The sequence below is a fragment of the Salvelinus sp. IW2-2015 genome, linkage group LG20, assembly GCF_002910315.2.
Source record: "Salvelinus sp. IW2-2015 linkage group LG20, ASM291031v2, whole genome shotgun sequence".
Taxonomy (NCBI): Eukaryota; Metazoa; Chordata; class Actinopteri; order Salmoniformes; family Salmonidae; genus Salvelinus; species Salvelinus sp. IW2-2015.
Window position 1 is genome coordinate 61,210,935 of NC_036860.1, and position 71,808 is coordinate 61,282,742.

The following is a 71,808-nucleotide window of genomic DNA, read 5'->3' on the forward strand; positions in this document are numbered from 1 at the left end:
GTGTGACGACCTCCGGCTGTGTGTTCCGGACTATCTTGCGGTATGTTGACACCAGTGACTGTGTTGGGCCCAGTGACTGTTGGCCCCGGTGACCGTGCTGGGCTTGTTAAAGTTTTTTATATATTATTTCTTACATTGTCAGTCCAGAATTTCTTTTGTGTTATTACATACAGCCGGAAAGAACTATTGGATATCAGAGCGGCGGTAACTCACCAGCACTACCAGTATTACAACCAGGAATACAACTTTCCCAAAGCGGATCCTTTGTTCGCACGCCCCAGGGCAATTGAACTGATTCCAGAAGCCAACCAAAAACAACGCCGGCGGAGGAGAGATACTCGGAGTGGTCTTCTAGTCCAACTTGCGGTGCGCACCCCACCCACCACTTCCGAGTATATTACTCGCTAATGTTTACTCTCTGGATAATAAAGTTGACGAGCTCAGGGCAAGGGTTTCTTTCCAGAAAGACATCAGGGATTGTAACACACTCTGTTTCACGGAAACATGGCTCTCTCGGGATATACTGTCTGAGTCGGTACAGCCGGTTGGGTTCCCAGTTCATCACGCAGACAGGAATAAATATCTCTCCGGGAAGAAGTAGGGCGGGGGTGTATGTTTCATGATTAACGACTCATGGTGTAATTGTGACAACATACAGGTAGGTACTCATGTCCTTCTGTTTACCTGACATAGAATACCTCACAATAAAATGCAGACCGTATTATCTCCCAAGATAATTTTCTTCGATTATAGTCATGGCCGTGTATATCCCCCTTCAAGCCGATACCACGACGGCCCTCAAAGAACTTCACTGGACTTTATGCAAACTGGAAACCACATATCCTGAGGCTGCATTTATTGTAGCTGGGAATTTTAACAAAGCAAATTTCAGGAAAAGGCTGCCCGAAGTTCTATCAACATATCGACTGTAGTACTCGCGCTGCTAAAACACTCGACCACTGTTACTCCAACTTCCGCGATGCCTACAAGGCCTTCCCCCGCCTTCCTTTCGGCAAATCTGACCACGACTCCATTTTGCTCCTCCCTTCCTATAGGCAGAAACTCAAACAGAAACCACCGCATTTAACCATGGCAAGGTGACTGGGAATATGGCAGAATACAAACAGTGTAGTTATTCCCACCGCAAGGCAATCAAACAGGCAAAACGTCAGTATAGAGACAAAGTGGAGACGCAACTCAATGGCTCATACACAAGACATATGTGGCAGGGTCTACAGACAATAACGGATTACAAAAAGGAATACCAGTCACGTCGTGGACATCGACGTCTTGCTTCCGGACAAGCTAAATACCTTCTTTGCTCGCTTTGAGGACTGTGGGCTTTCCTTCTCCGTGGCCAACTTGAGTAAGACATTTAAGGGTGTTAAAACTCGCAAGGCTGCCGGCCCAGACGGCATCCCTAGACGCATCCTCAGAGCATGCACAGACCAGCTGGCTGGTGTGTGCATACAACTTCCGGCGCCGATAGAGATGGCAGCCTCGCTTCGCGTTCCTTGGAAAATATGCAGTATTTTGTTTTTTTACGTGTTATTTCTTACATCGGTACCCCYGGTAATCTTAGGTTTCATTACATACAGTCGGGAGGAACTACTGAATATACGATTAACGTCAACTCACCATCGTTCCTACCAGGAATATGACTTTCCCGAAACGGATCCAGTGTTTTGCCTTTCAACACAATACAATGGATCTGATCCCAGCCGGCGACCCTGGGCCGACGCGAAAAAGGGGAAAACGTGGCGGTCTCGTGGTCAGGCTTCGGAGACGGGCACATCGCGCCTCCACTCCCTAGCATACTACTCGCCAATGTCCAGTCTCTTGACAATAAGGTGGATGAAATCCGAGCACGGGTAGCATTCCAGAGAGACATCAGGGATTGCAACGTGCTCTGCTTCACGGAAACATGGCTAACTCAAGGGACGCTAACGGAGTCGGTGCAGCCAGCTGGTTTCTCCATGCATCGCGCCGACAGAACAAACATCTTTCCGGTAAGAAGAGGGGCGGGGGGGTATGCTTATGATTAACGAGAAGTGGTGTGACCATCATAATAACACACAAGAACTCAAGTCGTTCTGTTCACCTGATCTAGAACTCCTCACAATCAAATGTCGACCGCATTATCTACCAAGGGAATTCTCGTCAATCATAATCACAGCCGTATACATTCCCCCCCAAGCAGACACATCGATGGCCCTGAACGAACTTTATCTGACTCTTTGTAAACTGGAAACCACACACCCTGAGGCTGCATTCATCGTAGCTGGGGATTTTAACAAGGCTAATCTAAAAACAAAACTCCCTAAATTCTATCAGCATATCGATTGTGCTACCAGGGCTGGAAAAACACTGGACCATTGCTACACTAATTTCCGCGACGCTTACAAGCCCTCCCCCGCCCCCCTTTTCGGAAAAAGCTGACCACGACTCCATTTTGTTGATTCCTGCCTACAAACAGAACTCAAACAACAAGCTCCCGCGCTCAGGTCTGTTCAACGCTGGTCGACCAATCTGAATCCACGCTTCAAGACTGCTTCGATCACGCGAATTGGAATATGTTCCGCATCGCGTCCAACAACAATATTGACGAATATGCTGATTTCGGTGAGCGAGTTCATTAGGAAGTGCATTGACGATGTCGTACCCACAGCAACGATAAAAACATTCCCAAACCAGAAACCGTGGATTGACGGCAGCATTCGCGTGAAACTGAAAGCGCGAACCACTGCTTTTAACCAGGGCAAGGTGACCGGAAGCATGACCGAATACAAACAGTGTAGCTATTCTCTCCGCAAGGCAATCAACAGGCTAAGTCTCAGTACAGAGACAAAATCGAGTCGAAATTCAACAGCTCAGACCAAGAGGTATGTGGCAGGGTCATCAGTCAATCACGGATTACAAAAGAAAACCAGCCCCGTCGGGACCAGGATGTCTTGCTCCAGACAGGCTAAACAACTTTTTTGCCCGCTTTGAGGACACAGTGCCACTGACACGGCCCCCTACCAAAACCTGCGGGCTCTCCTTCACTGCAGCCGAGGTGAGTAAAACATTTAAACGTGTTAACCCCGCAAGGCTGCAGGCCCAGACGGCATTCCCAGCCGCGTCCTCAGAGCATGCGCAGACCAGCTGGCTGGTGTGTTTACGGACATATTCAATCAATCCTTATCCCAGTCTGCTGTTCCCACATGCTTCAAGAGGGCCACCATTGTTCCTGTTCCCAAGAAAGCTAAGGTAACTGAGCTAAACGACTATCGCCCCGTAGCACTCACTTCCGTCATCATGAAGTGCTTTGAGAGACTAGTCAAGGACCATATCACCTCCACCCTACGACACCCTAGACCCACTCCAATTTGCTTACCGACCCAATAGGTCACAGACGACGCAATCGCAACCACACTGCACACTGCCCTAACCCATCTGGACAAGAGGAATACCCATGTGAGAATGCTGTTCATCGATTACAGCTCAGCATTTAACACCATAGTACCCTCCAAACTCGTCATCAAGCTCGAGACCCTGGGTCTCGACCCCGCCCTGTGCAACCTGGGTCCTGGACTTCCTGACGGGCCGCCCCCAGGTGGTGAGGGTAGGTAACAACATCTCCACCCCGCTGATCCTCAACACTGGGGCCCCACAAGGGTGCGTTCTGAGCCCTCTCCTGTACTCCCTGTTCACCCACGACTGCGTGGCCATGCCGCCTCCAACTCGATCATCAAGTTTGCGGATGACACTACAGTGGTAGGCTTGATCACACAACGACGAGACGGCCTACAGGGAGGAGGTGAGGCCTCGGAGTGTGGTGTCAGGAAAATAACCTCATACTCAACGTCAACAAAACAAAGGAGATGATTGTGGACTTCAGGAAACAGCAGAGGGAGCACCCCCTATCCACATCGCGGGTCAGTAGTGGAGAAGGTGGAAAGTTTTAAGTTCCTCGGTGTACACATCACGGACAAACTGAATTGGTCCACCCACACAGACAGCGTTGTGAAGAAGGCGCAGCAGCGCCTCTTCAACCTCAGGAGGCTGAAGAAATTCGGCTTGTCACCAAAAGCACTCACAAACTTCTACAGATGCACAATCGAGAGCATCCTGTCGGGCTGTATCACCGCCTGGTACGGCAACTGGCTCCGCCCACAACCGTAAGGCACTCCAGAGGGTAGTGAGGTCTGCAGAACGCATCACCAGGGGCAAACTACCTGCCCTCCAGGACACCTACACCACCCGATGTCACAGGAAGGCCATAAAGATCATCAAGGACAACAACCACCCAAGCCACTGCCTGTTCACCCCGCTATCATCCAGAAGGCGAGGTCAGTACAGGTGCATCAAAGCAGGGACCGAGAGACTGAAAAACAGCTTCTATCTCAAGGCCATCAGACTGTTAAACAGCCACCACTAACATTTAGCGGCCGTGCCAACATACTGACTCAACTCCAGCCACTTTAAAAATGGGAATTGATGGAATTATGTAAAAATGTACCACTAGCCACTTTAAGCAATGCCAACTAATACTATGTTTACATACCCTACATTACCCATCTCATATGTATATACTGTACTCTATATCATCTATGCATCTGCATCTTTATGCAATACATGTACCACTAGCCACTTAAACTATGCCACTTTATGTTTACATACCCTACAGTACTCATCTCATTGTATATACGTACTCTATACCATCTACTGCATCTGCCATGCCGTTCTGTACCACCATCATCCATATATCTTATGTACATATTCTTTATCCTTCACACTTGTGTGTGTGTGTAAGGTAGTAGCGTGGAATTGTTAGGTTAGATTACTGTGGTTATTACTGGGCATTGTCGGAACTAGAAGCACAAGCATTTCGCTACACTCGCATTAACATCTGCTAACCATGTGTATGTGACTAATAAAATTTGATTTGATTTGATTTGATTTACAGACATATTCAATCAGTCCCTATCCCAGTCAGCTGTCCCCACATGCTTCAAGATGGCCACCATTGTTCCTGTACCCAAGAAAGCAAAAGTAACTGAACTAAATGACTATCGCCCCGTAGCACTCACTTCTGTCATCATGAAGTGCTTTGAGAGACGAGTCAAGGATCATATCACCTCTATCTTACCTGTCACCCTAGACCCACTTCAATTTGCTTACCTCCCCAATAGATCCACAGACGATGCAATCGCCATCACACTGCACACTGCCCTATCCCATCTGGACGAGAGAAATACCTATGTAAGAATGATGTTCATTGACTATAGCTCAGCATTCAACACCATAGTACCCTCCAAGCTCATCATTACATTTAACATTTAAGTCATTTAGCAGACGCTCTTATCCAGAGCGACTTACAAATTGGAAAGTTCATACATATTCATCCTGGTCCCCCCGTGGGGAATGAACCCACAACCCTGGCGTTGCAAGCGCCATGCTCTACCAACTGAGCCACACGGGACCACCATCATCAACCTGGAGGCCCTGGGTCTGAAACTCGCCCTAAGCAACTGGATCCTGGACGTCCTGACGGGCCGCCTCCAGGTGGTGAAGGTTGGAAACAACAACTCCACTTCGCTGAATCTCAACACTGGGGCCCCACAAGGGTGCGTGCTCAGTCCCCTCCTGTACTCCCTGTTCACCCATGACTGTGTGGCCAAGCACGCCTCCAATTCAATCATCAAGTTTGCAGACAACACAACAGTAGTAGGCTTGATTACCAACAATGACGAGACAGCCTACAGGGAGGAGGTGAGGGCTCTGGGAGTGTGGTGCCAGGAAAAGAACCTCTCACTCAACGTCAACAAAACAAAGGAGATGATTGTGGACTTCAGGAAACGGTGGGCTCGTAGTGGAAAGCTTCAAGTTCCTCAGCGTACACATCACTGACAAACTGAAATGGTCCACATAGAAAGTGTGGTGAAGAAGGTGCAACAGCGCCTCTTCAACCTCAGGAGGCTGAAGAACTTTGGCTTGGCACCTAAAACCCTCATAAACTTTTACAGATACACAATTGAGAGCATCCTGTAGGGCTGTATCACCGACTGATACGGCAACTGCACCGCTTGCAACTGCAGGGCTCTCCAGAGGGTGGTGCGGTCTGCCCAACGCATCACCAGGGGCAAACTACCTGCCCACCAGGACACCTACAACACCCGATGTCACAGGAAGGCCAAAAAATAATCAAGGACAACAACCACACGAGCCACTGCCTGTTCACCCCACTATCATCCAGAAGGAGAGGTCAGTACAGGTGCATCAAAGCTGGGACAGAGAGACTGAAAAACAGCTTCTATCTCAAGGCCATCAGACTATTAAATAGCCAACACTAGCACACAGAGACTGCTGCCTATTTACATAGACTTGAAATCACTGCCAAGAGTGTGCAAAGCTGTCATCAAGGCAAAGGGTGTCTACTTTGAAGAGTCTTAAATATAAAATATATTTTGATTTGTTTAACACTTTTTTGGTTACTACATGATTCCACATGTGTTATTTCATAGTTTTGATGTCTTCACTATTATTCTACAGTTGTGGCCAAAAGTTTTGAAAATGACACAAATGTACATTTTCACAAAGTTTGCTGCTTCAGTGTCTTTAGATATTTTTGTCAGATGTTACTATGGAATACTGAAGTATAATTACAAACATTTTATAAGTGTCAAAGGCTTTTATTGACAATTACATGAAGTTGATGCAAAGAGTCAATATTTGCAGTGTTGACCCTTCTTTTTCAAGACCTCTGCAATCCGCCCTGGCATGCTGTCAATTAACTTGTTATGGATAGGGGGCAGCATTTTCACATTTGGATGAAAAGCGAGCCCAGAGTAAACTGCCTGCTACTCAGTCCCAGTTGCTAATATATGCATATTATTAGTCGATTTGGATATAAAACACTCTGAAGTTTCTAAAACTGTTTGAATGATGTCTGTGAGTATAACATAACTCAGATGGCAGGCAAAAACCTGAGAAAAAATCCAACCAGGAAGTGGGAAATCTGAGGTTGGTCGTTTTTCAACTCATTCCCTATTGAAGATACAGTGGGATATGGGTCATGTTGCACTTCCTAAGGCTTCCACTAGATGTCAACAGTCTTTAGAACCTTGTCTGATGCTTCTACTGTGACCTGGGGCCGAATGAGAGGGGAATGAGTCAGAGGTCTGGCAGAATGCTTTGAGCTCGTGTCGCTCGTTCACGTGAGAGCGAGCTCTGTTCCAGTGCTTTTCTACAGACAAAGGAATTCTCCGGTTGGAACATTATTGAAGATTTATGTTTAAAAAATCCTAAAGACTGATTATATACTTCGTTTGACATGTTTCTACGGACTGTAATATGACTTTTCGTCTGAACTTTTGCCTGGACCTGCCCGCGCGTCTTGAGTTTAGATTGTGTACTGAACGCGCGAACAACAAGGTGGAATTTGGACATAAATTATGGACTTTATGGAACAAATCAAACATTTATTGTGGAACTGGGATTCCTGGGAGTGCATTCTGATGAAGATCATCAAAGGTAAGTGAATATTTATAATGCTATTTCTGACTTATGTTGACTCCAACATGGCGGATATCTTTTTGGGTTGTGTTGGTCTCTTAAGCACCGTACTCAGATTATTGCATGGTTTGCTTTTTCCGTAAAGTTTTTTAAAAATCTGACACAACGGTTGCATTAAGGAGAAGTATATCTTTAAATCTGTGAATAACACTTGTATCTTTTAGTAATGTTTATTATGAGTATTTCTGTGATTTGATGTGGCTCTGTGCAAATTCACGGGATGTTTGAGGCAACGCCAAATGTAAACTGAGGTTTTTGGATATAAATATGAACTTGATCGAACAAAACATACATGTATTGTGTAACATGTTGTCCCGGGAGTGTCATCTGACGAAGAATATCAAAGGTTAGTGATTAATTTTATCAATATTTCTGCTTTTTATGACTCCTCTCTTTGGTTGGAAAATCGCTGTATGCTTTCTGTGACTAGTTGCTGACCTAACATAATGATATGCTCTGCTTTCGCCAAAAAGCTTTTTTGAAATCTGACACTGTGGTTGGATTAACGAGAATTTTATCTTTAAAATGGTGTCTAATACTTGTATGTTTGAGAAAACTGAATTATGAGATTTCTGTTGATTGAATTTGGCGCCCTGCAATTTCATTGGCTGTTGGCGAGGGTTTCCGCTAGCGAAACGGGGTTAACTTCTGGGCCACATCCTGACTGATGGCAGCCCATTCTTGCATAATCAATGCTTGGAGTTTGTCAGAATTTGTGGGGTTTTGTTTGTCCACCCGCCTCTTGAGCATTAACCACAAGTTCTCAATGGGATTAAGGTCTGGGGAGTTTCCTGGCCATGGACCCAAAATATCGATGTTTTGTTCCGCGAGCCACTTAGTTATCACTTTTGCCTTATGGCAAGGTGCTCCGTCATGCTGGAAAAGGCATTGCTCGTCACCAAACTGTTCCTGGATGGTTGGGAGAAGTTGCTCTGAGGATGTGTTGATACCATTCTTTATTCATGGCTGTGTTCTTAGGCAAAATTGTGAGTGAGCCCACTCCCTTGGCTGAGAAGAAACCCCACAAATGAATGGTCTCAGGATGCTTTACTGTTGGAATGACACAGGACTGATGGTAGCGCTCACCTTGTCTTCTCCGGGCAAGTTTTTTTCCAGATGCCCCAAACAATCGGAAAGGGCATTCATCAGAGAAAATGACTTTACCCCAGTCCTCAGCAGTCCAATCCCTGTACCTTTTGCAGAATATCAGTCTGTCCCTGATGTTTTTCCTGGAGAGAAGTGGCTCTTTGCTGCCCTTCTTGACACCAGGCCATCCTCCAAAAGTCTTCGCCTCACTGTGCGTGCAGAAGCACTCACACCTGCCTGCTGCCATTCCTGAGCAAACTCTGTACTGGTGGTGCCCCGATCCTGCAGCTGAATCAACTTTAGGAGACGGTCCTGGCGCTTGCTTTCTTGGGCGCCCTGAAGCCTTCTTCACAACAATTGAACCGCTCTCCTTGAAGTTCTTGATGATCCGATAAATGGTTGATTTAGGTGCAATCTTACTGGCAGCAATATCCTTGCCTGTGAAGACCTTTTTGTGCAAAGCAATGATGACGGCATGTATTTCCTTGCAGGTAACTATGGTTGACAGAAGAAGAACAATGATTCCAAGCACCACCCTCCTTTTGAAGCTTCCAGTCTGTTATTCGAACTCAGTCCGCATGACAGAGTGATCTTCAGCCTTGTCCTTGTCAACACTCACACCTGTGTTAACGAGAGAATCACTGACATGATTCCTTTTGTGGCAGGGCTGAAATGCAGTGGAAATGTTTTTGGGGGATTCAGTTCATCTGCATGGCAAAGAGGGACTTTGCAATTCATCAGACCACTCTTCATAACATTCTGGAGTATATGCAAATTGCCATCATACAAACTGAGGCAGCAGACTTTGTGAAAATTAATATTTGTGTCATTCTCAAAACTTTTGGCCACCACTGTACAATGTAAATAAATAGTAAAAATGAAGAAAAACCCTTGAATGAGTAGGTGTGTCCAAACTTTTCACTGGTACTGTAGCTCATTACATTTCTCCAGTCCCATCCCTGAGCTTAATAGTAAAACCAAGTGGCGGGGCTGCTTTTTTCCTGAAAAAATGAATTTCGGATTTGGGTTTCAGATCGCTCATTTCCTGTCAAAAGCCTGTAGATTAAAAGGAAGCCGGGATGCAGAGGAAAGGTGTTACATCTGAAACCTGAAAGAATCCCTAACAGTGTTTGGGAGGAGGAGGTGTGCCAATAAAATGCCTCCTGACTGCCAGGTGTCCGACTTTATTGCTGTATTATTAACACACGTTTTTTCCCGCTAAAGTCTGAAGAGTGGCACAGATCAAAAAGTTGCACATTGTTTAGTTTGGCTTACTGTAAGTACAGAATGTTCACTGCCCACAACGAGGTCGTGAACCATGGAAGAGCCCCTACACACACACACACAAATTAATGGGAGCCAATACGGTGGAGAATGTTTTGGTCACTCCTCTGCATGTGGCTGTCTGAAGAAAGCTTAAACCATCTCCGGCCCTGCTCCTCCTCCCTCAGTCAGCCTCCTGTCCTCCCCCAGTCAGCCACACACACACAGCAGCTGTTCCGTGCCTCACTATGACAGCCTAGCCTCACCTCTGTCTCTACTGTGAGCCATACACACTACACACACCACACACATCCCAGGCAATAAACAGTACAGGAGGACCAAGAGCACCACTCTGCCTGATAAGGATCAGTCACTCCAGAGAAACAGGTCTGGGAACAGTGAGAGGACAGAATGGGGCTGTGGACGACGCTGATCGTGGCTTCGCAGCTGATCTTGAACCTGTGTTCGGAAGTGGGAGCCCAGGGCTCAGGTGAGTGTAGCTGACAATGACTTTCTTAAATTATTACTGAATGTGATGCCAATATGATCTTGATGTGGTCATTAAAGTCTATTGAAACCATGCAATTGCACCACAAAGTACTTTTAAGGTATTGCTTTGTAATCACAGGACACAACCACTAAAAGTAAAAATTAAACAATTTGATCTTAGCCAAAGATATACAGTTTAAGTTGACATACAGACCGACTGTGATGTCATCTTCAGATGTCTTTTATCAGTCTACTAAAGCTCTCAGCACTCTACCTCAGAGGATTCCAATCGAGAACCATGAAGCTCTGAGGTAATGATTGATCTAACAGACACTGTGATTGAGAATATCATATACATTTTCCCCAAAAAGTTTAAGGTAACAAAATCAGTAAACACAAAAATCTATATTGCTCTTATTTAGATTGCAATCACCATTGTACAGTTGTTTTTTTACTTTGTAAAACGAGAATATCATATTCATTCACACTCAAGCCAATATACACAGAGGGCTAGACATGACATTTGATACTCTGTTGGGTAAGAATAAATGTTCTGATAAATAGTCCTCTGTGTCCTGTGTGGTGAGAAGATTGAAAAGACATGCTTCATAAGAATGTTGTGTACTGACTTTAGACTGAGGAAGAGTAAGAGGTGATGACTGAGATGTGACCACTGTATTCATTGAGTGTGTGTGTGTGCGTGTGTTTAGTGTACTGCCCGAACTGGCTGACTTGGTTCACTGGTATCTCTGTGACTCTGAGAGGGGGGGGGGTCTGGAGTCTGGATCTGATTTAAAGTACCAGCTATAGCACACACATGGGAATAATCACTAATGGTCTGCATGCAATATTGGAGTCTGAAAACACACACACGCACCACAACACACAGGCCTTTAAAATGGCATCTACACTGAGGTACAGGCCATAACTGTCACTGAGTGTGAGAGATATTATTTTACAAAATATATTCACAGCTGTACTGCACATAGTTGTCGCCGTTGATAAATAGTCAACATTTGACTCATTAGCAGTTCATACAAATATAAATGATTGGCAATTATTGCATGAGGTTTCACTATAAACAAACAAAAGTTTGGATTTATTAAGTAAATTGTCAATCATATGCCTTGTGTTTACAGTACAACTTTGTTATGACTTATAATAATACAATATATACAATTTTGCAGACACTTTTATCCAAAGCAACTTAGTCATGTATGGAATCGAACCCACAACCCTGGCACCACGCTCTACCAACTGAGCCATACAGGACTTAAATGGATTATTTACCTATTAAGGCACAATATATATATCAGACAACAATAATGCAGTTGTTTATTATCTACTGCAACTAGGTGATTTTACTGTCACTTTATGACTTCAATTGACTTTATGTGGTAGATCATGTCACATGTGTCATACTGTATGTGAGCTGTTCAGGTGGATTTGAGGTGGATTTGGTTTTGTGTAGCTTAACAGATCATGAGACGACAAGCGGTGGCTCTGGGGATGAAATCTAACCCTTTCTCATGGCACTTAGTGAGGAGATCCTGACACACACATGGCCCTGAGTCTGAAACACAGATGGAAGAGAGAGAGTGTGTATAGTGTGTCTAACCAGACAGATGAGAATAGAAAAAGAGTTGCTTTGTTTAGACTGTTTTATTGGTGCACCCCCAGTCCCAGTTTGCAGGCCAAGTCACGTTGAACCATACAGAGATCTATCTGTTAGTGTTTGCCTAACCTCCCTCCTCAGGTGACGGGACAATAGTGATGCTGAAGCCTTTCGCAAACCAGGCCTCAGTGTGTTTGTAAAGGTGAGATTTCATGCCTTTTCCTGCACTCAAAGGAGGCTCCAGTCACGTTTAACCACACACCTTTAAAAGCACCCGTGCTGCTCCCTGGTGAGCTGGAGCAGATTGAGGCCAGGCAGGGGGAACGGGAGAAAAGACTAGAGGCAGGAGAAAATAAGAAAGATGTCTGAAGCTGACAGACACAGATGGAAACGCACACACACACACACACAGAAGAGAGAAGATGAGAGCAATTTTCTGGAAGCATTTGGGAGCAATTTGGTGCGTGCCCTCATGACAGTGTGCCTTGTAGACGGCTGCTAGGGCACTTGTGTATTCATGTACGGTCTCAGACTGGCGGGGAGGGATTCAAGGCACATCCTCCCGAGGCCTGCTGTGTCCCGGAGGGACTTTATTGGAATAGAATTGTAATCTTGAGCTTAACTGTCCACTCAAGAGAAAGCTCCTCACTGTAAACAGTGCCTGTAATCTGGTTCAGGTTATTAATCAACCTACTAGGTTGTTTATAAACACTACAGGGACAAGATTATCCACATGTATCGATCACATTTTAACTAATAGTGTAGAACTTGTATCCATACCCATTGGATGCAGTGATCACAATATTGTGGCTATACCCAGGAAGGCCAAAGTTCCAAAATCTGGGCCTAAAATTGTGTATAAGAGATCATACAAAATATTTTGCTGTGACTCTTATGTGGATGATGTTAAAAAAAAATATTGGTCTGATGTGATTAATAAGGAGCATCCAGACACTGCACTTGATGAATTTATGAAATTGCTTCTTCCAATTATTGACAAATATGCACCTTTTAAGAAACTGACTGTTAGAACTGTTACGGCTCCATGGATTGATGAGGAAATTAAAAACTGACTGGCTGAAAGAGATGGAGCAAAAGGAGTGGCTAATAAGTCTGGCTGCACATCTGACTGGCTGACTTACTGCAAATTGAGAAATGATGAGACTAAACTCAACAACAAAAAATAAGAAACTGTATTATGAAGCCAAGATCAATGATATAAAGAATCATGGGAAAGAACTTGAGTACATTAAATTAAATTATGGGCAGAAAGACAAATTCAACTCCATATTTTATCGAATCAGATGGCTTATTCATCACAAAACCATTTGATGTTGCAAATTATTTTAATGATTACTTCATTGGCAAAGTGGGCAAACATAGGAAGGAAATGCCAACAATGAACAATGAGCCATCGTATTCATGCATAAAAAAAACAAATAATGAAAGAAAAGCATTGCAAGTTTGAATTTTGTAAAGTTAGTGTGGGAGAGGTGGAAAAATCATTGTTAACGATCAATAATGACAAACCTCCTGGCATTGACAACTTAGATGAAAAGCTACTGAGGATGATAGCTGACTCTACAGCCACTTCTGTCATATTTAATCTGAGCCTAGAGGAAAGTATTTGTCGTCAGGCCTGGAGGGAAGCCAAAGTAATTCCGCTACCCAAGAGTGGTAAAGCAGCCTTTACTGGTTCTAACAGCAGACCTATAAACTTGCTGCCAGCTCTTAGCAAACTGTTGGAAAGAATTGTGTTTGACCAAATACAACGCTATTTCTCTGGAAACAAATGAACAACAGTCTTACAGCATGGTTATAGAAAAGGACACTCAACATGTACTGCACTGACACAAAGCTTCTCTAATGTCAAACATGTAAAGTGTGGTGTACCGCAGGGCAGCTATCTAGGCCCTCTACTCTTTTTTTACCAATGACCATCCTCTGGCATTAAACAAAGCATGTGTGTTTGTGTATGCTGATTATTCAACCACATACGCATCAGCAACCACAGCTAATGAAGTCACTGAAACCCTTAACAAAGAGTTGCAGTCTGTTTTGGAATGGGTGGCCAGTAATAAACTGGTCCTGAACATCTCTAAAACTAAGAGCATTGTATTTGGTAGAAATAGTAGACCTCAGCTGAATCTGGTAATGAATGGTGTTGCTGTTGAACAAGTTGAGGATAATAAATTACTTGGCGTTACCTTAGATTGTAAACTGTCATGGTCCAAACATATACAGTGGGGAGAACAAGTATTTGATACACTGCCGATTTTGCAGGTTTTCTTACTTACAAAGCATGTAGAGGTCTGTAATCACATTGTATGATTTTTAAGTAATTAATTTGCATTTTATTGCATGACATAAGTATTTGATACATCAGAAAAGCAGAACTTAATATTTGGTACAGAAACCTTTGTTTGCAATTACAGAGATCATACGTTTCCTGTAGTTCTTGATCAGGTTTGCACACACTGCAGCAGGGATTTTGAACCACTCCTCCATACAGACCTTCTCCAGATCCTTCAGGTTTCGGGGCTGTCGCTGGGCAATACGGACTTTCAGCTCCCTCCAAAGATTTTCTATTGGGTTCAGGTCTGGAGACTGGCTAGGCCACTCCAGGACCTTGAGATGCTTCTTACGGAGCCACTCCTTAGTTGCCCTGGCTGTGTGTTTCGGGTCGTTGTCATGCTGGAAGACCCAGCCACGACCCATCTTCAATGCTCTTACTGAGGGAAGGAGGTTGTTGGCCAAGATCTCGCGATACATGGCCCCATCCATCCTCTCCTCAATACGGTGCAGTCGTCCTGTCCCCTTTGCAGAAAAGCATCCCCAACGGATGATGCTTCACGGTTGGGATGGTGTTCTTGGGGTTGTACTCATCCTTCTTCTTCCTCCAAACACGGCGAGTGGAGTTTAGACCAAAAATACTTATGTCATGCAATAAAATGCAAATTAATTACTTAAAAATCATACAATGTGATTTTCTGGATTTTTTTGATAAAAATTACAGACCTCTACATGCTTTGTAAGTAGGAAAACCTGCAAAATCGGCAGTGTATCAAATACTTGTTCTCCCCACTGTATATTCAATGGTTGTAAAGAGATGGGGAGAGGTCTGTCCGTAATAAAGAGATGCTCTGCTTTTGTGACATCACATTCCAAAAAGCAAGTCCTGCAGGCTATAGTTTTGTCTTATCTTGATTATTGTCCAGTCGTGTGGTCGAGTGCTGCAAGGAAAGATCTAGTTAAGCTGCAGCTAGCCCAGAACAGAGTGGCACGTCTTGCTCTTCATTGTAATCAGAGGGCTGATATCAATACTATGCATGGCAGTCTCTCTTGGCTAAGAGTTGAGGAGAGACTGACTGCATCACTTCTTCTTTTTATAAGAAACAATGTGTTGAAAATCCCAATTTCTTTGCATAGTCAACTTACACACAGCTCTGACACACACACCCACCAGACATGCCACCAGGGGTCTTTTCACAGTCCCCAAATCCAGAACAAATTCAAAAAAGCGTACAGTATTATATAGAGCCATTATTGCATGAAACTCCCTTCCATCTCATATTGCTCAAATGAACAGCAAAGCTGGTTTAAAAAAACAGATAAAGCAACACCTCACAGCACAACGCCTCCCCTATTTAATTTTTTTTTGATTTAACCTTTATTTAACTAGACAAGTCAGTTAAGAACAAATTCTTATTTACAATGATAGCCTACACCGGCCAAACCCGGACGATGCTGGGCCAATTGTGCGCCGCCCTGTGGGACTCCCATTCACGGCCAAATGTGATACAGCCTGGATTCGAACCAGGGACTGTAGTGACGGCTCATGCACTGAGATGCAGTGCCTTAGACCTCTGCGCCACTATTTGACCTAGATAGTTTGTGTGTATGTATTGGTATTGATATATAGACAACCTGTGCCTTTTTAAAAATATTTTTTTATTGATGTAGTTCTGTCCTTGAGGTGTTCTTGCCTATTAATGTTTTGTATTATGTCATGTTTTATGTTTTGTGTGGACCCCGGGAAGAGTAGCTGCTGCTTTTGCAACAGCTAATGGGGATCCTAATAAAATACCAAATACCAAAACTCTTCAGTGGCTTCTACATTTCACTCCCTGAGCACTCAGTACAGTCTATCCATATTTGTGTGGTAAAAGTGGTCAAGCAAAAGACCCACTACGTTATTTGCACCGAGACAAACTCATTCTGATCTTGATCTTCCAGCCCATCCTAGTCTACTGACGTAAAGTATTGTCTCGGGACATCAAAACTACTAGCTCAAGAATGATCAAAATACCATACATTCTGATAAAAGGGAAAATGTTATACCCCAAACTCATATTCTGCCTCATCAACAACTAGCCTACTCTCTCGTGACAACCAGCATCTTCTCAGCACTTTAAAACCTCTAGCTCAGCAATCCTCACCATTCAGGTCAATGTGGTCAAGTGGATACTACAGGGCAGGCAATGTAACACTTCTCCCCAGCTAGCCAAACTCACTGTGATGTTCCAGCCCAGTTTAGTCTATAAAGCAGTGATGTACACTTTCCCCCCGATACATCCAAAACACCTTGCTCAATAACCATCCTATTCATCTACTCAGGTGTCTTTATTCTCGCTGTACTGAGCAGCAGAACTTTACTTTGTTACTTTACTTTATTTCCCCTCAAAGATTACTTTATTTTACTTTAGTTTGTTTCCTTTTACAGTTATTTTACGTTTCCCTTCACAGGTATTTCTCTTTACTTTATGTTTCCTTTTACAGTAATTTTTCTATACTTTGTTTCCCTTTACATTTATTTTTACTTTATGTTTCCCTTTACAGTTATTTTACTTTACGGTTCCCTTTACAGTCATTTAACTTTATTTTTTCCCCTGTAGTGTATGACCTCCTCAATTCCCCGGACTGTCTGCCAGACCTGCTGCAGGGCGGCTTAGTGGAGCAGGGCGTGAATGAGGCTTTCATCCTCACCACCTTCAAGCTGCAGCCCAAGACTGGCACCACAGTGTTCGGCCTGTACAACCCCCGGGACAACAGCAAGTACTTTGAGTTCACCGTGCTGGGGAAACTCAACAGAGGTAAGGGGTAGGAAGGAGAGGCAGGGGCGTCAAGCCCATTGAAACCGATGGTTTTTCCACTTGTACACTGAAAATATAGAAGATATTGTTTCTTTTACTCATTATTAATTCAAAGATATCGATTTCTGGCCACCTTTGCCCCTCAAAGAAATGAGGTGCACAACGCCTCAGGGGAGAGGGATGTATAATACATTGGTCTTGCTGAATGCACTTTTCTGTACGATGTCAAATTAAATAACATTTTAATTGTTACACGCTTGGTAAACAACAGGTGTAGACTAACAGTGAAAAGAGTCTTAGTTCTCTCTCTCTTTTAATCTAATTTGTGTTTAAAAATCATTATTTTCGCTCTCTGCTTCTACATTAATGTATTCATCATGTATTCATTTCATTGAGGCATTTGCTGTGATTCCCTTTCCATCTCATGTCCTTTTCCTTTAACTCTTTTTCTTTCCCTTCCTCTCTCCCAGCCGTGCTGCGTTACCTGAGGAGTGATCGGAGGATGAGCTCCGTGACCTTCAACAACATCCAGCTGGCAGACGGTCAGCGCCACCGCCTCCTCTTCCACCTGAAGGGCATGCAGCAGGGACCCGGGGGGGTGGAGCTACACCTGGACTGCAGGCTGGTGGAGACGGTCCGGGACCTCCCCTCCGTGTTTCAGGGTCTGCCTGCAGGCTACGGTGTGGTGGAGCTGAAGAGCATGCAGGCCAAAGCAGAGGTGATGTTATTAGATTTGTTTCAAACGGCAACCTATTGCTTTTATAGAGCACTTATTTAGACCATTGTCAAATTGGGTGCAGTTCAAATGTAGTGCATCATATGGAATAGAGTTATTATTTACTCATAGATCCAGACAAAATCACAGAACCTTCAACCGAGGATTGGTTGTCCGTCTGTTTCCGTTTAAGCCATTTGACCAGAGCTACCCAGACACTCCCCAAACCATTGCTTTTGTTGACTTTGTACTCAGGGAAACTATGAGTGGTCACTTATTTACTCCTAGATCCTCCTTCCAAATTCAAATGACCATAACCCCCTAGCCTGGGTGCCAGATAGTCTGTTTCTTCTTTGGCCAAATCCTTGTCCATCAAAAATTAGAGTTGGCTACAGCAGGTAAAAATCTGGAAACAAATTTGGTAACCACCTTGTCCTAATCTAATCAAACCCATCCATCAGCATTCAGCACTGATTCCAACTAATGTGTCCCTGTTGTTGGACTTCTTCATAAACAGGAAGAGCTGGAGGAGCTGAAACTAGTGGTGGGAGACACGTTTGAGAATGTAGCTTCTCTTCAAAACTGCCACCAACAAGGAGACTCAGTGCAGACTCTGGGTAAGGGTTTATGACAAAAAATAAACCAAAAAATAAACCAACTCCTATTCCTGTGTGTTCCCTAGTACTGTCTAGTTTACACAGACAAAAACATTTTGAGGAAAGGCTTTTTCTTGAACGTCGCTCAACTGTTTTTCAAGAAGCAAATAAATGGTGATATATATATATATATAAGTATTCTATGTCTCTACTTTCGAATTCACACAAAAACAACAGTTACTGTAGATTGAGGTTGAACAAGAACCCCCTCTCAAGTCTGTTGGTATGACCAATGTTATTTTCCAATGCTGCTCTCCCGTGCAGGGGTCAACACAAAGCAGCTGTCCAATCAAATGCTTGATCTCACCAAGGTGATAAATGAGCTGAAAGATGTCCTCATTCAGCAGGTAACTATAGTGCTCAAGCTCATCTGGGAGCTATTAATAAACTGTACCTCCTGACCCACTGAGTCCATAAAAACTCAAAACATGTCTATGTTGCTTTCTAAAGGTCAAAGAGACATCTTTTCTCAGAAATACCATCTCTGAGTGCCAGGCTTGTGGTAAGAACATCCACCATCACCATTATATTACAAATGATGTATTAAAGTTCTGTTATATGTTGTTTATAGATTGAACCAATAGCTTTTTCCTGACCATGAGGAAAATCACTGGGCCTTAGTAATAAAACTAGTTTGAAGTATGTTCGCTTGTAACACATTCATTACTAATACATGAGAAACCACTGGTATTGTGGAAACGAGTGTCATAAAAATATATTTCCTCTGGGTGTCTTTGAAGGACTGGGTGGAAGCGAAGTCATGAAGCAGAAGTGTGCCCCAGGCGTTTGTTTCCGCGGCGACATGTGTATTGAAACGGAGGACGGGGTTGAGTGTGGACCCTGCCCTGATGGATACACTGGGGACGGCTTCAGCTGTGATGATGTGGATGAGGTAGGGTGTGTTTGTGTGTGTATGTTATATTCAGGTGCATGTGTGTTTACTGTATGAATTTATAATGGTTGTAATCATTCTGAAACACTAACCAAGCGTCTTCTTCCATCTCTCTCTCTCTCCAGTGTCAATTTAACCCATGCTTCCCCGGGGTGAAGTGTGTGAACACGGCTCCAGGGTTCCGCTGTGACGCCTGTCCTCTGGGCTACTCTGGTCTGGCTGTGGAAGGGGTGGGAGTGGTCTACGCACAGACAAACAAACAGGTCAGTTAACATAACCAACATCACCAAATACAGTCAAGGTCTCCAGGTCAGTCAGCATCACCAAATACAGTCAAGGTCTCCAGGTCAGTCAGCATCACCAAATACAGTCAAGGTCCTCCAGGTCAGTCAGCATCACCAAATACAGTCAAGGTCTCCAGGTCAGTCAGCATCACCAAATACAGTCAAGGTCTCCAGGTCAGTCAGCATCACCAAATACAGTCAACTCCAGGTCAGTCAGCATCACCAAAATAACAGTCAAGGTCTCCAGGTCAGTCAACATCACCAAATACAGTCAAGGTCTCCAGGTCAGTCAACATCACCAAATACAGTCAAGGTCTCCCTTTTAATTGGGTAAAAGAAAAAGCTGCAAACACTAGTAGGTCTGTTGTAATAATTTATTCACCAACGTTTCGACAGGAACGTTTCAATTCAGTCAATGGACAATTCCAGAAGATTCATTTTAATGAAATGTACTCCTACCCACCCGGTGACATTGTTATTAGGATAACTAATCATGGAACACCTTTTCAAGATATGTATCATAATAATCATCTCCGGTTTTGTACTTTATACGGCCTCTTAGGTCTGTGATGACATTGACGAGTGCAAAGAACCCAACAATGGACAGTGCACCGCCAACTCTCTCTGTCACAACTCTGCGGTAAGGCCTGAGTGTGTTACTCTGTCATAAATCTGCGGTAAGGCCTGAGTGTGTTACTCTGTCATAAATCTGCGGTAAGGCCTGAGTGTCTGTCTGTCTGATAGCCTGGTGGTCGACTAGACCGGTTTGTTGCTTCAGCCAACTCCTGACCTTCGTTTTCATACAACAGAAATTGCTTGAAGCACAAACAGATGTAGCCTGGAATAAACGGAATATCGCTCAATTTAAACAATAATGCAAGGAGGGAACAATGTTAACTGGATTCCAAATATCTGACTGCCTGCTACAAGTACTATATTTATTCTTATGTCTCTCATTGCCTATTACCCTACATTATCCCTGTAGGGTTCTTACGTCTGTGGGGGCTGTAAGACAGGCTACACAGGGGACCAGGTGAAGGGCTGTAAGCCAGAGAGGAGCTGTGGTAACAGTTTGACCAACCCCTGTGATGTCAACGCCCAGTGTTTCCAAGAAAGAGACGGCTCCATCACCTGTCAGGTGGGGTCCTATGGATCACAAACTGGCCTCCATTGACAGAACTCCCTGTCACACACACAAACACACGCACATACACACACGCACGCAAACATACACACGCAAACACACACAAACACGCACACACACCCACGCACTGCCTCTTAAGTGTTCTCTCTTCTTTCTCCTGTCAGTGTGGGATTGGCTGGGCTGGTAATGGCTACCTATGTGGAAAGGATACAGACATTGATGGATACCCTGATGAGAAACTCAAGTGCAAGGATATGCTCTGTAAAAAGGTAACCATGACAACACAAGAAATACAACTATCCTGGGATAAACACCCCCCCCCCCCCTCTCCCTTTGCCCCTCCCTCCATCTTCTTTTTATGGTGTGTCTGTTAAAGTGATCACCATAAATCGGTCAATAAATAAATCTGTCTGTTTTCAGGATAACTGCATGCGCGTTCCTAACTCTGGCCAAGAGGATGCTGACAAGGACGGACAAGGAGACGCTTGTGACACCGACGCTGATGGTGACGGTATTCTGAATGAACAGGTAGACCTTATACCTCTATACACACACACACATTAAATTAAATCAAATGTATTTATAAAGACCTATTTACATCAGCAGTTGTCACAAAATGCTTATTTAGAAACCCTGCCTAAAACTCCAAACAGTACGCAATGCAGATGTAGAACCACAGTGGCTAGGAAAAACTCCCAAGAAAGGCAGGAATCTAGGAAGAAACCTAGAGAGGAACCAGGCTKTGAGGAGTGGTCAGTCCTCTTCTGGTTGTGCTGTGCTGAGAATTTGAAGGAGCATACTAAAATTCACACAGGACACCAGTTAAGACAGGAGATTTCACCAGATAGGACAGACTGACCCTATTCCCTCTGTGCCCCTCTCCCGTGCAGGATAACTGCTGGCTGAAGCCTAACGTGGACCAGAGGAACAGTGACAAGGACAGCCATGGTGACGCCTGTGACAACTGTCGCACGGTGGAGAACCCTGATCAGAGGGACACTGACAGTGATGGGAAAGGAGACGCCTGCGATGATGACATGGATGGAGACGGTACGTACAGCGACACATCACTACCACGTAGCTACAGTCCGTCACAGTAGTATGTTCCAACATCGCTTGTCTAGAATCCTTGAACATACAGTACCACCAAGCACCAACCCTACCCTGACCCAATGATTTATATACTAGATGATTGACAGGGGGCGCTGTTTTGAAGCCACCTCCATCTTGGCATTCCCCCACTAGAGTAAAAAAATATTTTGGAAGCTATAGAAATTCATTAATTAATTTCCACGTTAATTATATTACAGACACCTTAATGCATACTTTTAAATTATAGAATGTGAGCTTAACATGAAAAATATCTATAATTATTTTTTTTACAATTCTAATGTTACTGTCCCCACTAAAATATATTTTTTAAATACATGTAATTTTGTCCTTGACACATTTAATTGAAATACTGTAGAGTTCCATTCATTCCTATGGAGGACTGCTTCTTCTGGGGGGTGTCAATATGCCCGATRTGTGGCTTCAAAGCCTCTCACTGGCCAGTACATAGAGTAGCATCAGCAATCCAGGGTTTATATACATAATTGCCCTGACCCCATTACTAAAATCCCCTCTCAAGTTAACAGAAACATACAGTATGTCTTTATCATCCTCACTCTTTAATAATGTAGATGACTGTCGGTTTCTTTTTATAGACCCTGTCTACAGATGGCTTGACCTTTATGCTACAGCCACAGTACTGTTGCTTTCCGGAGATAAATGAGAAATGACACACACACCATATTTCAACAGTTCACTCAGATGACAAATGCAACAGTGCCTCCCTGTGGCACAACTAGTGAACTATTAGAAACAGCATATCAATGGAAATAGAATCAACCACGTGCAGTTTGCTTTTAAATCCCAATGCATTGATTCAATGTCAGTGGTTAAGCTGTCAATCATACAATTCATGTTTTATGATTTTCTCATGGGCCACACTTAAAGTTCACTTTTTGCTTGTATCCAACAGAGATTCACACATGTTCTAAATGTGAAATATCTAGAACAGCCATCGCTGGTGTTCATATGTCACAAAGCAGTGCTCCTAAAGGAGTCCACTTGAAGCTGAAGCACTCATGTATTTCACCAACACTTCTGCAGAGTGGTGGGATACTATTGGTCAGATAACTTTACAAACTCAAACTTGACAAACTCAAATTGAATTGGTCTCCAGGCTTGAAGAACTTCCTTGATAACTGCCAGCTGGTGGTGAACCGGGACCAGTTGGACCGGGATGGAGATGGAGTGGGAGATGCCTGTGACAGCTGCCCTGATATCCCTAATCCTAACCAGGTCAGACTGCTTCCACAGGCGTCCATTAGGGTTCTGAGACCTGTTCAGTTTACAGATATAACATGGGATATGGAGCAACTGAACTGTCCTACCCTGTGATAAATATTATACTGAGTGGTCAAAAAGTGTTTTAACAAATCTGTGCTCTAATTTTAGTCCGACATTGACCATGACCTGGTTGGGGATTCTTGTGACACAAATCAAGACAGGTACAAGAAAAACATATTTTAAAAGTATTTGACTTGAGAAAAAGTATGCTCTTAAAATATCCACTTAATGATTTAATTTATTTTTGTCAATTCATGATTGCAGTAGTCAATATATCCCTTTATTTGGACAAATATTCCTATTTTACTGTATATTTTAGTATACAGTGCATAAAGTAGGTTGCCGGTCCAATGTTACTTAACTGCCAGCCATTCCCTACTAGCCTGAGTCCCAGATCTGTTTATGATGTTAACTCCATTGCTGTCAGCAACACTCAGGCTAAATCCATTCATGTGATGACCTGACCCTATCTTTTCTGTCCCTCCTCCCTGTGTGTCACCCCCTGGTCTGTAGTGATGGCGACGGTCACCAGGACACCAAGGACAACTGTCCCAACGTGATCAACAGCTCCCAGCTGGACACAGACAAAGACGGCCTGGGGGATGAGTGTGACGATGATGACGACAACGACAGCATCCCTGACTTCCTGGCACCGGGACCCGACAACTGCAGACTGGTGCCCAACCCCGACCAGCTGGATGAGAACAGTCAGTCTTTAATATTTCTTTCAAATAATTTACTTTACTGCTTCAAACAAATTGCCTAGCAACGGGACAATCTGAATGTGAATTCTTGAGTCATCACCTAAAACCTATTGCCTGGTGATCCAGTCTGTTTGTGCTTTGGCCAACACCTCTCTGTGTTAGTTTGTGTCCTGCCAAACAGACAGTAAATGGTGTGACAACTGTAGAAGAGTTGACTACACCAACAGTATGGGATCAGACTACATTTTAAGTGAAAGTAAAACACAAGAAAGTGAGCACCTATGCACTAAGAGTGTTGGGCCAGTAATTGAAAGGTTGCTGGTTCAAATCTGAGCCAACTAGGTGAATAATCTGACGCTGTGCCCTTGAGCAAGGCACTTAACCTTAATAGCTCCTGTATGTTGCTCTGGATAAGAGTGTCTGCTAAATGACTCAAATGTAACTCTCCACTCTACCAGTGTATTGTCTATGCTTAGAACCTTACTGGGCATCATTTCTAAGCCTTTGTGTATTCTCTCCTCCCAGATGATGGTGTTGGAGATGTGTGTGAGTCAGACTTTGACCAGGACAAGGTGATAGACAGGATAGACAACTGTCCAGAGAACGCTGAGGTCACTCTGACAGACTTCAGAGCCTATCAGACGGTGGTGCTGGACCCGGAGGGCGATGCCCAGATTGACCCCAACTGGGTGGTACTTAATCAGGTCAGATGGTCATTTACTTGATGGACTTACAACACAATAAGTTCAACATCGCAGAAATGCTTTGACTTTGTCAACATAACTGACATTTAATCTCTCAAACAGGGAATGGAGATTGTTCAGACCATGAACAGTGACCCTGGACTTGCTGTCGGTAAGAAAGACTTCCAAATCGTTATCAGGTATCGAACCATGTTCTCATATGGTATTGTATAAAGTCGTATCCTATTTTATCGCAACATTTTTGTTGTGTATTGCTCCCTAGGTTACACTGCGTTCAGTGGAGTGGACTTTGAGGGGACATTCCATGTTAACACGGTGACTGACGATGACTACGCAGGCTTCATCTTTGGCTACCAGGACTCCTCCTCCTTCTACGTGGTCATGTGGAAACAGACTGAGCAGACCTACTGGCAAGCCACACCCTTCAGAGCAGTGGCCGAGCCTGGCATCCAGCTCAAGGTGTGTGTGTGTGTGTGTGTGTGTGTGTGTGTGTGTGTGTGTGTGTGTGTGTGGGGGATTGTGTTTTTGAAGTAAGTACAAAAGACAAAGATAGATTGTATTTAGGGTGGCTCTGTACAATTTAACACACACACACACGTGTGCTATGGAGAGCACAGGAGGTTGGTGGCGCCTTAATTGGGGAGGACAGGCTTGTGGTAATGGCTGCAGCGGAATGGGTGGAATGATATCATGACATCCATGTGTTTGATGCCATTCCATTTGCTCCATTCCTGCCGTTATTATGAGCCGTCCTCCCCTCAGCAGCCTCCACTGATGGAGAGCCACCCTAAGCCAAATCTGTCTTTGTCTCTTTGTACTTACTTCTTAATTACCTTCTCTCCCTCGCTATCTCCTCTCTCCATCTCGCTCTCCCTCCCCATCCCCAGGCTGTGAAGTCTAAGTCAGGTCCAGGGGAGCACCTGAGGAACTCCCTGTGGCACACAGGGGACACCAACGACCAGGTGCGTCTGCTGTGGAAGGACCCCAGGAACGTGGGCTGGAAGGACAAGGTTTCCTACCGTTGGTACCTGCAGCACCGACCCCAGGTCGGATACATCAGGTAAGACAGCTGAGAGAAAAATAGAGAGAGAGAGTGTGTGTGTGTGGGATGTCATCGCTTCATCTAATACACAATGGAGTACAACAATGGCTAATGTATGTTGGGTGTTTGGACAGGGCCCGTTTCTATGAGGGGACAGAGCTGGTGGCTGACTCTGGTGTGACCATCGACACCACCATGAGAGGAGGCCGACTGGGCGTGTTCTGTTTCTCTCAGGAAAACATCATCTGGTCCAACCTAAAGTACCGCTGCAATGGTAAGCAGCATGCTTTATTCGAGTGTCGCAGCAGTCTTAGGCACTGCATCTCAGTGCTGGATTAAAAAAAAAAAAAATTACAATTGCTTTGAACTCAAATTAGTAAAATTCATCAACCAAAGTGGCATCCTTAATTAAACTGACTCTTGGTAGAACTTGACTTTGACCTCTAACCTACACAGATACCATCCCTGGGGACTTCCAGGAGTTCAGCATGCAGCACGGCGTCGTCGACGGTCTCTAAGCATACAGAGAAAAACTGAAAGAGAGACCGTTTCTCCAGCTGTGTTTAGAATGTACTGTATGTGGTGTGTGCATTTGTACACAGTGGCAATACTGTATGTATGTGGCCTGTTTCCATGTCTACCCACTTCCCCACCAAAAATGTAATCAACTTGTCTTCATGAGTGTTATAATCAGTGTCCTCAGTGGTCTAAATTAGGACTACTAGAGTAAAATAAAATTCACATTTCAAACATAAGATTTTATTATTTGAGCTCATTTTGCAATAACATCCACAAACAGAAACATCAGCCATTGATATAAGCTTCCTTCTCTCTCCCTCTCTCAGAGCTTTGATTCCCAGTGTGATACCAGCCCCACACAATGTCATCACACAATATGGACATGAGAGCAAACACAGGAGAGGAATCAGACCATGGGGACTTGGTTATGCCTGAGCATATTCCATTGTCTTATACCCTGGTACCAGATCTGTTTGTGCTGTCTTGTCCTGTTGGAAAGACAGCATAAACAAATCTGGGACCAGGCCAACTGTCTTGGCCCTGTGACCTCAATCCTCCCCGGAGGCCTAGTCTTGACCAAGAGTTTTGTTATCAGTGAATATCACAGCTCCTTAACACAACTCTCTAGAGGCCAATAGAAAGCCATTTGAAAATGATTCCCAAATAAACTCCACTTTCTGCCTGGTTTAAGTCTTAGACTTAAGTGTTTGTAAGTTTGAAATTCATGTTGATTCTTTTATAAGTATAATGCTATCGACAAGAGAATTTCAAATAAAAAATGTGATATTGTATTGTGGTTCTTTTGGTCTTATTTATCAGCCTTATTGAATGTGTTTGTCCAGATTTTCATCGGCCAGTCTCTCAGTTCATGTGGCCGAAAGAATAAAGAGCAGTGAGGAAACAAGAATATTGACCTGTTAACCTAGTATTATTAGTGCCGGTGACCGTGCGGCACGGGCATCCATAAGGTATGCTAATATATTTAAAAAACAAATCTAATCTCGTTCCATAGTCACCCTCATATTTTGGTCATGCCTCCGAGCGAGTTGGTAGGGGCGATGTGGTGGTTTGCGATGTATGACAAGTTATTAGGCTATAGAACTTCAGTGATAACAAAGTCCTGAGTGACATTATGTGGCCTAATGTGGGAATGTACTGTATATTGATAGGCCTTCACCAAATGTGTCACTTAAGATCCTAAAAAGACTATTCAGGAAAGTGTTTAAAATGGATTTAAGATTGTATTTTTAAGGTTTATTTAATAGATTCACTTTCTACCATTGAAAAAAAGTTTCACCCCAGCATTGCTGCTCTTACATTCTTGCCCTTGCTGTACAACCTTTTTCATGAGACTCAAAACTACACGAGAATATATTTCTTCTGAAGGCTTTGTCAACAACAGAAAAAGCAACACAAAGGAGGTTTGAAAACAGTTCAGATACTCCACTAGAATCTGGTCTTTGATCCTTGCACGCTATTGGCTCTCAGCTGTCACCTGCGGCTCCATCACAAAGTTCAAATCAAACTCTTGTTGCGAAAGCCCCTCTCAGACATTTTGTCCAAACTTGCGTAATAAAACCATGTAACCCTACCCGAATGAACTGATCTTACCTGACTGTGTTAGTCATTAGCTTTCATCATTGCTTTTCACACACAGGGTTTGTGTCTGAATGAAATGGAAACCTATTCCCTATATAGTGCACTATATAGGAAAATTATTGATTTATATTTTCAATAATGAATGATTTATGATCATCTAGGCTATTATACCAATGTGCTGACCTGTATGTAATTTCATCATGACAGAATTTGCACTCGGTTTCTGTGGAGTGTCTCTGGTACCTTTCATCACTTGTCAGACTGGTTTCCCAACACTAAATTACATATAAGACCCCACCAGACACACTGAATATCTGAAACCAGCTACAGAATGGTTTCTCTCATAACACTCGTACAAGTATTGGATTCATAGCCTCCCATTGCATTGTAGGCTAGGCCTACAGTACATAATCCCACGTAAATGTAATTCATGGCTTACACTAAAACTAGTTCTCTCATTCAAAATGTATCTAACTGCACACTATCTGCATTCTCCATTTATGGATCATGTAGGCCTATCCAATGGATGGCCTATATAGCATGCTGACAAGTCTCGTTCCATTTCAGCCAGCATCATCCCTTTACTACTGAATTGTTCACTAATCTGAAAGCCAAATGCAAATGTGGATAGGTGAAAGCAACAATATTGAATGGCCATTGGCCAGGTGCGGCCATCAACATATTGCTTACCAGTCCTTTCAGATGTGAAATCCCCCAAACGGGTTAGAGAGAGAATGGGTGGAGTAAATGGACAGTTTGGAACCAGGTCAACATTTTTGCTAACCTGTTTATACCTCTCAGCCAGTGCTCAACCACGCCCCTCCCGGTGAAAGGCCAACTGTGATTGGTTCAAACACCTGCACACCCTTTAGTTCAAACACCTGCACACCCTCTCGACTCTTTAGTTCTATTTTAACTTTAGGGTGAGGCTTTGAGGAACTCACCTGTCCCGGTACCCCAATCAGCAGGAATACGTCGCGCGGCAAACAAGCTCAAAGAACCAGTACAGTTCGTTACCATGTCCGAACGAGGCGCGTTCGATACTAATGTCGTTACCCTCACGAGATTCGTGCAGGAGGAGGGAAGGAAGGCGAAGGGAACGGGAGAACTGACCACCCTCCTCAACTCTATCTGCACAGCCGTTAAAGCTATCTCCACCGCTGTCAGAAAAGCTGGGATTGCCAACCTGTACGTTTCTGTGTATGCATGTGAAAGTCTTGGTGTCTATTCAATTGGTCCCGTGTGACTCAGTTGGTAGAGCATGGCGCGTTGTTGGTTCGGTCCTCACAGGGTAAAGTAGGAATGTACGTTAAATGACAATGTAAAATGGCGACAGATTTACATGAATATTTAAAAAGCCACATGAAAAGAATGTTTATTCTCCCACCAGAGATGTGTTTCCATCAAATTGACTTGTTGTTGATAAAAGGCTGTGCGTGATGACGTAGTACACATAAAATACATATTGCGGTTGAATTGCCATGTAGGCTACCCAAAAAATAGTGGTAAACTCCTTAATGTGCAAATATTGATATAATAACCATCCTATCTAAATAAATTTGGATTTACATGATATGTTGTGGTCCTCTCACTACAACTTGGGAAAGCATGCAGTTTATTAAACTTCACAGGGTGGTGAATGTACAAGGGGATGAGCTTGATGCTCCTTTCCAATAAATAGAGGGTCTTATTCTGGTGGCATGATGGTCAGTGCTTGGCTGCCGTTTGACAAATAAAAATAATATTGCTCTTATCTATATTAATCTCATAATGTAGGTAGCCTACCTGCACTGTATCAGTGAGCTGTTGGTTAAAGTGCATGGGCCAAGACCAGAATGGGCACATTTTCTATATAATGAAACTGTTTTTGTGACAACCATCAGTAGAGTTTAAAATGTGATGGACACCCAGTTAACTTATATTTTTCTTTTGGTACATGGGAATTTAAAGACAAATAACTTTGCCTTTAAATTCCCATGTGCATTACGTCATCACGCACACATTTTAAACAGTCTGTTTTAATGGAAATAACATCTCAGATTTTTTAATATTCGCATAAAAATCTTTCACAAATTGGATGGAAAACTAGCTAGTGATATGGTCAGTCAGTGATCATTTTTGTTGCATCATGTGTCACATTTATCAACTGAGCGCAGTAAAACGATACTGATCGTCTGATCAACAAAGTGATGCTGCAGAAAATGTGAGTTGTGGATTCTTATCCCCTCTGTGGTATATGGTAATCACAAAGCACTGGCAATAAGTGAATGATTATATCAATAGCAGGGACCGTCCAACCAACCATATGCCGGGTAGGGAGACTAAATCAAATATTTACCTAGTCGGATATTATGCATGAGTCTGACAATCCAGCTAATCAGGTAATACTGTTGTCAACTTCGACTCGGGTCAATGTTCATCCGTTTCTTTCTTTGGACTCAATGTTGTTTTCATAAATGCAAGCCAGAGCTATTGTAATGCAATAGGCTACTCCCAAATCATTCATTTATTTCCTCTTGAGACATGTCTATTGTCTTCATTAGGAGGAAGTATAGGCCTATTACCTATTTATCAGGAATTTCTTTATAGTCCTCCATTGTCAGGAATTTCCTTTATGACTGACTGTCAATGAAGGCCAAAAGATGGTATCGCTCTCTGTGCCCTGTGAGTTGAACCAGACACTGCATGCCCACTGTCACAGAGCCATCATAGAAACACTTTACCCTTGTCCCTCCCTCCTTCCAATTGTGACAGAAATAGGCCTACTGTGGTGATATTACTACTCACATGTCTGCCCCCTGCCCATCTCTCTATCCCTTCCTTCTTTCTCTCCCTCCCCTCCAGCTATGGCATTGCTGGGAGCACCAATGTGACCGGTGACCAGGTGAAGAAGCTGGATGTTCTGTCCAATGACTTGGTCATCAACATGATCAAGTCCTCTTTCACCTCCTGTGTCCTGGTGTCAGAGGAGAACGAGAGGGCCCTCATTGTGGAGCCAGAGAAACAGGTAGGTGTGTGTGTGTGGTCCAGATGGAAGTTGAGGTATGTCTTGTAACATCAATGTGACAATGTCCTTTTTTTTCACAGGGAAAATATATTGTGTGCTTCGACCCACTGGATGGCTCGTCAAACATTGACTGTCTTGTATCAATTGGAACCATTTTTGCCATCTACAGAAAGGTTGGTGACTCTTTTGTTATTATTCCTCTACGGAAGCCCCTAGGCAAAAAAAAAAGTAAATAATAAAAAAGATATTGTTGTTCAAAAAAGTTACTAAGTCGTTTGAACAGGTGATCTCGTATGAATGACTCAGCTGTATACGGAAATAATCAAACAGGAAACCACTCACCCAGAGGCAGCGCTCCTAGTTGCCAGAGACTTTAATGCAGGGAAACTTAAATCAGTTCTACCTAATTTCCATCAACATGTTTAACTTCACTAGGGTAGGGGGCACTATTTTTACCTCCGGATGAAAAGCTTGCCCAAAGTAAACTGCCTGCTACTCAGGCCCAGAAGCTAGGATATGCATAAAAAATACTCTAAAGTTTCCAAAACTGTTAACATAATGTCTGTGAGTATAACAGAACTGATTTGGAAGGTGAAAACCTGAGAAAAATCTATCCAGGAAGTGGGATTTTTTTATGTTTGTAGTTTTTCTATTGAATGCCATTACAGTATCCATTGACTTAGGACTCAAATTGCACTTCCTATGGCTTCCACTAGATGTCAACAGTCTTTAGGAATTGTTTCAGGCTTGTATTCTGAAAAATGAGAGAGTAAGACCACTCTGAATGAGTGGACCCTACAGTGTCCCAGAGGTTTTTCATGCGCACAAACGAGAGCGCGCGCCTTTCTTGTTTACCTTTTTATATTGACAACGTTATTGTCCGGTTGAAATATTATCGATTATTTAAGCTAAAAACAACCTGAGGATTGATTATAAACATCGTTTGACATGTTTCTATGAACTTCACGGATACTATTTGGATTTTTCGTCTGCCTGTTGTGGCTGCGTTTGAGCCTGTGGATTACTGAACAAAACGAGCAAACAAAACAGTGGTTTTTGGATATAAACAGGGACTTTATCGAACAAAACAAACATTTATTGAGTAAATGGGAGTCTTCTGAGTGCAACCATATGAAGATCATCAAAGGTAAGTGATACATTTTATCGCTATTTCTGACTTGTGTAACTCCTCTACTTGGCTGGTAAATGTTTGTAATGATTTGTCTGCTGGGCGCTGTTCTCAGATAATCGCATGGTATGCTTTCGCCGTAAAGCCTTTTTGAAATCTGACACCGTGGTTGGATTAAGAAGAAGTTAATCTTTAAACCGATGTATAACACTTGTATGATTTATAAATTTTTATAATGAGTATTTCTGTTTTTGAATTTGGCGCTCTGCAATTTCACTGGATGTTGGCCAGGTGGGACACTAGCGTCCCACGTATCCTAGTGAGGTTAATGTGCAACCAGAGGGGGAAAAAATTCTAGATCACCTGTACTCCACACACAGAGACAAAGCTCTCCCTCCATTTGGTAAATCCAACCACAACTCTATCCTCCTGCTTACAAGCAAAAATTAAAGCAGGAAGCACCAGTGACTCGGTCTATAAAAAAGTGGTCAGATGAAGCAGATGCTAAACTACAGGACTGCTTTACTATCAGACTGGAACATGTTTTGAGATTCTTCCGATGGCATTGAGGAGTACACCACATCAGTCACTGGCTTTATCAATAAGTGCATTGAGGACGTTGTCCCCACAGTGACTGTACGTACATACCCCAAACAGAAGCCATTGATTTCAGGCAACATTCGCACTGAGCTAAAGGGTAGAGCCGCCGCTTTCAAGGTGCGGGACTCTAATAAGAAATTCTGCTATGCCCTGCGACGAACCATCAAACAAGCAAAGCTTCAATACAGGGCTAAGATTGAATCGTACTACACTGGCTCCGACGCTCGTCTTGTGTGGCAGGGCTTGCAAACTATTACAGACTACAAAGGGAAGCACAGCCGCGAGCTGCCCAGTGACACGAGCCTACCAGACAAGCTAAGTCACTTCTATGCTCGCTTCAAGGCAAGCAACACTGAGGCATGCATGAGAGCATTAGCTGTTCCGGATGACAGTTATCACACTCCGTAGCCAACGTGAGTAACACCTTTAAACAGGTCCACATTCACAAGGCTGCGGGGCCAGATGGATTACCAGGATGTGTGCTCCGGGCATTTGCTGACCAACTGGCAGGTGTCTTCACTGACGTTTTCAACATGTCCCTAATTGAGTCTGTAATACCAACATGTTTCAAGCAGACCACCATAGTCCCTGTGCCCAAGAACACGAAGGCAACCTGCCTAAATGACTACAAACCCGTAGCACTCACGTCCGTAGCCATGAAGTGCTTTGAAAGGCTGGTAATGGCTCACATCAACACCATTATCCCAGAAACCCTAGACCCACTCCAATTTGCATACAGCTCAAACAGATCTACAGATGATGCAATCTCTATTGCACTCCACACTGCCCTTTCCCACCTGGACAAAAGGAACACCTATGTGAGAATGCTATTCATTGACTACAGCTCAGCGTTCAACACCATAGTACCCTCAAAGCTCATCACTAAGCTAAGGATCCTGGGACAAAACGCATCCCTCTGCAACTGGATCCTGGACTTCCTGACGGGCTGCTCCCAGGTGGTGAGGGTAGGTAACAACACATCTGCCACGCTGATCCTCAACACTGGAGTCCCCCAGGGGTGTATGCTCAGTCCTCTCCTGTACTCCCTGTTCACCCACAACTGCATGGCTAGGCACGACTCCAATACCATTAAGTTTGCAGATGACACAACAGTGGTAGGCCTGATCACCGACAACGACGAGACCGCCTATAGGGAGGAGATCAGAGACCTGGCCGGGTGGTGCCAGAATAACAACCTATCCCTCAACGTGACCTAGACAAAGGAGATGATTGCGGACTACAGGAAATGGAGGACCGAGCACGCCACCATTCTCATCGACGGGGCTATAGTGGAGCAGGTTGAGAGCTTCAAGTTCCTTGGTGTCCACATCACCAACAAACTAGAATGGTCCAAACACACCAAGACAGTCGTGAAGAGGGCACGACAAAGCCTATTAGTAGTGCGTGCGGCCCAGTACATCACTGGGGCTAAGCTGCCTGCCATCCAGGACCTCTACACCAGGCGGTGTCAGAAGAAGGCCCTAAAAATTGTCAAAGAGCCCAGCCACCCCAGTCATAGACTGTTCTCTCTACTATCGCATGGCAAGCAGTACCGGAGTGCCAAGTCTAGGACAAAAAGGCTTCTCAACAGTTTTACCCCCAAGCCATTACCCGAACAGGTAATCAAATGGCTACCCGGACTATTTGCATTGTGTGCCCCCCAACCCCTCTTTTACGCTGCTACTCTCTGTTTATCATATATGCATAGTCACTTTAACTATACATTCATGTACATACTACCTCAATTGGCCCGACCAACCAGTGCCCCCGCACATTGGCTATCTGCATTGTGTCCCGCAACCCACCACCCGCCAACCCCTCTTTTACGCTACTGCTACTCTCTGTTCATCATATATGCATAGTCACTTTAACCATATCTACATACTACCTCAATCAGCCCAACTAACCGGTGCCTGTATGCAGCCTCGCTACTGTATATAGCCTCGCTACTGTATATAGCCTCGCTACTGTATATAGCCTCGCTACTGTTTATTTTTCACTGTCTTTTTAACTGTTTTATTTCTTTATTGTTCACCTAATACTTTTTTGAACTGTTGGTTAGAGCCTGTAAGTATTTCACTGTAAGGTCTACACCTGTTGTATTCGGTGCACGTGACAAACTTTGATTTGATTTAATTGGTCTTTTCTCTAAGCATAACTTGTTACGCAGCTTGTCAGACCGTGTAATGGTTGCTGCAGCCATTCATTTGTATTTATTATGGAGGCCCCATTAGCAGTTATACAACTTTAAAAACATAATACATTCTCAACAGATTTCACAACACATCACTGAATCCATGATTATTCCTTGACTGTTCTTTGATAACCTAAAGCAGGGCTGCTTCTGAATGCCATAACTTTTAAGTGAGGAGCAGAGTGTAATTCAATCCCTCTCCTGCTCCAATTTTGCTCTGGTACTGCTCAGCCACAAGTTCTGGGCATGTTCTGCCTAGCATTTTTTGTTCTTTATCACTTCTTACTGGGACCCTATCCACAGTAGCCTATATCTAGTTTACAGCAGTGGTGTAAAGTACTTAAGTAAAAAAATACTTAAGTACTAAAATAGTTTTTGGGGGTGTCTGTACTTTACTTTCCTTTTTTATATATTAAATCGTTACATTTTGAATGCTTAGCAGGACAGGAAAATTGTCTAATTCACACACTTATCAAGAGAACATCCCTGGTTATCCCTACTGCATCTGATCTGGCGGACTCACTAAAGACATGCTTCGTTTGTAAATTGTGTGTTGGAGCATGCTTACTTTCGATACTACCAAATACTTAGACTTTTACTCAAGTAGGATTTTGCTGGGTGACTTTTACTAGGGTCATTTTCTATTAAGGTATCTTTACTTTTACTCAGGTATGACAATTGGGTACTTTTTCCACCACTGGTTTACAGTGCCTTCGGAAGGTAAATCAGACCCCTTGACTTTTTCCACATTTTGTTACTTTACGGCCTTATTCTAAAATGTCTTTTAAAAACATTTTTTCCTCAATCTACACAATGACAAAGCAAAACAGGTTTTTAGAAATGTTTGCTAATTTATAAAAATAAAAATAAACTTTACATAAGTATTCAGACCCTTTACTCAGTACTTTGAAGCATCTTTGGCAGCCATTACAGCAATGTGTCTTGGGTATGACGCTACAAGCTTGGCACGCCTGTATTTGGGGAGCTTTTCCCATTCTTCTCTGCAGATTCTCTTAAGCTTGTTGTCTTGGCTGTGTGCTTAGGGTCGTTATCCTGTTGGAAGGTGAACCTTCGGCCCAGTCTGAGGTCCTGAGCACTCTGGAGTACGTTTTCATCAAGGATCTCTCTACTTTGCTCTGTTCATCTTTGCCTCGATCCTGACTAGTCACCCAGTCCCTGCCGCTGAAAAACATCCCCACAGCATGATTCTGCCACCACCATGCTTCACTGTAGGGATGGTGCCAGGTTTCCTCCAGATGTGATGCTTGGCATTCAGTCAAGAGTTCAATTTCGGCTTCATCAGACCAGAGAATCTTGTTTCTAATTGTCTGATAGTCTTTTAGGTGCCTTTTGTCAAACTCCAAGCGGGCTGTCATGTACCTTTTTTACTGAGGAGTGGCTTCCGTCTGGCCACTCTACCATAAAGGCCTGATTTGGTGGAGTGCCTCAGATGGTTGTCCTTCCGTCTCCACAGAGGAACTCTAGAGCTCTGTCAGTGACCAGCGGGTTCTTGGTCACCTCCCTGACCAAGTCCCTTCTCCCCGATTGCTCAGTTTGGCCGGGCGGCCAGCTCTAGGAAGAGTCTTGGTGGTTCCAAACCTCATCCATTTAAGAATGACGGACAATTCCTTTGACCTCATGGCTTGGTTTTTGCTCTTACGTGCACTGTCAACTGTGGGACCTTTTTATATAGACAGGTGTGTGCCTTTTCAAATCATGTCCAATCAATTGAATTTACCACAGGTGGACTCCAAGTTGTAGAAACATCAAGGATGATCAATGGAAACAGGATGCACCTGAGCTTTTTTGTTGTTGTCTCATAGCAAAGGGTCTGAATACTTACGTAAATAAAGGTATTTCAGTTTTTATTTTAAAATGTTGCTTTGTCATTATTTTCCATTTTAAATATGGAAAAAGTCAAGGGCTCAAGGCACGGCATACTCTACGTTCTAACATTAGGATATGTAGTGTCTATTTTGAAGGACTTCAAATATATAAACAGATGTTTTAGGTAGGCACTACATAGGCTACTGTCAAATGTATTTGAGTTTTCCTTGGAATAGAATCACTATAATATAAATACATGTAATTAAGCTAAAATATCAAATGCATTTACATTGGAGTCATTTATAAGACGCTCTTATCCAGAGTGACTTACTTAGTGCATTCATCTCAATGAAGTAACTATCAGCGAAGTCAGGGCTAGAAAGAGGGAAAAGAGTCAAGTGCGAGTGTTAGTTAACAAAATTATTTTTTGTGTGGGGGTTTGACATCAGAGGGGTTGAGTGTTTGTTTCTTGAGGGGAGTGACTCAGGCCATTTTGAAGTCAGAGGGGATGCAGCCAGTGGTCAGGGATGAGTGACGTGCGGAATGGAAGGTCTCCAGAGATGGTCTGAAGTTGGGGTCGAGCGTGCAGGTTGTCGGGCAGCTGGACTTCACTAGTCGTAAGATTTCTTCTGGCGTGAGAGGGGAGCAAAAGGTCAAGGCGTAGGGTTGTTATGTATGAGTGGGACCAGTTGATTCAGTAGGCTGAGCGGATGTCATCAACCTTCTTTTCAAAGTGGTTGACCAAGTTGTCCGCAGAGCGGGAGGGGGTGTAGGATTAAGGAGGGAGGAGAAGGTGAAGAGTTTCCTAGGGTTAGAGGCAGAATGTATCTGCTGCTAAAGCCACTTTCTATCAGAGGAAGAGAAGATAGAGAGGGAGTGAAGGATGATAGGTCTTCCGGAAGTTAAGTTTTCCTCAGCTGACTGCAGCCCTGTTATTTAAGGTTGCAATGAGTCACGGAGGGGAGGGCCGGCCGGGAGGAAAGGGGACAGTGCAAGTAATAGGCTGTGGAAAGGGAGGATGGTAGGCTCGAAGAGGCAGAACCAGAAGGGAGGGATTTAGCAAAAGGGAGAGATGATAGGAGAGAAGATTGTGACGGCGCATGAGATTAGTAGGCGAACAGCCTCAAGTAAAGATGAGGTCATGCGTATTGCCTGCCTTGAGTGGAAAGGGTGAGGTCAAGGAGGGAAAGAAATGGAAAGAAATCAATGGAAGGCAGACGTCAGGAGGTTGAAGTCGCACAGTACAAAGAGCGCTGAGCCAACGTCAGGAAGTGAGCTTATCAAGGTGTGAAGCTTATTGAGGAACTCTCCAAGGGAACCTGGTGGGCGATAGATGACAACAATGTTAAGCTTGAGTGGACAAGTGACAGTGACCGCATGGAATTCAAATAAGGAGAAGGACAGGTGAGGGAGTAAAGAGAATTTCCATTTAGGAGAAATCAGCAGCACTGTGCCACCACGGCAATGAACAGATGCTCTCAGACTGAGAGAAAACAGTTAGGTGAAGAGAGCAGCTGGAGTAGCAGTTTTCTCTGGGGTGATCCATGTCAACGTCGGAGCCAAAAAGTCAAGGGACTTAAGGGCAGTATAGGCTGAGATGAACTCTGGGTTCTTGACCACAGATCAGCAGTTCCAAATGCTGCTGCTGAACAAGAATTCCACATGGGTTGTGCATGCATGGTACACTAAATTAGAAGGGGCTGCAGCCAAGGGGTGTGGAGCGTCTGTAAAGCCTGCAGGGAGAGGAGCGAACAGGGATAGAAAACACACAGTTGTCACCAATTGCCATTCCAAAAATAATATTTTTTTTGTTGTAGGGAATTTTTTGGGGGGCATATCTTTTACGTAATGGTGGCGCTCTAAACATGGTTAAATTCCCATAGGAACACAGCCATTTTAAAAGCGCAGGGCTTGTGCAACGTTCCATGACTACATTTTTTGTCTTACAGGAATGATATACATACATATGAGGAGAAAGCTGAAGTCGTAACCTTTTCACGGATGTAATATGAGCTTGTCTGATTTCGAGTTCGTCCACTAGATCACATGACGTGACTTGGCCACTTGAAACCAGATACGTCTGTCTGGTTTGATCTGGTTTGGGTAGTACTTCACTGTGCGAAAATTGCGGAAATAACAAGCATACAGGCGAGGTAAACATCAATATTGTGCCCATTGGAAACGAGTGAAAGTTAGTTAGTTTGATGGATGCATTCAAGGTAATGTCATATTAAATGTGGATGGATAATAAATGGATTACATTACGATGACCACCAGGGTGTACCCTTTCCGTGCATACAACATGTTTGTACTTTTGGTGACTTGATAGTCAGTCTGATTTGCTCCTATATGTATTATTTATATATTTTCTGTAAACAGTATATTTAATTTGTGGAGTGCATTTCCCACGCTCAATACACATGTGAAACTTGTTGGTGCCTGCTCCTGTGCACAAATCATTTGACCGCTGCAGTTTGAGATTATTTATTTCCTTTTATTTATGAAAAGAAGCTGATATTGGCCTTTAATATTTATTTATTATAGTTTAGTTAAATTGATTTATATTATGTTTCTATTCAAATACATTTTACAGTAGCCTATCTATTGCTTACCTAAAACATCCGTTAATACATTTAAAGTCCTTCAAAATAAATGTCATATCCTGATGTTAGAAAGTAGAATATAAACGCAACATGCAACAATTTCAAAGATTTTACTAAATTACAGGTCATATAAGGAAATCAGTCAATTGAAATAAATTCATTAGGCCCTAATCTATTGATTTTACATGACTGGGAAAACAGATATGCATCTGTTGGTCACTGATCTGAAAACCAGTCAGTCTCTGGTGTGACCATTTGCCTCATGCAGCGCAACATATCTCCTTTGCATAGAGTTAATCAGGTTGTTGATTGTGCCATGCTGTCCCACTCCTCTTCAATGGCTGTGCGAAGTTGCTGGATATTGGCGGGAACTGGAACACACTTGAGTATCCCAAGCGTGCTCAATGGSTGACGTATGCAGGCCATGGAAGAACTGGGTCATGTTTCAGCTTCCAGGAATTGTGTACAGATCCTTGTGACATGGGGCAGTGCATTATCATGCTGAGACATGGTGATGGCGGCAGATGAATGGCACGACAATGGACCTCAGGATCGCGTCACGGTATCTCTGTGCATTCAAATTGACATTGATAAAATGCAATTGTGTTCGTTGTCTGTTGCTTATGCCTGCCCATACCATAAACCCACCATGGGGCACTCTGTTCACAATGTTGACATCAGCAAACCGCTCGCCTATTCAATGCCATACACATGGTCTGCGGTTGTGAGGCCGGTTGGACATACTGCCAAATTTTCTAAAACAACATTGGAGATGGCTTATGGTAGAGAAATGAATGTTAAATTCTCTGGCAACAGCTCTGGTGGACATTCCTGCAGTCAGCATGCCAATTGCACACTCCATCAACTTGAGACATCTGTGGCATTGTGTTGTGTGATACAACTGCACATTTCTAGCGGCCTTTTATTGGCCCCAGCACAAGGTGCACCTATGTAATGATGGTGCCGTTTTATCAGCTTCTTGATATTCCACACCTGTCAGGTGGATGGATTATCTTGGCAAGGGAGAAATGCACACTAACAGGGATGTAAACACATTTGTGCACAACATTTTAGAGAAATAAGATTTTTGTGAGTATGGAACATTTCTGGGATCTTTTATTTCAGCTCATGAAACATGGGACCAACACTTTACATGTTGTGTTTATATTTTTGTTCCGTGTATATATAGGTTACTCTGGGTGGGGTAGGCTAAATAATTACAACCGACTAGGGCTAATTAATACACCCCAGCCCACCCCTCCATAAACCTTTTTCTTAAAGCTAAGGATCCGGATTAAATTCTACACATGTTATTTTATGCATACATTTGTTTTTCTAATGTTACTGCTGCTCACAGTCCTGCTCCCTTCATGTTTTGCTCTTTACTCACCCCATTCTGAACTGTGAGGCAGCGTATGTCTCTGCCTCATATTTCTGAACAGCTGAAATAAAACCCTGCCTCGATTTGAACAAACATTCAGAAAGTATTCACACCCCTTGCCTCTTAATTTAAAATGTATTAAATTGAGATTGTGTCACTGGCCTACACACAATACCCCATTATGTCAAAGTGGAATTATGATTGTAAAAATATACAAATTAATTAAAATTGAAACGCTGAAATGTCTTGAGTCAATAAGTATTCAATTCCTTTGTTATGGCAAGCCTAAATAAGTTCAGGAGTAAAAATGTGCTTAGCAAGTAACATACTAAGTTGCATGGACTCACTCTGTGTGCAATAATAGTGTTAACATTATTTTTGAATGCTACCTCATCACTGTACCCCACACATACAATTACCTATAAGGTCCCTCGGTCGAGAAGTGAATTTCAAACACAGATTCAACAACAAAGACCAGAGGTTTTCCAATGCCTCGCAAACAAGGGCACCTATTGGTAGATGAAAGAAAAAAAAACATAGAGAAAAAGCCAACATTAAATATCCCTTTTGAGCGTGGTGAAGTTATGAATTGCACATTGGATGGTGTATCAATACACCCAGTCAGAAAGTAAAACTCCAAAAATGTGGCTAAGAAATTAATTCTATCCTGAATACAAAGCATTAGGTTTGGGGCAAACACGGCACATCACTGAGTACCACTCTTCATATTTTCAAGCATGGTGGTGGCTGCATCGTATTACAGGTATGCTTGTCATCGGTAAGGACTAATATATATATATATATATATATATAATAAAAAGAAGCGGAATAGAGCTAAGCACATGCAAAATCCGAGAGGAAAACCTGGTTCAGTCTGCTTTCTAACAGACACTGGGAGACAAACTCCCCTTTCAGCAGTACAATAACCTAAAACACAAGGTCCCAAGACGACATTGAATGTTCCTGAGTGGCCTAGTTACATTTGACTTAAATTGGCTTGAAAATCTATGGCAAGACTTGAAAATGGCTGTGTAGCAATGATCAACAAACAACTTGACAGAGCATGAAGAATTTAAAAGAATAATGTGCAAATATTGTACAATCCAGGTGTGCAAAGCTCTTAGACTTACCCAGAAAGACTCACAGCTGTAAATGCTGCTAAAGGTGATTCTAACATGTATTGCCTCAGGAGTGTGAATACTTATGTAAATTAGATTTCTGTATTTAAATTTCAATACATTTGAGCACATTTCGAAAAACAGGTTTTCACTTTTGCCTCTTAAGGATCCGCCCCCTTTTTTCCAATTTCTTCCTAAAATGACATACCCAAATCTAACTGCCTGTAGCTCAGGACCTGAAGCAAGGATATGCATATTCTTGATACCATTTGAAAGGAAACACTTTGAAGCTGGTGGAAATGTGAAAGGAATGTAGGAGAATATAACACATTAGATCTGGTAAAAGATAATCCAAAGAAAAAAAAAAAAAGTTTTTTTGTACCATCYTCTTTGAAATGCAAGAGAGAAGGCATAATGAATTATTCTAGCCCAGGCGCAATTTATACTTTGGCCACTAGATGGCAGCACTGTATGTGGAAAGTTTTAGAGTGATCCAGTGAAATCTTACATATCTATTTAAAATGTTGTATCAAGACTAACCAAATGTACCTAATTGGTTTGTTCATAATTGTACACTCTCCTCAAACAATAGCATGGTATTATTTCACTGTAATAGCTACTGTAAAATGGACAGTGCAGTTAGATTTAAAAAATGTAAGCTTTCTGCCCATATCAGAAATGTCTATGTCCTGGGATTTTGTTTTGTTTCTTACAACTTCATGCCAATCACATTAGCCTACATTATCTCAACCGTCGGGGGGGGGCGGGGTTTATTGTGTACATTTTGTCAATTTGTAATTCAGGCTGTAACACAACTATGTGGGATAAGTCAAAGCCTTCTGAGGGCACTATAATTATGAAGGCTACAACCTTCTCTGTCTAACGTCTATTCATCTGCACAAGCAGGATGCAGTCCCTACACTTTGGGAACATTTTGTGTGATGATGTAGGCTAATCTTTATACATCCTCAAAAAGATAAAGGAACACTAAAATAACACATCCTAGATCTGAATGAATGAAAATTCTTATTAAATACTTTTTTCTTTACATAGTTGAATGTGCTGACAACAAAATCACACAAAAATGATCAATGGAAATCAAATTTATCAACCCATGGAGGTCTGGATTTGGAGTCACACTCAAAATTAAAGTGGAAAACCACACTACAGGCTGATCCAACTTTGATGTAATGTCCTTAAAACAAGTCAAAATGAGGCTCAGTAGTATGTGTGGCCTCCACGTGCCTGTATGACCTCCCTACAACGCCTGGGCATGCTCCTGATGAGGTGGCGGATGGTCTCCTGAGGGATCTCTCCCAGACCTGGACTAAAGCATCCGCCAACTCCTGGACAGTCTGTGGTGCAGCGTGGCGTTGGTGATGGAGCGAGACATGATGTCCCAGATGTGCTCAATTGGATTCAGGTCTGGGAACGGGCGGCCAGTCCATAGCATCAATGCCTTCCTCTTGCAGGAACTGCTGACACACTCCAGCCACATTAGGTCTAGCATGTCTTGTTTAGGAAACCCAGGGCCAACCGCACCAGCATATGGTCTCACAAGGGTCTGAGGATCTCATCTCGGACCTAATGGCAGTCAGGCTACCTCTGGCGAGCACATGGAGGCTGTGCGGCCCCCCAAAGAAATGCCACCCCACACCATGACTGACCCACCGCCAAACCGGTCATGCTGGAGGATGTTGCAGGCAGCAGAACGTTCTCCACGGCGTCTCCAGACTCTGTCACGTCTGTCACATGTGCTCAGTGTGAACCTGCTTTCATCTGTGAAGAGCACAGGGCGCCAGTGGCGAATTTGCCAATCTTGTGTTCTCTGGCAAATGCCAAACGTCCTGCACGGTATTGGCTGGTAAGCACAACCCCACCTGTGGACGTCGGGCCCTCATATCACCCTCATGGAGTCTGTTTCTGACCGTTTGAGCAGACACATGCACATTTGTGGCCTGCTGAAGGTCATTTTGCAGGGCTCTGGCAGGGCTCTGGCAGTGCTCCTCCTTGCACAAAGGCGGAGGTAGCGGTCCTGCTGCTGGGTTGTTGCCCTCCTACGGCCTCCTCCACGTCTCCTGATGTACTGGCCTGTCTCCTGGTAGCGCCTCCATACTCTGGACACTACGCTGACAGACACAGCAAACCTTCTTGCCACAGCTCGCATTGATGTGCCATCCTGGATGAGCTGCACTACCTGAGCCACTTGTGTGGGTTGTAGACTCCGTCTCATGCTACCACTAGAGTGAAAGCACCGCCAGCATTCAAAAGTGACAAACATCAGCCAGGAAGCATAGGAACTGAGAAGTGGTCTGTGGTCACCACCAGCAGAACCACTCCTTTATTGGGGGATGTCTTGCTAATTGCCTATAATTTCCACCTGTTGTCTATTCCATTTGCACAACAGCATGTGAAATGTATTGTCAATCAGTGTTGCTTCCTAAGTGGACAGTTTGATTTCACAGAAGTGTGATTGACTTGGAGTTACATTGTGTTGTAAGTGTTCCCTTTATTTTTTTGAGCAGTGTAGTTGCTGCCAAATCTTAGTTCCAGGTAAAATAACACTACTTGACTGCCTGTCTGTCTCCTGTGCAGCTTAGTCAATGTTTGTAATTAAGATGAAAAAATAACATTCAATCACTAATTAGACTGCATGTCTGTGTCTTGCTGCATTCCACCTCTGGGCAGCTGAACGTTCATGTATCCAGACCGGTAAAAGGAGTCTGACAATAGGCAAGTTCATTTTGCATTGCCTGATGCCACAATATCAGCATATATGGTAAGAGGAAATAGCTGCATATAACTCAACAGCTAAGAAAAACATGAAATGGATAGACTGCCTGTCTGTGTCGTGCTTATGTTTGCAATACTGACAACATTTGTATGAATGTTTCGATAATGTTTTTTTGTATAAAGCTCCACTTACATGCTATGGCACTCAGAAACAGCCCTGTTTTAGGCTATCAAAGAACTGTCAATGAACAATCCTATCAATGGATGGAATCAGTGAATGAATGGCTGCAGCAACCATTACACGGTCTGACAATCTGTATATCAAATGAGGCCTAATTAGACAAAATAACAATTACTCTTGTTTGAACGACTAAGTAAAAAAAATTGTTCAAACAAGATACAAAGTCGTTCAAACAAGAATTCCAAGAGTCACATTATTTAAATAAAAAAATTGCCTTGGGCTACAGGGCTTCCGTAGTCCTCCGTGCCCATAACATGCAGTGCCTTTGGAAAGTACTCAGACCCCTTGACTATTTCCAAATTTTGTTACGTTACAGCCTTATTCTAAAATTTATTAAATTGTTTATTTTCCCTCATCAATCTACACACAATACCCCATAATGACAAAGCAAAGACAGGTTTTTAGAAATGTTTGCAAATTTATACAAAAATATTACTGAAATATTACATTTTACATAAGTATTCAGACCCTTTACTCAGTACTTTGTTGAAGCACATTGGCAGCGATTACAGCTTTGAGTCTTCTTAGGTATGATGCTACAAGCTTGGCACATCCTGTATTTGGGGAGTTTCTCCTATTCTTCTCTGCAGATTCTCTCAAGCTCTGTCAGGTTGGATGGGGAGCTTTGCTGTACAGCTATTTTCAGGTCTCTCCAGATATGTTCAATCGGGTTAAAGTCCGGGTTCTGACTGGGCCACTCAAGGACATTCAGAAACTTGTCCTGAAGCCACTCCTGCGTTGTCTTGGCTGTGTGCTTAGGGTCGTTGTCCTGTTGGAAGGTGTACCTTCGCCCAAGTCTGAGGTCCTGAGCGCTCTGGAGCAAGATTTCATCAAGGATCTCTTTGTACTTTGCTCCATTCATCTTTGCCTCGATCCTGACTTGTCTCCCAGTCCCTGCCACTGAAAAATATTGCCACAGCATGATGCTGCCACCACCATACTTCACCGTAGGGATGATGCATGGTTTCTTCCAGACGTGACGCTTGGCATTCAGGCCAAAGAGTTCAATCTTGATTTCATCAGACCAGAGAATCTTGTTTCCCATGGTCTGAGAGTCTTTAGGTACCTTTTGGCAAACTCCAAGCGGGCTGTCGTGTCTTTTTACTGAGGAGCGGCTTCTGTCTGGCCACTCCTACCATAAAGGCATGATTGGTGGAGTGCTGCAGAGATGGTTGTCCTTCTAGAGTTTATCCCATCTCCACAGCGGAATTCTAGAGCCCTGTCAGAGTGACCATCGGGTTCTTGATGACCTCCCTGACCAAGGCCCTTCTCCCCCGATTGCTCAATTTGGCCGGGCAGCCAGCTCTAGGAAGAGTCTTGGTGGTTCCAAACTTCTTCCATTAAAGAATGATGGAGGTCACTGTGTTCTTGGGGACCTTCAATGCTGCAGAATGTTTTCGGTACCCTTCGCCAGATCTGTACCTCCACACAATCATGTCTCTGAGCTTTACGGACAATTCCTTCGACCTCATGGCTTGGTTTTTGCTCTGACATCCACTGTCAACTGTGGGACATTTATAAAGACCTTTCCAAATCATGTCCAAACAATTGAATTTTCCACAGGTGGACTCCAAGTTTGCAAAAATGTCTAAAAACCTGTTTTCACTTTGTCATTATGGGGTATTCTTTGTAGATTGCTGAGGATTGTTTATTAATTTAATCCATTTAGAATAAGGCTGTAACGTTACAAAATGTGGAAAAAGTAAAGGGGTCTGAATAATTTCCGAAAGGCATTCTATATTCGGTCTCAGACGTTCCGTAACAGTTCCACACATTTGTTTCGTTCTTAGACACTTTGTTTCAGTATGTCAGATTAGTGTGCCAGTTTCTACTGTAGTTTAGTTACTGTTTCACTGTTCTTCTGTTATGTTTGGTAACAACTATCCACGTGTTTGTCTCCCAGACAACAGATGATGAGCCCAATGAGAAGGATGCGCTGCAGTCTGGACGTCACATCGTTGCTGCCGGTTATGCCCTCTACGGCAGCGCCACCATGATGGTGCTCTCCACAGGTCAAGGGGTCAACTGCTTCATGCTCGACCCTGTAAGTTTCAAATCAAACCTAGGGGTGAACTGCTTCATGCTCAACCCTGTAAAATCCAAATCAAACTTAAAAAATGTAAAAGTGCATTTTAAAATAACAACACACTACAGTAAAACTATAAAATGGAATAGATAAACAAATAAGAAACGGTAGTTAAAGAACATATAAACACGTCTAAATCCAATAGTCAATGAAGAGACACAGGAGAGGTGCCCTTCATTGATTTATAGTTAATCCATGAGGTGCTCTTTGATCTTGCGATTAATTACTATAGAACATAAAATAAGTTAATGCTGGATGGTAAACGAAGCTTTTGTGCAAACAAACTTCCAGAAGTAATCAAGACCGTCACGTGTAGTGGAAAGAAAGTCAATGAAGTTGCTGAGTCAAGTCCCTGTTCTGTATGTTTTTAGTCTATCGGGGAGTTTATCCTGACAGATAAGGACGTGAAGATCAAGAAGAGAGGGAAGATCTACAGTCTGAACGAAGGCTATGCTCAGCACTTCTACCCAGACATCACAGAATACCTGAAGAAGAAGAAATATCCAGAGGTAATTTACTAACTATACACCTGAAAGGGCTTAAACTGTAATTCTGCACCACTAACTAACTCTTTAGGTACTATGAAGTGACCAATGCAGTTAATGAAATATGCCTCGTGGTTGTCTTACTTACTTTTAAATGCACCTATTGTAAGTTGCACTGGGTACATTGCTTTTTGTTTCCAGGATGGGAGTGCCCCCTATGGTGGGCGTTATGTTGGCTCCATGGTGGCTGATGTGCACAGGACTTTGGTGTACGGAGGAATCTTCTTATACCCTGCCAATGTCAAGAGCCCCAAGGGCAAGGTGAGTGAGACAGAGCTCCTCAGGTCATATAAATGTTATATCTACTTTGAAAAAACAACAACTATATGTTACATACAAGTAACCAAAAGTAGAGTGCTGGCTGTGCCCCACCAAAACTGATAAAAGGTAGAATGAACTAGACCATTTCTCTCTATATATTGAAGTGACTAACCATCGTCTCTCTTCCACTCCGTCCTGTGTAGCTGAGGCTACTATATGAGTGCAACCCCATGTCTTTCATCATCGAGCAGGCTGGAGGCATGGCCACCACGGGGGAGATGAATGTCCTGGACATCAAGCCAGAGAACATCCACCAGCGAGTTCCTGTGGTCCTGGGCTCCCCTGAAGACGTCCAAGAGTATGTCGCCATCTACAAGAAGACACGCATGTGATGCTGCGCTGGAGCCTTCTCTGGATCCACCATGACCTGCTTGTCCACAAGGGTCGACCTTTGACCTGAGCTAGTAATCTTTGTATCATATGAATGGAGCGGTGGATATGCAGTATATATCATGGAATATATATATCATGCCCAGTTGTTTAGAAGTTGAGGTGAATGGTTGATCAGATAATTAGGGCAGTGCTTTTCTCCGGCTGATCCTTTTGAACAAGCGGAGTAGTATTTTACCTCCACCATCTGACCAACCAGATCTGGGACCAGAGATACTTCAGGGGGAGAGAGTAGGGAGGAGTCTTTCAATGACCTGGGCCTACATCTTAATAGTTTAAAGTTTCTTTCCCTATTTGTTTCTCCTTCTAGAACTGTGCTGATCTAGCAAGACAGTATAGGGGAGAGGAGTCCAATTTAGATGATTGGGATGCAACCCTTCAGCGTCTTACTGTTTGGATCCCTGAACTGAGAGACCCCTCATGGACAAATATTAGGCCTACCTCAGCCTTATTATGTAGTGTAGTGTATTGTAGGGTTGTTGTGTCATTTGCACTGGTGGACCTAAAATATGTTTTGAATAAAACCCAATGTTAAAATCCCTCCACTTGTTGTCCATGTTGTGTTGCTGACCCACTAGCAGGGGGACGTAGTACTCCTTCATAGGCATACAGCATATTACAGTGTGTCAAACCATGAGAAACTGGTTTCTAATATTATCAACACCAGCTGGTGTAGTGGTAATTCTTTGCTTCAGTTGTCAATCCAAAAACAATCTCAGACGATACTAATTTGTGGTGGGTGCAAAAGGAAACAGTAGGTTATAAAGAACGAAAAATTTAGAGTAGGCCTACTCAGGTAATAACAATTATACCACAGCTGTGTATGTTGTCAATCATGTACATTTGTTTAATTGTTTTATGTTGTACATTTACAGCAATTTGTTGAGGAAAGTTTAAAAAACCCCAAATATATATTTTTAAAGAAGTGAAACTGATGACTAAAAGTGGATGTTTCTTGTCTTGACAAGGCTTGGCACATGATTCTAGATTACACAATATAACACACACATCACTCTACTATGCTACACGCTCCATCAGCTGACCGAAGCCAAGCCGTGTCATCCTGGGGCCTAGGTGATGGGGGTTGTGGTCATACAGCCCCGTGTCTGGGAAGGTAAAAGAGGAAAACCTTTTCTAGTCAAGTAAGAGGAAGTATGACACCGTAGAAGAGCAGGAAGACGGCATGTGCTCTCTTGTGTTCTTTTTAGCGTGATTAGTCATGTAGCTGAACAAGCAGAAACAATACCCTGTGACAAGCAATCATCACAACGCTGCTGAAAAGCCAGACCGGCAGAAAGTAGGCCTGTCTGGACAATGCCTATCGTAGTCATGGAAGCCTTTTATCAGCCTATGAATGTGTGATGATAGGGGGAAAGTATTCAAACAGGGGTCCTGTTACCAAGGTGTTGTTGATCTTGCTATACAATTTAGGTTTATGAGTTACTTAGTACCCTACTTCACGATAAGATCTAATCCTATCTACCCTCAGGTGCTTTCATGTACAACATTACAATACATGTTTGTTCTTTGTGTTGCAAAGCTAAGGCTAGTATTTATCAAGTGCCATTCTCTGGCAAGCAAGACTAGCATAAGGTGGTCTGTAAATGGTGAGGATGGAGGAGGGAAAGTGTATTGGTGTTGGGTAAGAGGAGAAAAACACCTAGAGTAGCATAGCCTTTTCCCCTTACTCATTTCCCCTAGACAAGACGTTGTCAGTCAATCGCACAGCATCACGAAAACCACAAAATACCAGTTCTGTTTTGCTATTACAAATACATCCAAACAAACCGTATAGATTGAATTACAGTCTCACATTTCTCTCCTTAGTTTGTTCTTAAATGTATTCAGTTCAAATACAGTAGAGCATAATCTCTCATTCATTTGAATGGAGTGTTGTCCCCATGGAGCTCCAGAATACATTGAATGGGAAACATTGTGGGTGCTTCATGAATGGTGAGCTGTTTGGGTAACAAAGTTGACCATGGGGGAGTGGTTGCTGCTTACTTTGTGATTATGACAAGAGGCCGCATAAGTATCAGTGTCCTGCATAGAAAACAGGTTATTAATCAAAGGCTGTTGCTCTGGCTCTTAGCTGTGATGCCTTTCCTAGATCCATAATGTACTGGAGCCAAATTAAAAAACAAATAAAATGAAGTGTTCAATTATCCTTGCTACACATTTGTGACTTTCTCAACATTATAAATGTGTGTGTGTGTGTGTGTGTGTGTGTATGGACGTGTTTAACTATACTTGTGGGGACCAAAGGTTCCCACAAGAATAGTAAACAAACATTTGACCAACTGGGGACATTGTGTTAGTCCCCACATGGAAAAAGGCTATTTCTAGTGGTTAAGGTAAGAATTAGGGTTAGGGGTTAAAGGTTAGATTTAGGGTTAGATTTAGAGTTAGGGGTTAGGGTAATTAGGATCTGGAATGGGAATTAATTGTGTCCCCACAAGATTAGTTAAACAAGAGAGAGAGAATGTGTCGTAGAACAGAATGTCCTACAAATCCTCCCATGACCATGAGGCATAACAGTCTCTAGATTGGAAGGCTCTTGTCCCAGCATGACCGTACAGCACCTTTACTCAACAAACACTAGCTGCAGATAAAGAATAGTACAGAGGAAACCCTTTCTCTCTACCTCATGTTTTCGCTGCTTTTCACAGACAAACTCAGACATTTCAGAGCTCTAGTCTTCCTCAATGTCTTATCACTCTCAGTGGCTGTTGGTCTCAGCTTCACACATAAGGCTCCATTTAAAAATAGACTACCTCATGGGTATCATGTGTCTATAACAGTGTTGTAAACAAATAAACAAACCGTAAGCACAAACTGACTTCTTATGTGACAGAGAATGTAGTCTTGTTGATCTTGACCTCATTAAGTAATGCTTCAAATAAACTGAACACTGATGGACAAGGAAGGTCTCTTAATTAACATACTGTTGATTGTGTTAGCAAAGTCACACAAGCTGATGTAGTGAGTAAGAGAGGCTTCATGCCCATAGGGGGCACAGGGGCACGTAACCCACGTAGTCCTTTTAAAAATGTTTTTATCTGGTTTGTGTCCTGTTCCCTGTAAGTGGAAGCTCTAGCCTTTAGCCCAGCACGGATATTGCCTGTAATCTATGGTTTTTGGTTGGGATACATCCGTATAGTCACTATGGGTACAACGTCATCTATTTCTCCGGTTAGGCCTACATTAGCAATTTTTGTTTGAGCTTGGCTATCCAGGGAAAGTGTGTCGTATTCTCACGTGGCAGGGAAAATAAACTTGGCAATGTGTCGTATTCTTATGTGGGGAGAGGGAACAAACTCTGCGCATAGACAAATAGAACGTTTTAGCACCACACAAATTGTCACGACTATTTCCGAAGTCGATGCCTCTCCTTGTTCGGGCGGTGCTCGGCGGTCGACGTCACCGGTCTTCTAGCCATCATTGATCCATTTTTCATTTTCCATTGTTTTTGTCTTGTCTTCCTTCACACCTGGTTCCAATCCCATTCTTACATGTGTATTTAACCCTCTGTTTCCCCTCATGTCCTTGTCAGAGATTGTTTGTATATTCGTGTATTATGTATTGGTGCGCGACGGGTTCTTGTACTCACTTTTATTTCATCTTGTATTTTTGATTATGGAGTTTTGTCAAGTATATTAAACGACTCCATTTATACCAAGTTCGATTCTCCTGCGCCTGACTTCCCTGCCACCTACACACACGACATTACACAAATAATGGCCTCAATGCGTGCGTGGCTGGTAGTAAGCAAGAGAATGGCTCATCTTTACTGTGTCTTAGTCTGTAAAAGCAATCTACAGTTTATCTTCCCCCCAAAATAAGTTTTGTGGGTTACATACGTTTCTCAAACTCAGGATGCACCCAAGTTGATCACAAGGAGTGCCATTTGCAGAGCACATTTAGCAGGAGGGTGCTTTGAGAACCTGCTGCAAAAAACTATTGCGTATGTCAAGCTTCTCATACTGAAGCCCGATGCATTCCCAACACGTGAGTGGCCACTGACAGTCCCAACAACAAGCGTGAATCACAATGTATGTAGCTAACATAGAATAGTAGAGATTATTAGCTAGCTAGCTAATACACTTGTCAATAAACTAACGTTATATTTCCGACATGAACCTCCATACCCTTGCTTTCACTGAGCTAGTTAGCCAATTTAGCTAACTAACTTTTAGTCAAATCTATGACTCAAAAGAGAAGACGTTTTACAATTGGATTTCTATGCATCTCTTTCGGTGCATAAACAATCTAAATAAGACTGTAAAACGTCTTCTCCTTTGAGTCATAGAAATGGTAATGTTAGCTATATGATATTAGAGATATGTTGTGGTATTTTTATGATTTGGAAGGAAAATTGTTTATAAATGTTAGGCAATATGGTGGAAGCAGCATGATGCACGGAAGTACTGTAATTGTCATATTTTATAGTGTTTGATCATCATTCAGATACACAAACATTCCAAAAATAAACAGGGATTTTTTTAATATGCATATTTCCTGTAGACTACACAACATCTCCAGAAAAGACACTATAGAATACTTTAGCATCATAACATAAAATTCACTACCACTTAATCTACAATCTTCCTTTTCACAAACATTACAGGCTAGATAGACTGCTGGATTTCATCTTCAATGCGGTCATCCACGATCTGTATGTGGAGGAGGTGTGTGTGTGAGTTCGCCATTCCAGAACCCCTGTGTGCCCAGTACGAGAGACCTGACAAGGAGGAAGCCATCGCTGGATTTGTGTCCTCCTTCAGCAATCTAGGGTGAAAGTGAAGACTCTGGGCTCTATAGGTTCTTGCACCATAGTCACTGGAAGAGATGACGTATGTACGTTTCCAATGCCCTGACTAATTGTTCCATCTTTAAATGTCTGTTTATGACCAAGATTATTAATTAAGAGGTGATGCACACATATACACACAAATACACACACACATACACATAAACCTCACACTAAACAAACCTCTCTCTCTTCTCTGTGTCTCTGTAGAGCGTGTTTGTGTTGGTGGCTACCTCTCCTCAGCCTCTGGTATACACTCTGGTCAACATACCGTGCAGCCTTCTCCTGCTATATAAGCTGCCAGTATGTCAGTGGTCAGTTCTGGTCTACTCAAGGTGGTGGCTCTCCCATAGACACCAATGCGATAGCAGTTGGGTCTGGTCTACTTAGCTCATTTGACCTCCATTGAAACAGAAAACATTTGTATGTGTCACTTCCTTTTCCATCTCTGCTAGTAACACCAGAAGAGAACAACTGAGCCAATGCTAAAGTATCAGCAACAGCCAAGGGGGCACGGGGAGATACGTTTCCCCCCAAAACATTCATACACCTAGCCTGGGTACCAGTCTTTAGCTAACATTCCACTACTTGTACTCTGTGTCATGTTTCAATCATGTTTTGCAATGACACAGAGTTCAAGGAGTGGAATGTTGGCTAAACAGACACCATATACAAATCAACTGTATATTTGTGTATATATGTCATAACCCAGCCATCACCATGTCTTGAGACCTCTTAAGACATGTCTTAGACACCAATGAGACATCCGTCTTAAGACATTTTATAATTTATTGTTTTCATGTTTTATTAGTTATTAATATTACTTATTCACTCTAGAACTCTCATGCACATTCATAGCACAAATTGTACTGCACACCAAATCAAAGTAAGCAAGATTTATTGACCAAATAACAATTTTAGAATGATGCAACAAAATAACTTGTGGTAAAGGCGGTATAGAGCTCCAAACAACGCCCATCTTTGAGTCTTTACAGCCAGATAGTAATCGCTTGTTTGGGGATCTCAGAGCTGCTCCTCCTTAATCTTTTCGGAAATAAAATGCCATTAGGTATCCTATCAGAAAATAACAATATCACATTTACCATGCTATTTTCTTGTACTTATAAATAGCTCACCTGAAGCAGAAAGCCCTATCGTCCGTGAGGGCTAAATGTTTGACACCAGGTAAGACCCCAGCTTTATTGTATGTCCAGTCTGAAAATAGAACGAGCCTATATGATTCAAAGACAGCTGATTAGAGAAAGTGACCTTTCTGTGATTGCATGTAGAATCACAGACATTACATTAAACACACTTTACTGCATATTTACTTTCAATTATTGCAGTATAATTAAATAAATAAATAAACAGCATGTCTGACAGCCTTAATGTCACATTATTTTGCATGTCTTTAAAACATGGCATTAGTGTCTTGAGACATGTCTTGAAGACACACATAAAATGTCTCAAGACTCCACCAATACACATTTCTGAATGTTCTACTGCATCATGGAAAACACTAGATCCAAAAATAGCTCTGTTTGTTCGGTTAAGGACAACAACAAAAATAACTTACATATTTATTTACGTACTGTATGTGCACAATCATACCCAGCCATCACCTTTGTCTTGAGAAAATAACTTGAGGCATATTATTTCTAAACAAATATTAATCAAGTAGGTGGGGATGTCGCGGAACTTGTTGCACCTTCTGGTAACCTGTGGGGAAAAGTATACATTTAATAGGCCACTCAGTTTATAATGACATCTATTTCACATGAAATCAATAATAGTGTATAATATTGCATACAAACGCACATTAGGGACTTCCATACAGCAAAGGTTTTCTGCAGCAGTGCCGGTGGGCTAGTTTGGCAGTGCCAGCGACCACTGCAGAGTTTTCTGAGCAAAAAAAAAACGTTTTTCTTTTTTTTTTTTTTCATTGTTGGACATAAAAGACTGTAAAAACACCAGGAAATCAGCTCCAAGTGATTTTAATTTAAGAAATCTGTTCCTAAGTATTCCCACGCATAATAGAGAGACGGGTGATCGTATATGAATGTAAGCAAGGTTTGAAATGATCTGTTTTGGCTTCTTGTGGTCAATTTGCAGTCTACAAATGATTTGTACTTATGTTTCAGCCTCTCGAKCATCCGCTCAAGAACAAATCGGTTACATGTGGTCTGTGGTTGTGAGGCCGGTTGGACGTACTTCCAAATTCTCTAAAACGACGTTGGAGGCGGCTTATGGTAGAGAAATTAACATTTAACTCTCTGGCAACAGCTCTGGTGGACATTCCTGCTGTCGGCATGCCAAATGCACGCTCACCCAAAACTTGAGACATTTGTCGCATTTTGTTGTGTGACAAAACTGCACATTTTAGAGTAGCCTTTTATTGTCCCCAGCACATGGTGGACCTGTGTAATGATCAAGCTGTTTGATCAGCTGCTTGATATGCCACATCTGGCAGGTGGATGGATTATCTTGGCAAATGAGAAATACGCTTTTCGTGCGTATGTAACATTTCTGGGATATTTTATTTGAGCTCATGAAACATGGGACCAACACTTGACATGTTTGGTTCATATTTTTGTTCAATATAGATAGCTATACTATTGACATTGCAAACATAATTTTTAAGCAGTTAGGGAAATACTATTGACATTACTTGAAACAATGCGACAGCTGTCAATAGCAAGCCTATCAAAATGAATTAGAATAGATGCACCTTATTCTCGTAAACTTCTTAAAGCACTGGTTTATACCGCATTTATCCCATGTAGCAACAGCTATATCAGAGAGTATCTTTAGCTATACAGAGAGTTACAATATCCTATCAGTTACCACGTGATGAATACAAAACAAACCACATACAGTATCTGTCTGAGTTATACAGTTATGAGGATACAGTATATGTTATATAACTGATTTATCTGTTTGCTCTTGTCAACTATAATGGAACTCAGCAAGTTAGTTGTCGTTTTGTTTTCAAAACTTTCTCACTGTCTTTTGGAGTGTATGTCTGCCCGAGTGCCCGTGTTTCATAGCGAGTCATGCTGGGTCTTCCACGGAATGGGTGCCTTTTGCGTCCCGTTTATATTTTAATTTAAGTACAAATTGTGAACCAATATTGAATTTTAAAAGCCTGTTTCACCATCATTGTAAAACCCTAGTTATTGATAGTCATTTCTGAAGATTATTATTTATTTCAATATGATTAGTGATTCATTAATGTCTGTCACTCATTTTAAGGTCAACCCTGTTATGTGAACTGAATTCTCATTTTAATATGGTGAAACTATTCCTTTTTAAATCTTTTTTTCAAAAGAAATTATTGAATATCTAACTCAATAGTCAAATCATAGTGTAAAAACAGGTGAACTGGTTCGACTCTTTTTGGTAATTTTCTGGTGTTTTCTGGTAGAAGAAGAAGCAGGTCGAGCATAAGACTTCAACCCTATTACCCATAGATCGACAGGCTAGAAATGTTAACAATTGCATTTTTTTGTGAAGCTTGCATTTAATTGCCAATCACTGTTGCACACAACAATTATATATATATATTTTTTTAATGCTTACTTACGAGCCCTTTCCCAAAAACGCAGTTTAAAAGTAAGAACATTTACCAAAAAAAAATGAAATTGTAACACCATAAAATAACAATAACGAGGCTATATACAGGCTATATACAAGGTGTACCGGTACCGAGTCAGTGTACTGGGTTACGAGGTAGTTGGGGTAATTGATTGAATGTAGGTAGGGGGTGAAAAGCAGAAAGTCCGGGTAGCCGTTTAATTAACTGATCAGCAGTCTTATGGCTGTTCAGGAGCATTCTGGTACCAGACTTGGCTCTCCAGTACTGCTTGCCATGCGGGAGCAGAGAGAACAGACTGTGACTTGGGTGGCTGGAGTCTTTGACAATTTTTCCGACACCGTCTGGTATAGATAGAGCTTCTGTATGGCAGGGAGCTTGGCCCTAGTGATGTACTGGGCCGTACGTACTACCCTCTGTAGCACCTTACGGTCGGACGCAGAGCAGTTGCCATACCAAGTAGTTATACAGCCAGTCAAGATACTCTCAATGGTGTAGTTGTATAACTTTTTGAGGATCTGAGGGCCCATGACAAATCTTTTCAGCCTCCTGAGGGGGAAGAGGTGATGTGGACACCGAAGAAATATAAGCTAACGACCCGCTCCACTACACCCTTGTCGATGTGAATGGGGGTGTGTTCGGCCATCCGTTTCCTGTAGTCCACGATCAGCTGCTTTGTCTTGCTGACTTTGAGGGAGAGGTTGTTGTCCTGGCTCCACACTGCCAGGTCTCTGACCTTCTCCCAATAGGCTGTCTCATCGTCGTCGGTGATCAGGCCTACCATCGTCGTTTCGTAGGCAAACTTAAAGATGATGTTGGAGTCGTGGGTGAACAGGAGGGAACTATGCACACACCCCCATATCCTTAATTTCATATAAGGAGCTAAGAGCTTCTCCATAATTGGACAGTTTCTACATGCATCCAATCCAGACCTCAGAAATCTTCCTGACACGATATGAGTCCAGGGAGATATTTTACATTTTAGCAGACGTTCTTATCCATAGTGACTTACAGCAGTGAGTGCATGCATTTTCATACTGGACCTCTATGTAAATCAAATCCACAACCCTAGCATTGCAAGTGCCATGCTTTACCAATTGAGCCACACAGGATCATCTGGGGTGAGAAATGTTCAGGACACACACCTGATGCGTGTGCACCCGCTTTCATATTTGTAGAATATTCTATCTCTGGAAAAGGTATGACATATCTAAGTCTTGATTGAATCCACATATTTTCAGAAATGTGTCACATGTCTGTAGTCATTACCTGATAATTGATGTATCCTTTTTTATGCATAATTTCAATCGATATCTTTACATGATATGTAATATAAAAATGGGCTAAATCCTACTCAACAATTGTCTGGCGACCAAATTATTCTACCTTTTCAAGCGCATAAAATTGTCCTTCACATGAAAGTGACGTATCTAAGTATACATTTGCACCACATTCAGTAGTAGGCTATACAAGGTATGGAAAGGCAAACATCATTTTATTTAATCCAAGTTTCTATTTCCAAAACACATTGCTATTTCTGCAGCATAYAAAACCCAATCACAACACATTTTTTGTAAAGATGCAACATAGGCCAATCTTTGCGAAATTATTATTTTATTTATTTAACCGAAAATAAAAGTTGCACACCCTCAATACCCCTGCCTGCCCTGTTTGTTATGGATGGATGCAGATTTGGTTGTCAGCAGCGGTTCTTCGCAGTCCAGACCCAACGTTAACTGTCACCTTGAGGCTTGATAGGGGGTACAAAAAAAAACCTGAAGGGAATTTAGTTATTTGTTAGCTAGCGAAGTCTACAAGTTAGCTTATACCCTAACATCAAGCCTATCTAGCTAGCAAGCCCTACTTGCTGCAGGTCAAATTAGCAAACATTCTTGACTCTAGTTAATAAGATAAATAAAACATCTCAAATTAGCTACTCGCTTTAGAGTCAACTTTTTTGAGGTATTTGCTGAACAGCTTCTCAATTCATTGTTTCTCCATTTGTCAGTTCCACCACACACCATTTACACACTCATTTATGGCGCCCAAATTCAGAAATGACAGTTGGAACTCCACAGCAGAAAATATGTGATCCTAGTTTTAATATTTGTCAAACTCAAATAAGCATCAGAAATTGACCTTATTTAGCATATCAAGATCCTGATATGGACCTCAGTTAAGAGCATATGCATTGTATGTGCTGAGAAAATACAGTGTATTCTCATCAATCTACACACAATACCCCATAATGACAAAGCAAAATCCGTTGTTTGACAAATAACTGAAACATCACATTTACATAAGTATTCAGACCATTTACTCAGTACTTTGTTGAGCACCTTTGGCTGTGATTACAGCTTCGAGTCTTCTTGGGTATGACGCTACAAGCTTGGCACACCTGTGTTTGGGGAGTGTCTCCCATTCTTCTCTGCAGATCTTCTCCAGCTCTGTCAGGTTGGATGGGGAGCGTTGCTGCACAGCTATTTTCAGGTCTCTCCAGATATGTTCAATCAGGTTAAAGTCCGGGCTCTGACTGGGCCACTCAAGGACATTTAGAGACTTGTCCTGAAGACACTCCTGCGTTGTCTTGGCTGTGTGCTTAGGGTCGTTGTCCTGTTGGAAGATGAACCTTCGGCCCAGTCTGAGGTCCTGAGCGCTCTGGAGCAGGTTTTCATCAAGGATCTCTCTGTACTTTGCTCCGTTCACCTTTCCCGCGATCCTGACTAGTCTCCCAGTCCCTGCCGCTGAAAAACATCCCCACAGCATTATGGTGCCACCACCATGCTTCACCATAGGAATGGTGCCAGGTTTCCTCCAGACGTGACTCTTGGCATTCAGGCCGAAGAGTTCAATCTTGGTTTCATCAGACCAGAGAATCTTGTTTCTCATGGTCTGAGAGTCCTTTAGGTGCCTTTTGGCAAATTCCAAGCGAGCTGTCGTGTGCCTTTTACTGAGGAGTGGCTTCCATCTGGCAACTCTACCATAAAGGCCTGATTGGTGGAGTGCTGCAGAGATGGTTGTCCTTCTGGATGGTTCTCCCATCTCCAAAAAGGAACTCTGGAGCTCTGTCAGAGTGACCATCGGGCTCTTGGTCACCTCCCTCCCTTTTGAGCATGTGCAGAAAACGTAGAAATGTATCAGAAATCGTCCTTATTTTCAGCAAATGAAAAAGCATATCAAGATCCGGATATGGACTTCAGCCAAGAGAACCATATCTGGAATCAAAATAGCTTCATATCTTAAATATGATGAGAAAACAAAGATATGCTATGTATAGTCAGTATTTGTCAACATGAAGAGAGAAAATAGGATGTCGCATATCTCAGGCGATTGAATGAGTCCATATCTGGCCATATTCGGAGTACTCCCAATATCATATATGTCTAAAAGACACATCTGGATCCACAAAACTGAAAAAACATGCATTGGAAATGGTCTGTATTCTGAAGAATTGCAGAAAAAAAATGAGTAACTCGCAAAATGTTTTATTTACTTTTTCTAGCATGAGAGCTACTTAAAAAAATAAAACGTTGAGAGCTACACATTTTCTTCCTAGCTTTCAAATGGGCACATTCTTCTCTCCCCTGCAACTCATCCCCGGGTGTTTAGTGTACAAGAGAAAACAGTGCACTATGTTTTGTGTCAATACCTGGTAAAATAATGGATAATATACAACTCAGTTGTTATTTTTATTTATTTAACCTTTATTTAACTAGGCAAGTCAGTTAAGAACAAATTCCTATTTACAATGACGGCCTACACCGGCCAAACCCAGACGACGCTGGGCCAATTGTGAGCCGCCCTATGGGACTCCCAATCACTGCCGGTTGTGATACAGCCTGGATTCAAACCAGGGTGTCTGTAGTGACACCTCTAGCATTAAGATGCAGTGCCTTGGACTGCATGCTCTACATGCAATAAAATGCAAATTAATTATTTAAAAATCATACAATGTGATTTTCTGGATTTTTGTTTTAGATTCCGTCTCTCACAGTTGAAGTGTACCTATGATAAAAATTACAGACCTCTACATGCTTTGTAAGTAGGAAAACCTGCAAAACGGCAGTGTATCAAATACTTGTTCTCCCCACTGTACATTGAGATGAGTAATGTAGGGTATGTAAACATAAAGTGGCATAGTTTAAAGTGGCTAGTGATACATGTATTACATAAAGATGGCAAGATGCAGTAGATGATATAAGAGTACAGTATATACATATACATATGAGATGAGTAATGTAGGTATGTAAACATTATATTAAGTGGCTTTGTTTAAAGTGGCTAGTGGTACATTTTTACATAATTTCCATTAATTCCCAATATTAAAGTGGCTGGAGTTGAGTCAGTATGTTGGCAGCGGCCGCTAATGTTAGTGGTGGCTGTTTAAACAGTCTGATGGCCTTGAGATAGAGCTGTTTTTCAGTCTCTCGGTCCCTGCTTTGATGCACCTGTACTGACCTCGCCTTCTGGATGATAGCGGGGTGAACAGGCAGTGGCTTGGGTGGTTGTTGTCTTGATGATCTTTATGGCCTTCCTGTGACATCGGGTGGTGTAGGTGTTGGAGGGCAGGTAGTTTGCCCCGGTGATGCGTTGTGCAGACCTCACTACCCTCTGACTGCCTTACGGTTGTGGGCGGAGCAGTTGCCGTACCAGGCGGTGGTACAGCCCGACAGGATGCTCTCGATTGTGCATCTGTAGAAGTTTGTGAGTGCTTTTGGTGACAAGCTGAATTTCTTCAGCCTCCTGAGGTTGAAGAGGCCTGCTGCGCCTTCTTCACAACGCTGTCTGTGTGGGTGGACCAATTCAGTTTGTCCGTGATGTGTACACGAGGAACTTTCCACCTTCTCCACTACTGACCCGTCGATGTGGATAGGGGGGTGCTCCCTCTGCTGTTTCCTGAAGTCCACAATCATCTCCTTTGTTTTGTTGACGTTGAGTGTGAGGTTATTTTCCTGACAACACACTCCGAGGGCCTCACCTCCCTCCTGTAGGCCGTCTCGTCGTTGTTGGTAATCAAGCCTACACTGTAGTGTCATCCGCAAACTTGATGATTGAGTTGGGGCGTGCATGCCACGCAGTCGTGGTGAACAGGGAGTACAGGAGAGGGCTCAGAACGCACCCTTGTGGGCCCCAGTGTTGAGGATCAGCGGGGTGGAGATGTTGTTACCTACCCTCACCCCCTGGGGCGGCCCGTCAGGAAGTCCAGGACCCAGTTGCACAGGGCGGGGTCGAGACCCAGGGTCTCGAGCTTGATGACGAGTTTGGAGGGTACTATGGTGTTAAATGCTGAGCTGTAGTCGATGAACAGCATTCTCACATAGGTATTCCTCTTGTCCAGATGGGTTAGGGCAGTGTGGTTGCGATTGCGTCGTCTGTGGACCTATTGGGTCGGTAAGCAAATTGGAGTGGGTCTAGGGTGTCCGGTAGGGTGGAGGTGATATGGTCCTTGACTAGTCTCTCAAAGCACTTCATGATGACGGAAGTGAGTGCTACGGGGCGGTAGTCGTTTAGCTCAGTTACCTTAGCTTTCTTGGGAACAGGACAATGGTGGCCCTCTTGAAGCATGTGGAACAGCAGACTGGGATAAGGATTGATTGAATATGTCCGTAAACACACCAGTCAGCTGGTCTGCGCATGCTCTGAGGACGCGGCTGGGAATGCCGTCTGGGCCTGCAGCCTTGCGAGGGTTAACACGTTTAAATGTTTTACTCACCTCGGCTGCAGTGAAGGAGAGCCCGCAGGTTTTGGTAGCGGGCCGTGTCAGTGCACTGTATTGTCCTCAAAGCGAGCAAAAAAGTTATTTAGCCTGTCTGGGAGCAAGACTCCTGGTCCGCGACGGGGCTGGTTTTCTTTTGTAATCCATGATTGACTGTAGACCCTGCCACATACCTCTTGTGTCTGAGCTGTTGAATTGCGACTCTATTTTGTCTCTGTACTGGGACTTGCTGTTTGATTGCCTTGCGGAGAGAATAGCTACACTGTTTGTATTCGGTCATGRTTCCGGTCACCTTGCCCTGGTTAAAAGCAGTGGTTCGCGCTTTCAGTTTCACGCGAATGCTGCCGTCAATCCACGGTTCCTGGTTTGGGAATGTTTTAATCGTTGCTGTGGGTACGACATCGTCAATGCACTTTCTCATGAACTCGCTCACTGAATCAGCATATTCGTCAATGTTGTTGTTGGACACAATGCGGAACATATTCCAATCCGCGTGATCGAAGCAGTCTTGGGATAATGTTCACGTTGTGTTGATTAGATAGTAGCTGGGAGCTTGCGTTCTCTGATTCTTGTGAGGTTTATGACAGTTTGCAGTGGAACATGTGAAAATTGCATATACTTTCAGAATTGTTTGGCAAACTACTCATAGATGGGCTGTGAGCTACTTAGATGGGCTGTGAGCTACTTAGATGGGCTGTGAGCTACTTAGATGGGCTGTGAGCTACTTAGATGGGCTGTGAGCTACTTAGATGGGCTGTGAGCTACTTAGATGGGCTGCAATCGACCTGTTGGAGACCCCGGCTTTAGAATTTCAAAAATGTTTCATGTAAAGATATCCCGATATGGACCCTTTTTGCCTAGTGGTTGGACGCTGAGCTGTAGGCCATGAACAGCATTCTCAAATAGGTGTTCCTCTTGTCCAGGTGGGAAAGGGCAGTGTAGAGTGCAAAAGAGATTGCGTAAACTGTGGATCTGTTGGGGTGGTAAGCGAGTTGGAGTGGGTCCAGGGTGTCTGGGGTTAGCTTGGCGTTTTTGGGCAGGTTAGCTTGGCATTCTTGGGCACAGGGACTATGGTGGTCTGCTTGAAACCTATAGGTATTACAAACTGGGTCAGGGAGAGGTTGAAAATGTCAAGGAAGGCACTTGCCAGCTGGTCAGCACATGCTCTGTGTTCGCGTCCTGGTAATTTGTCTTATGAATGTTGACCTATTTAAAGATCTTACGTCGGCTACGGAGAGCGTGATCACACAGTCGTCGGAACAGCTGTTGCTCTCATGCATGGTTCAGTGGTGCTTGCCTCAAAGCGAGCATAGAAGGCATTTAACTTGTCTGGTAGGCTTGTGTTACTGGGCAGCTCCCGGCTGCGTTTCCCTTTGTACTCTGTGATAGTTTGCAAGCCCTGCCACATCTGTCAAGCGTCAGAGCCGGTGTAGTGGAATTCGATCTTAGTCTTGTATTGATGCTTTGCCTATTTGATGGTTCGTTGGAGGGCGTAGCAGGATTTCTTATAAGCGTCCAGATTAGTGTCCCGCTCCTTGAAAACATCAGCTCAAGCGTTTAGTTCAGTGTGGCTGTTGCCTGTAATTCATGGCTTCTGGTTGGAATATGTACATACGGTCACTGTGGGGACGACATTGTCGATCCGCTTATTGATGCTGGTGACTGATGTGGTAACCTCAATCCTATCGGATGAATCCTGGAACATATTCCTGTCTGTGCTAGCGTAACAGTCCTGTAGTTTAGCATCCGCTTCATCGGACTACATCACTGGTACTTCCTGTTTGAGTTTTTGCTAGTAAGCGGGAATCAGGAGAATAGAGTTATGGTCAGATTTGCTTCTTTGTGAGGAGTGAAAGTTATTTTTTTTTTCACCTCTAGTTGCACAGGTGCCATGCTCGTAGAAATTAGGTAAAACGGATTTGTTTTCCTGCATTAAAATCACCAGCCTCACCACTTCTGGATTAGCATTTTCTTGTTTGCTTATGGCCAAATCTAAACGCAATATTTCTTCTCACACATATCCAAGCATACAGCCTCACTGATAGTCAAATGGGGTTAGTACAAATTCTATTTTTGGGAAATAACTGCATTCCCTTTAAATTGGGAGCAGCTACACAAATGTCACTAACCAACTACCAGTTAAGCCACAATCAGACGTGATTGGACACAGTGTTCTTTTTTTATGACAAAGGTTACTGGATCTGTGGCCAGAGTTCAACAGTTAGTTGTTTTGGAACCCACCAGGCTAAAACAGGTCTTATCTGAGCCATGAGGACCTTGCTCATCTTATCTGCTCTGAGACACACTAACTCCTGCTGTATTGTAGGTATAAAATGTTAATACCGTCAAGGTTTTTCCTGCTCTATCTGGAATAAACTTTTGTGTGTGTACCCAAAGGGTAGGGGCAATATGGCTTCTAATACAGGCAATACGGAACAGCTGTGTGTAGTAAGCCAAGTAACTCAAACAGTGACATCACTGACCAAAGGGCACAAAAACACTTGGCAAAGTTTTACAGTTTGGATAGGATGACTACCAATTTTGTAGTTTGCCATGTAAACAAATCCATTTTAAAAAGAGGTTTATTTTTCTCATATGTACAACATTTTTACAGAACAGGTGTAAAAGCAGTAAACTAGGAATGTACACAGAGGTCACACCTGTAACATTTACTTGACTCAACTATATATCAAATCAAGTATAAAAACAAACTAGGTAGAATTTCATAGATTCCCTAAAACTGTGTTTCTTTAAAATCCATGCAGCAGGATTCACTAGTGCCTTTCACAGACTTAATAAGGCAGCACTTTGTCATCATTGCCCTTTATGAACGTTTTTCAAACATAAACAAAACTCTTGAACACATCCAGGTTCTAAAACACTAGACCAGTGGGTAGCTGGATGCCGTGGCGATACCACAGTGGTTCTTCCTGTCTTTGGCCATGTAGATGTAGCCTTTGTCTCCCCATTTCTCACTCCAGCTGAGGAAAATACAAACAATCTGTTAGCTTCTCTGGACTTAGTTGGGAAATTATACAAAATTTGATTTACTGCCACTTTAGAGAAATTCATGACTTAACCATAGTACCAGACCAACACCATATTCAAATAAAGGCAATGGTATTGTAGAGGTATATTCCCTGACGAAGAAATTAACCATTCCTGTGGTGGAAACGGTCAAACAAACATTCCAGGAAGAAACTCTGTACCTGTTCTTGACAATCCAGTATTTCTTGCCATCCACATCCTCTCCTTCAAAACCATATCCCACCACTAGAACGCCATGGTCCAACTCCTCACTGCTGCACTCCTTCTCATAGTAGATCCCTAGAGGGAGGGCATATAGTTACATTAGTTGGGCTAAAATGAGTTTACCCCAGCGTATGGCTGTACAACCATCTGATCAATGCTAAAGCTGCTAGCAGGCAAAGTGACAACTTTGGTAACGCTTTGAAAGAGAACCATTATTAGCTAGTGTGAAAAGGACAGTGAAGCGCACTGCTACACAAAAATAGAATGTAGGGAATCCAAATAAAGTTGAGGAAGTTGATGTAACATATGTTGCGTTGCCTTTTTGCTACTAACCAGACTCATAGAACTGAAAGGACTCGTGGCCGGCATCGATGGCAACAGAGACAGGACCGACTGCAGCCACAGCCTTCATCATAGCATGCTCCTTGCCACTGGGGATGTCCACAAAGCCAGTCTCGTTGGCAGCACTGAACTCTGGCTTGTAGTGGCAAGGGTCCTCATCCTGGGGAAATAGAGGATCAATAGTAAAAAAGTCATTATTAGTAAAAAATAAAATAAAAAGAATATCCACTGAGTCAAGCAATTCTGGTTGAAATGGCCTAAATCTCAATGCCATAAAGAGCAGAAACCTTCATTTATTTTTCTGTCAGCACCTCACGCAATAATAAATCCAGATTTCCAAACATTTATGGCCCAGTCTTGCCAAATCCTATTGTCATGCCGAACATGACTACAACCATAGGAGTTGGTTATACAGCTTGAACAGATCTGAGACCAGGCTAAAATAACAGAAATGGGTCTTACAGTGCCGACGTAGGGGTAGGACTCCTCTGTGTCCAGGCCGGCGTTGTCCTGGATGTACTGGAAGGCCTGGTCCATGAGCCCACCGTTACAGCCCTCATTGCCCTCCGGTCTGGAGCAGTCCACCAGGTTCTGTTCACTCAGAGACACCAGCTTGCCAGTCTTCCTGAACTGCTGGCCCTCCATGGCCCCGGTGGTGCTGAACGCCCAGCAAGACCCACATGATCCCTGAGGGAGGCGGAGATTGTGAATAGCTAGCATGTGTATAACAAAGTGACAATAATTAAGCAATTGCGAAGTAGGGGTGTAAGCAATGCATTTACTGCAACTATAAATATCCTGTGTACACAACTTGTGGCAACTTGGAATGGGTTAACGGCAAACCTCAGTCTTGTTTTATTCAGTGACAGCTGTGTATGGTTAAGAATGAGTCATGGCTCATGAGTGTCTGAGGTCTCACCTGGTCCTTGACGGGAGTGACGTAGCCCTTCTCCCTCCAATCAACAGCTTTAGGTGCCTGCAGGTAGTTGGGTTCCATGAACAGAGAGCCCTTGAACTTCCTCTCAGTCGTCTGCTTGTAGCCGTTCATCGTCTGCCTGAACTCTTCATTGGTCTAGGGAGGAAGGAATCAGTAAGGGCATGTTGAAATGTATGTCATTCCTGGCCAGGTGTGCTTTGGGGTTTTTAAAGTTCCTATCTGAATAGAACATTGAGGGGTTTCCAATGTCTAAGGACTTTAAAAAAAAAAAAATTTAAACTTATGCATAAAGATGAGTAAGTTTCAGTTCCCTTCTCAGGATCACTATTCTGTTCCTGTTTCTTCAGTACGTGCTAGTGGAAGAAACCCAACCTGTGAGTCTGGCAATGAAAGCAGGAATGTATTCAACGCTGACACCTGTGGCTATGTTTTCATAGTGCCTGTGAAATATTTCCTCATTCCGTACTGTGTCATAGACCACATAGGGCATGACAACAAAAGGATTCAGCTACAGCAAACACTATGGGACAAGGCTGCTGACATGCATCTCCTGCCCCACAATAAAATGTCTCAGCAAGGAGCTTGTTCTTACCATGTCACCAAAGTGGTTCATGCCCAGACGGTAGGAGTGTTTTCCCATGGTGTGTTCGAGGTTGTGCATCTCAATCTTCTTCAGGTTTTTCTCCCAAACCATCCTCCTCCAGCCCTCCTCGCTCTGAGAAATGAGTGTACTTGGTCAGAGAATGGACATACAAATCATACAGTCCCAGAACTACAAACAAAATCCAGGGAAAAATAAGTCACTACATTTTGCAATAATACAGGCCTACATGAAATGTACAGTTGTCAAGGCACCAAATAATTAATTTGAGACTCAACAAGACCTTGAGGCACTATGGTGCCCTACTTGTACTTCAATAACACCCACCTCATGGTAGTTCTTGCTGTGCCAGTTTTTCCACAGGTGCCAATGGCCCTCCAACTGAGAGTCAAACCTAGGAGCCGCACACACAGCACTCACACAGAGCACCAACACTGCCAAGTACAGTGCCGTCATGGCCAAACAGCTGTGAAGGGAGCAAGAAGAGCTATTGGTCAGCCTTGTATTTCACAGTGTGAAGAAGCTACATTTATATATAGATTGTTATTGCCTTCAGATTATTGCCACAGGCAGCTTGGTTGACTGACATGTTAAGCGTGTGTTGCGTTTAGAACTAGAACCAACAGAACAGGAAAAACAAGGGCTATAGATTCTGCTCTGTGAGGAAGAGAGTGGAGCATAATACCTGAATCAGAAGTCATATAAAAACTCATAAACCAACTAGCTAATTTCCTTAATTGAAGTCTACGCGAATGGCAGACTGCAGCCGTCTGAACCGACGTTCTGGTTAGAATGCTGTGTATGCAAACACTGAAAGGGAGTCTGCGCAAAGTGGGACTTGGTTGGTTGCATCATTCCTGTTTTTCCTAGTTTGGCTTGATCCTGATCACAAGATGCGGGCGGATCCAAAGCCGCTGAATCATTCTCTGAACATGGACAAAGCCCAAGGAAAATATAAAAGGAAATCGAATCTCCCACATCACCATTTCCAAAAATGTAACGGTTCGCTTTAATATATAGCAACCTATAAACGATAACATTCGCGACTGATACATTTGAACACAATGTTCCCTTTGTGAGAACAAAACAAAGCCCTCTAGCGCTACACAAAAGCACTCGACTCATGGAGGGGAAAAAAAGATACCGTTTTACTGCTATACCTTTTCAATTTATATCAAGTTCTGTAATGTTGATATCCACGAAACTAGTCGAGGGAATGTTAGGTAACAGCAGGTATCAAAAACAAACAAGAGCAAATGCCCGGGGTAAAGTCTATAACCCAAGTAGACGTACCTAACGTAGCAAACGAAAATAGACAGGCCTAAAACTGTACAAACAACGCAAGCCCTAGAGAAATACTTACTTAATGTATTGTCAATTTGCAGTAGAAGTGTGGAGGTCCCTGCTGTTGCGTGTCGATCAATAAATAAATATTGTGTAGACACACCACTTTATACAGACAGTTTTTTTGTTGTACAGTAGGAGGGGCCTGTGATTGGTTGAATGGGGACCGTATGTCACATAGGAGGGTCGAGGATTGGCTGAAATGGGACTTTATAACGCGCAGGTCCCGCCCCGAGTAAATATCCCAGCATGTGATTCCTGCCCACGTGACCGTCTTATCCGGCAGCGGAACTGCTGGCATGTTACAAAGTAACAGTTAGTCGTTTTCCCTCAACATTTTTTACTTTTCAGATAGGCTACTTTGTAACAGTTCTCCCATGGATACAGAAAATACAAAGAAATTGTCAGAAAAAAAAGTCAAGACATGTTCACAGCACAAGGACGACATGCATTAAGGAAGAAATGGTAGTCATATGATCAATAACACCGCACTCACGTGAGACACACCTTAATGTTAGTCTTGGGCCCTAGACAAATGTTTTGTAACACACACAAAAACAGTGGTGGAAAAAGTACTCAATTGTCATACATGAGTAAAAGTAAAGATACCTTAATAGAAAATGACCCTAGTAAAAGTGAAAGTCACCCAGTAAAATACTACTTGAGTAAAAGTCTAAGTATTTGGATTTAAATATACTTTAAGTATCAAAAGTAAATGGAATTGCTAAAATGTACTTAAGTATCAAAAGTAAAAGTATAAATAATTTCAAATTTATTTTTTTATTGACGGATAGCAGGGGCACACTACAACACTCAGACATAATTTACAAACAAAGCATTTGTGTTTTGTGAGTCCGCCAGATCAGAGGCAGTAGGGATGACCAGGGATGTTCTCTTGATAATTATGTGAATTGGACCATTTTCCTGTCAAAATGTGAGGAGTACTTTTGGGTGTCAGGGAAAATGTATGGAGTAAAAAGTATATTATTTTCTTTAGGAATGTAGTGAAGTAAAAGTTGGCAAAAATATGAATAGTAAAGTACAGATAACCCCAAAAAACAACTTAAGTAAAAAATACTTTAAAGTACTACTTAAGTATGTTACACCACTGCAAAAAACAGGTAGGCCTGAAAATATTTGTACCGCAATCTCGTTCACCAGACACTTCTGCCTACGCGCAATTGGCCTACTCCCTAAAACTGAGTGGGCAGCAACAAACACCACACCGCTAATTGGACGTCAAAGCCAGTCTTCTACTTTTTTTTCAGACAAAGCTCACACATGGTGAAAATGATATTTTTCTTCTCTATGAAGTAGATTCAGTGTTTGATCAACCGTGGGCTGATATGATTTAAAAAAAATATACAGTTGAAGTCAGAAGTTTACATTCACCTTAGCCAAATGCATTTAAACTCAGTTTTTCACAATTCCTGACATTTAATCCAAGTAAAAATTCCCTGTCTTAGGTCAGTTAGGATCACCACTTTGTTTTAAGAATGTGAAATGTCAGATTAATAGTAGAGAGAATGATATATTTCAGCTTTTATTTCTTTCATCACATTCCCAGTGGGTCAGAAGTTTACATACTAATTGAGTGTATTTGGTAGAATTGCCTTTAAATTGTTTAACTTGGGTCAAACGTTTTGGGTAGCCTTCCACAAGCTTCCCACAATAAGTTGGGTGAATTTTGGCCCATTCCTCCTGACAGAGCTGGTGTAACTGAGTAATGCCCACAAATTTTCTATAGGATTGAGGTCAGGGCTTTGTGATGGCCACTCCAATACCTRGACTTTGTTGTCCTTAAGCCATTTTGCCACAACTTTGGAAGTATGCTTGGGGTCATTGTCCATTTGGAAGACCCATTTGCGACCAAGCTTTAACTTCCTGACAGATGTCTTGAGATGTTTCTTCAATATATCCACATAATTTTCACTCCTCATTATGCCATCTATTTTGTGAAGTGCACCAGTCCCTCCTGCAGCAAAACACCCCCACAACATGATGCTGCCACCCCCGTGCTTCACGGTTGGGATGGTGTTCTTCAGCTTGAAAGCCTCCCCCTTTTTCCTCCAAATATAACGATGGTCATTATGACCAAACAGTTCTATTTTTGTTTCATCAGACCAGAGGACATTTCTCCAAAAAGTCTTTGTCCCCATGTGCAGTTGCACACCGTAGTCTGGCTTTTTTATGGCAGTTTTGGAGCAGTGGCTTCTTCCTTGATGAGCAGCCTTTCAGGTTATGTCGATATAGGACTCGTTTTACTGTGGATATAGATAGTTTTGTACCTGTTCCCTCCAGCATCTTCACAACGTCCTTTGCTGTTGTTCTGGGATTGATTTGCACTTTTCGCACCAAAGTACGCTCATCTCTAGGAGACAGAACGCGTCTCCTTCCTGAGCTGTATGACGACTGCGTGGTTCCATGGTGTTTATACTTGCGTACTATTGTTTGTACAGATAAACGTGGTACCTTCAGGCGTTTGGAAATTGCTCCCAAGGATGAACCAGACTTGTGGAGGTCTCCAATTTGTTTCGGAGGTCTTGGCTGATTTCTTTTGATTTTCCCATGATGTCAAGCAAAGAGGCACTGAGTTTGAAGGTAGGCCTTGAAATACATCCACAGGTATACCTCCAATTGACTCAAATTATGTCAATTAGCCTACCAGAAGCTTCTAAAGCCATGACATTTTCTGGAATTTTACAAGCTGTTTAAACACTCAGTCAACTTAGTGTATGTAAACTTCTGACCCACTGAAAATGTGATACAGTGAAATAATCTGTCTGTAAACAATTGTTGGAAAAATTGCTTGTGTCATGCACAAAGTAGATGTCCTAACCGACTTGCCAAAACTATAGTTTGTTAACAAGAAATTTGTGGAGTGGTTGAAAAACGAGTTTTAATGACCAACCTAAGTGTATGTAAACTTCCGACTTCAACTGTATATATTTATTTAACCTTTTTGATAAAGTTGCCTAAAGCTGAGAGAACCACATAGATAACTAGAAATTAGTGTCTGCATTCTTAATATACTGATTAATTATTGTGTGATAGCCTGCTGTGTCGAGAAAGTTCTGATGGGATTATAAATTGATTTGTGTAACTAATAATTCCGATTGAATTTGAAAGGGGGAGGTGTCTTAAAAGTCTTTCAGGGGTTTTCTACCTTTCCTGTGTTATGATACTGACGATTTGTCGCCACAGATGGTTTTACATTTTTAGCGTTGTGGCTAGATGGAGTAGTCGGGACAACTATAGATTTGTAGCTAACCCTTTTCCTGAC

General features: G+C 42.8%; 3 protein-coding genes across 5 annotated transcripts; 2 read left to right on the forward strand and 1 right to left on the reverse strand.

Annotated features, from left to right (window-relative positions):
- Window positions 1-10,084: 10,084 nt before the first annotated feature.
- Window positions 10,085-26,947, forward strand: LOC111980890 (thrombospondin-4-B). Of its 3 annotated transcripts, none has more exons than XR_002879515.2 (23): window positions 10,085-10,396; window positions 16,906-17,103; window positions 17,574-17,821; window positions 18,336-18,435; window positions 18,739-18,821; window positions 18,925-18,976; window positions 19,215-19,366; window positions 19,492-19,629; window positions 20,213-20,290; window positions 20,636-20,788; window positions 20,959-21,063; window positions 21,215-21,322; window positions 21,685-21,844; window positions 23,022-23,140; window positions 23,297-23,349; window positions 23,702-23,895; window positions 24,418-24,596; window positions 24,699-24,747; window positions 24,859-25,055; window positions 25,484-25,656; window positions 25,773-25,912; window positions 26,095-26,213; window positions 26,484-26,947. XR_002879515.2 is itself a non-coding variant. In XM_024011933.2 (22 exons), the coding sequence occupies exons 1-22, from the start codon at window positions 10,318-10,320 to the stop codon at window positions 26,154-26,156; spliced, it is 2,820 nt and encodes a 939-aa protein (XP_023867701.1). In that variant the 5' UTR covers window positions 10,085-10,317; the 3' UTR covers window positions 26,157-26,947. The 3 variants fall into 3 exon arrangements, 1 of the variants encoding a protein (XP_023867701.1); XR_002879516.2 differs by having other exon boundaries at window positions 26,095-26,208; XM_024011933.2 differs by having other exon boundaries at window positions 26,095-26,947.
- Window positions 26,948-28,657: 1,710 nt separating this feature from the next.
- On the forward strand, window positions 28,658-48,471 carry LOC111981111 (fructose-1,6-bisphosphatase 1). Its single transcript, XM_024012260.2, has 7 exons — window positions 28,658-28,944; window positions 30,601-30,763; window positions 30,844-30,936; window positions 46,493-46,633; window positions 47,047-47,184; window positions 47,362-47,481; window positions 47,685-48,471. The coding sequence occupies exons 1-7, from the start codon at window positions 28,775-28,777 to the stop codon at window positions 47,871-47,873; spliced, it is 1,014 nt and encodes a 337-aa protein (XP_023868028.1). The 5' UTR covers window positions 28,658-28,774; the 3' UTR covers window positions 47,874-48,471.
- A 16,142-nt stretch (window positions 48,472-64,613) lies between these two features.
- Window positions 64,614-68,658, reverse strand: ctsla (cathepsin La). Its single transcript, XM_024012170.2, has 8 exons — window positions 68,545-68,658; window positions 67,509-67,647; window positions 67,173-67,295; window positions 66,563-66,715; window positions 66,106-66,330; window positions 65,635-65,803; window positions 65,259-65,376; window positions 64,614-65,030 (listed from the first exon to the last, which is right to left on the reverse strand). The coding sequence occupies exons 2-8, from the start codon at window positions 67,635-67,637 to the stop codon at window positions 64,931-64,933; spliced, it is 1,017 nt and encodes a 338-aa protein (XP_023867938.1). The 5' UTR covers window positions 67,638-67,647; window positions 68,545-68,658; the 3' UTR covers window positions 64,614-64,930.
- Window positions 68,659-71,808: the final 3,150 nt, after the last annotated feature.

What these genes read in the sequence shown, in the direction of transcription:
- LOC111980890 (XM_024011933.2), top strand. Translation starts at nt 10,318, where the DNA reads ATGGGGCTGTGGACGACGCTGATCGTGGCTTCGCAGCTGATCTTGAAC. An exon ending in CTCTCTGTCACAACTCTGCG is followed by an intron (nt 20,291 to 20,635) that starts GTAAGGCCTGAG and finishes TTATCCCTGTAG; the next exon opens with GGTTCTTACGTCTGTGGGGG. An exon ending in CCCCAGGTCGGATACATCAG is followed by an intron (nt 25,657 to 25,772) that starts GTAAGACAGCTG and finishes GTGTTTGGACAG; the next exon opens with GGCCCGTTTCTATGAGGGGA.
- ctsla (XM_024012170.2), bottom strand. Translation starts at nt 67,637, where the DNA reads ATGACGGCACTGTACTTGGCAGTGTTGGTGCTCTGTGTGAGTGCTGTG. An exon ending in ACAGCAAGAACTACCATGAG is followed by an intron (nt 67,296 to 67,508) that starts GTGGGTGTTATT and finishes CTCATTTCTCAG; the next exon opens with AGCGAGGAGGGCTGGAGGAG. An exon ending in TACTGGATTGTCAAGAACAG is followed by an intron (nt 65,031 to 65,258) that starts GTACAGAGTTTC and finishes TATTTTCCTCAG; the next exon opens with CTGGAGTGAGAAATGGGGAG.
- LOC111981111 (XM_024012260.2), top strand. Translation starts at nt 28,775, where the DNA reads ATGTCCGAACGAGGCGCGTTCGATACTAATGTCGTTACCCTCACGAGA. An exon ending in ACTGCTTCATGCTCGACCCT is followed by an intron (nt 46,634 to 47,046) that starts GTAAGTTTCAAA and finishes GTATGTTTTTAG; the next exon opens with TCTATCGGGGAGTTTATCCT. An exon ending in TCAAGAGCCCCAAGGGCAAG is followed by an intron (nt 47,482 to 47,684) that starts GTGAGTGAGACA and finishes CGTCCTGTGTAG; the next exon opens with CTGAGGCTACTATATGAGTG.